This window comes from Chlorocebus sabaeus, chromosome 27 (genome assembly GCF_047675955.1).
Source record: "Chlorocebus sabaeus isolate Y175 chromosome 27, mChlSab1.0.hap1, whole genome shotgun sequence".
NCBI classification, from domain to species: domain Eukaryota; kingdom Metazoa; phylum Chordata; class Mammalia; order Primates; family Cercopithecidae; genus Chlorocebus; species Chlorocebus sabaeus.
The window spans coordinates 45,111,719-45,176,675 of NC_132930.1; the positions used below are offsets into that span (position 1 = coordinate 45,111,719).

The window sequence follows — 64,957 nt, forward strand, 5'->3', positions numbered from 1 at the left end:
AGCACCAACCTACCACAGCACAGGATGGAGGGATCCCTCCCATTCCCATTTCCTAGAGCTGGGCCGGAGCCAGCAGCCCACATCCACCACGTGGGTGCTCATACTCCTGCGTTGGCAAGGGCATCAGAGTAGGCAGACAGGCGGGGCCAACAGAATTCAGTTCTGCCTCTTGTCTGAGCTGACGTGAGCCCAGGCCAGGCTTCCTCAGCGGGCAGGGGTGAGATTCCGTGCTTTGGCCTTGGGTCTGCCTGGCCAGGGAGGTTTCTGCTCTCAAACCTGGGTCAGGCCTGGAGCCAGTGGGGGGAGGTAAAGAGGTAGGCCCGTTGGGACAGGCCAGGTTTACAAGGAGAGCTGGCGGTGAGGTGGAGGGGGGCCCATCTCTTCCCCTAAGTGTTCCCATTGATGGAGCCAGTGGCCCGGGCAGCACCCGGGCGGAGACGGAAGGAACTGCATGTGAGCGTGTGTGTGCATACGTGTGCCTGTCTGTGTGCACACACTTGTGCTTGTGAGTCTGTGTGCCCATACACGTGTGTGTGTCTGCATGCACATGCGTGTGTGTGTGTGCATGCATGTATGTGTGCAGGCATGCGTGTGTGTGTGTGTGCAGTAAGTGGAAGAGGAACAGAGAGCAGAGCTGAGGCTGGCAGGGCTGGAGGGCCAGAGGCTGGTGGACTTCCCCAATCCCAGCCTAGGCGGGGAACTGGGTGCCCCAGCCTCTACTACAGAACCTGGGGGCTGGGCAGCAGGCAGGCAGGACAGGGCCTGGAGCCGGTCCAGGAAAGAGCTAATGATCAACCGACTGCGGTGTCTGTGCAGCCGCGCTGGGCCTGCCTCTCCGTCACTGGCCCTCAGGCGCAGGGAGGAAGTAGGGCAGGAAGCAGGGGGCGGAGGCCGCTGTGCAGTCAGCCCGGCTGTGGGCGGCTCCTGCCTGCTCCGTCCAGCTGGAGACAGCCCTGTGGGGCCAACCAGCGCTGGGCCAGGAGCGGCCACCTGGTGCCTGTGTGCTACGGTCCTGTGGGCCTGGGAGCTGCCCCCGAGGAGCACGCCTCAGGTACGGGGGACTCCGGGGCAGGTGGGGTGCGGACTGGCCGAGCAGGCTGCTGTCTGTGGGTCTTGCCGCGGTTGGATCTTTACACTTTCTTGAGGACTTTTCCGAGCTGTTTCGGATGGGGGTGGAGCGAAACTGCGAGCTGGGGGCCTCGGGGAGGTCGGCGGCACCCTCAGCAGACCCCACTCAGAGCTCACAGGTGCTGGCAGTGCCAATCCGCAGTGATTACGGGCAATGATTTCAGCTTTGACAAAGCACCCTTGCTTCTGGGACCTGGCCTGACCCCATGCTGACCCTCGGCGTGAGCAGCCCTGGGGGTCTGGGAGCAGAGCCAGCCTTTCGCTGGATTCCAAATCCAGCGGGTCTTAGGTGTGACCCCAGCCCCCAGTTAGCTCAGGCCACACTTCCAGACCCACCAGGGCGAGCCCAGCGCCTCTAAGCCTCACCCGGCACCACGGTGGCTGTAACCAGCCACTCTGACACTGCCACCTTGGTCTCTTTTCCAACAACCAAATGGACCAGCCACTGGACCAGGGGCTCCAGCCTGAAAATTCCAGGGAGGGCCTGGGCTCAGCCTTCAATCGCAGGTGTGCCGGGGCGTGTGGTCCCGTGTGTGTACACCACTGAGACCCCCTGTGGGCCCGTGCGTGATTCCCCAGGAGCCCCGGGAGCCCTGCCCTGTCTGCGAAGCGGGAGTTTCCGACCTTTTGCCGTTGACGAGGCTCAAATGAGATGAATAGCAAAGTGACACAGCCGGGAGTTAGCGGCGTCAGCCAGTGCCAGGGCCAGGGGCAGCCTACATGTGGGCCGGCCACTCAGGGTGTGGCCTCCCAGTGCCAGGCGGCGGGGCTGCAGCTGAGCTTGTGGCTGGAGGCAAGGCTGGGCCCAAGTCAGGGTTAGGTTTAGGATAGGTATGCGGGGGCTGGGCTCAGACTGCCTGGGTTCAACCCCACCTGTGCTGCTTGGCTGTGTGACGTTGGGCAGGCAGAGTCACCGCAGCTGATGGCTCATTTGTGAAAGGGGCACGGTGGTGCCTCCCTCCTCCAGGTGAGCCAAGGATGCTGTGAGCACCCCGGACGGCCATAATTATGTGACCGTCAACACCGTTGTGACAGCGATGACAACTGTGTCCCGTGTCGGGCGCTGGGCCAGTGTTTTATGCGTGGAGACATCACTCACTCTTCCAGCAACACGAGTGAGGATGACTGCACAACACAGAAGAGGAAGGCAGGGCCCAGGAGTGCACGGGTGCGCTGGTTTCCCGTGCTGCCAGAGTGCATGACAGAGCCCTCTTGGTCATGTTCTCTCGCGGCTCTGGAGGTCGGAATTCCGAACTCAAGGTGTCCCTCAAAGGCTCCTGGGGCAGCTCCTCCCTGCCTCTTCCCACTCCTTGTGGCTCCAGGCGCTCCTTGGCTGTGATTGCATCAGTCCACTCTCCACCCTGGTGGTCACGTGGCCTCCTCTCCGGTTCCTCTGTGTGCCTCCGTGTCTTCTCTTTTACTCACAAGGACACCAGGCACTGGATTTAGGGCCATCCTCATCTGGAACACCTTCATTTTAAATGAAGGCCACTTCATCTGCACAGACCATTTCCAAATTAGGCCCCATTATGAGGTTCCTGTGGGCATGAATTTTGAAAGGACGGTGTCACCCCAGGATGCGAGGTGACAAGTCAACACTCCAGAGGTGCTTGGTGGCATAGGTGAGGTCTCGATGGCCCTAGAAGTATTTGTTCAGTAACAGCCTGGCGAAAGCTTGGCCAAAGCTTCCCAAACCCGTTCAGGGCCGGCCCGGGCCCTCTCCCTCCTTCTTCCAACCCACACTCACCAAACTCTGACTGTGGACCAGGAGCACTGTCCCTTTAACCCACTCGACCCACTTGTGCGGTGTGCGTGCTCATTCTCATTTTCTGGCTCAGTAAATTGAGGCATGGAGAGGTCTCCCAGAAACCAGGGTTTGGCCCCACGTCTCCATATTCTGGAGCCAAACTCCACCCCTTCTCCTGGGGCTGGAGGCTGTCCTGGGGCTGGGGCCTGTTCTGACCCATCCAGGGCCCTCCAAGGGTTTGTCCTGATGATAAACTGAACAAACAGGATAAAGGCAGGAAGGAGAGAGTCCTGCAGGCTGCTTGGTGGTCCCCCAGCTCGGTGAGCTGGCCCCTGATAGCATCAACACCTACCCATGGTTGGGGCCTCTGCTTGTGCAGTGGTGGCTGGGCCTGCAAGGCTGAGGGAGGGGACGCTGCGGAGACGGAACTCACTTCCTCATCGCCAGGCTCTGCACAGGAACCCCACGCTTAGGGTTGTAACAGCAGGTGGGAAATTCCCTGAGCCCGGGGAGCCCTCCTTTTCTCAGGAGACCGTCTCTGAGCACCGGCTGTGTGCCAGGCCCATAGAAGCCCTGGATGACATTTCGAACAGGCCCGTTCCTAACCCAGGGGGAGGTGGGCTGGGAGGCAGGCCGGTGTCCCAGGCATCAGCCAGCGGATGCAGAAAGGCTGCTGGGACTCCTGCTCTGCTTACAGGGACATGAGACCTGGCTCCTGAGGGACAAAGAGGCAGAGATGGGAGGACGAGGACCCTGAGGTCAGGCGTTGGGAGCAAAAGACCCCCTAAACCAGGAAGCTCGCATGCCAGCGAGTGGACCCCAGCGCTTTGTTGAGACCCCTCCATGTGCTTCCGGAGATGAGATGGGAAGACAGCCTGGCCTCGCAGGCAGCGGCTTCCTGGTGCTGCCACAGACCCCGGGCCAGGTGGTGGGCACAGGCAGCCACAGGTGCCAGGACCGCAGTCCTGCAAAGCAAGGAGGAGAAAGCAAAGTCTGAGGCTGGGCGAGGGCAGCCGGAGCGTCCTGCGCTGTCCCTGAAGGTGCCCAGAGCTCTCCAGGCGTGACCAGGGCCCCAGGACATGGGAACAGGGAGGGCGAAGGCCCCAGGCTGCACAAGGCATTTGATCAGTGAGGCCATGTTCCGTGTCCGCAGTTCCACGCACACTTCCTCCTTTGGAAGGCGTCTTACGGGCTGCACCCTGCTCCCACTCCTGGGCGAGCAGTTTCCCTGAAGGGTCTCTTGGGCGCCTCTTGGCATCAGATGTCTCCTGATTCACCATTCCTGGCCCCCAGAGGTCCCGGTCTGTGCCCCTCAGAGGTGGTTGAGGGGTGGGAAGGATTTGGCCACAAACTGACCAATCAGGTTACAGTTGGAGCAGGTGTGCTGGGGGAGGGGATGTGCTGGGGCCACTTCACAGCCAGGAGCTATCGCCTCTGCAAGCCTTGCTGGCCTAGGGCTGGTCTGGCTGAGGCCCTGAGGTCTGAGGTCCCCAGGGAGCCTTCCCTGACTGTGAGATTCCCTCCCTGGCCAGGGCTAGGGGACCCTCTCTATGCCTCATAGAACCTGCCTCATGGAACCATCGCTATTCTGTCTAAATTCTCAACTTAGCAGGTCTGGGTCTTCCTCCCTCTGTGTTCCCACTGGCCAGCTCAGAGCTGGCACAGCACAGGGGTACGTGGTGGTTGTTGAAACCAAATACTTTAGACAGTGGGCTCCTCCTGCCCCTGCTCTGCTGATGGAGCCCAAAGTGTGCGGTGAGCTGGGGCCTGGGAGGCCGGTTCTCAGGGTGACAACCACAGCCATGGGGGCAGGGGTGATGACTGGGCTTACATGACACCCACTTGTCCCTGCCTGCAGCCGACTCGCCCCCTATGAGGGTTTCCTCGTTCTGTACTAAATGTTACAGGGGAGCTGCCTCTTGGGGAGCCTCTGTGAAGGGAGCTGTCGCCGCAGTGGTGGCCCGAGCCGAGAGCAGTGTGGGGATGGAGGAGGTGCTCACGGTGGGGGGAAAAGGCAGCAGGGATGGCAGCTGCAGCGTGCGCTTCTGCTTTGGTCTGCCGGGTGTGCCGGTGCACGTGTGTGTGTGCGCGCGCGCGCGCGCACAGGCAAGAGAATTGCCTGACCCCTCAGAGCCTCGGTTTCCCCATCTGTGTACTGGGGAGGTAGGCCTTCCTTGGGGTTGCTGGGCCAAGGCATCTGGCAATGGGAGGTGTGCCAGTTGACACCCACTGTCCTGGGAGTCCTGAGGTCAGTCTTGACAGCCTCTGGGTTTTCAGGCTCAGAGCCTTGGGGGAGAGCTGGGGGTGCTGGGGAAGGAAGCCGGGCTCTGTCTGTGCTTGATGTATGGTGAGATTTTCCGTGCTGCTGTCTGATGCAGGCTCAGCTGCCCCTGTTTGGTGAAAAATTGAGGTGGGGAAGAAATAAGCCCAGCACTCCCGCGGCTCCTGCTTCTGATTTCCCCACCCCTGCAAGACATTCTGAGCGGCCGCTGGGACAGACTCTCCTACGTGCGGACTCGACCCCCTGCTCCTGGCTTGAAGCCCCCAGGGGTGCCTCTCTGCCTTTCCTGGGTGCTGGATGTCCAGGGCCTCCTGCCTCCCCTTCACAGCCGCGTCCTGTGTCCCTGACTGCAGACCCCACGTACCCCCAACAGCTTCCCGGTTTGCCTCCCAGTCCCCTGCCACATTCCCTGCCCAGAGACCAGGGTGGAAGTGGGAGATGGGGCAAGGACAGGAGGCTCTGGGGGTTGTCCTGGCCGCTGGCAGGCCCCAGCCTGGTGGGCCCATCAGGGCTCTGAGGCCCGGACAGAGGCCCTGGCAAGCCCTGGGTGCCTGGTCCCCCAGCGTCCACCACAAAAGGGGTGACGGCACAGCAGGAGGCCAGACTTGCACTTTTGCCCCCAGACAGAGGTCAGAGGCATCGCTGCCCCGGTTCTCCATGCCCTGCCTGCAGAGGGGATGTTTGCTGGCCACTGGGGGGGCTTCAAGCCAAGAGCAAGGGGACGAGTCCACACGTAGGAAACTCTGACCCAGTGTTTGCTCAGAATGTCTTGTGGGGCAGGGAGATGGGAGGCAGGAGCTGCAGGGGATGCTGGCTTATTTCTTTCCCACCTCACATTTCACCAAGGAGGGGCAGCGGAGCCTGCGATAGATAGCAGCAGGGAAAACCTTCTCACCACACATCAGGCACAGACGGAACCCCTTTTCCTTCCTCTGCATCCCCATCGCTCCCCGAGGCTCTGGACTTGAAAACCGCCCTGGCCATGGCGTTCTAGTGGGGCAGGGTGGACCTTCCTCCACTCACAATCGGGGAACAGTGAGGCCCCCCATGACCAAGCCCTCCCTGCAGGGACAGCAGGGTCCTGACTCTGCGCTTGCCGTCCTCCCCGCTGGTCAGCCTCTCTGCCTGAGGCCGGAGCTGAGGAGGACACGGCTGACCCCATCCCCGCGGCCACAGCTGGGATTTGTCCCCTGTGTGCCTCAGCCCTGGCCCTGGCCACCATCCCCACGGGCCCTGCGCCTGCATGTGATGCCGGAAGGGGGACTCTGTGTCCTTCTGTGTCTTCTGGCGGGCGACGGAGCACTGTCCCGGGAGCACAGTCTGCCAGGCATGACGGCCTAGCAAAGAGGCAGTGACCGGCCCCTGAGGAGGGGCCCAAGGCACCCAGGAGCTCTGACTCAACGGGGAAGGGGCCTCCAGGCAGAAAACCAGTGAGAGGAGGCCCTGCGGAGGAAGGGAGCACAGCACACCCGAGATGGGGAGGGGAGGCACAGCAGTGGTGCGGGATCACATCCACCACAACACCACACACGGTCACCTGCTGCGGTGAGGGGCCCGCTGGGTCTGAAAGGTGCAGGCGCTCAGCAACGCTGGTGTTCTCTCCGCTGAACCCCAGCCTTGGACACAGCCTCTGTGCTGGTTCTGGGGGGGCCGCCTCTTCTGACCACACCCACTCTGTCCACAGGGCCAGGCATGTGAGGCCGCCGCGGGTCATGGAGAAACTCCCTGCTGTGATCACTGAGGAGCCGACCCCCATGGGGAGGGGTCCCGTGGGACCCTCAGGAGGGGGCAGCAGCCGGGACCACGTCTGGACGGTGGCCACGAGGCCCTCTGTGAGCTGGGAGAAAGCGGGGCCTGAGGAGGCCAAGGCGCCGGGGAGGGGCGGTGAGTCCATCCCACCCACTTGTCCACCCCACCTGCCCTGTCCATCTGTCCTTCACCGCGCTGTCTGCCTCCAGGCCTCCTGGGGTAAGGGCTGGGGCTGGGGCTGGGGCTGGGGCTGGGGTCTGCTCTCCATCACTTCTCGTTTCCTTCCCCCGCGTGTGTTTACTGGAGCCACTATGCCCGCTGAGTCACTTGAGAGGCCAGAGCCCAGCTCGTGTTTTTCCAGGGACAGGTCAGTGATAACAAAGCTGGCAAAGAACGAGACAGGGGCATTTGAACCCACATGTTCAGAGACCGTTCCAGAAACAGGCCGATGGGTTTGGCCTTGGAACCCCTGAGAGTCCTCAGGATGAGGCATCCTCATTCCCCAGGAGGCACCCAAGGTGCAGAGAGGGAAGGGCCAGGCCAGGACGCGTGCCCAGTCTCCTGAATCCCTGGGAAACCTGAAGGGTGGCCTAGGTGATCTCTAGGATCCCATCTTACCCTCATCCTGAGACCCTGAAGGGGAGGAGGGGAGAGGCAGGGGACACCAAGGCCTGCAAGCCTCTCCCTGGCTGGAGACAGCTGTGGCTGTGACCCCGCCCTGGGCCGCCTCCTCCCAGTGTCCAGCCTCAGCCTGGTCTCCTCTTAGCTGCCCACGTCCCTGTCTCGGGACTCCAGGGCTTAGCACATGGTAGGTGCTCCGTCACTGTTCAAGGGATTGATGAACAAAGGATGTGTTTGGACAGTGGCGTGAAAACCTCAGATGCCGTCGTGGCTCACAGCCAGGTATGGGAGTGTTTTATACCTGCGATCCTGCCCTTCCGCATGAGGGCGGAGATGGGAAGGGGTCGATGGCCTCCTGCCCTGAATCACAAAGGGGAAGTGGTCTGCAGGCACTGGCCTGCCCGGCCAGGAAGGGCGGCTCAGAGGTTTGGGGCGGGGCCTGGGCCTGGGGAGCCCACCAGGCCACGGAATCACGTTCCCTCCAGGGCAGGCCTCACGGAAAGGAAGGGGCTGGGCCGTGCCCCGGGCCATGAGTGCACAGAGCAGGAGGGCCCTGGCCAGCCTCCCACAGAGCCGCGGGGCCCAGGGAGGAGCTGGGAGCCTCTGGGAACGGGAGTGGCGGGAGTTGGAAGCCTTTGCCCTGAGTGACTGGGTGTTTCTTCCTCCAGAGGCTCAGCAAAGCACTGTGGCATCGCCTCTGCCTGGAGCGAATCTCTGTGGGCCCAGCGCAGGGGAGCTGAGGAAACTCTCCCTGCTTACGAGGCTGGGTGGGTCGAGGGAAAGCTGGCTTGGGGTGGGGCTCCTCAGCTCCTTCACCTCCTTGTCTTCTCTGGGCAATTTCAGATAGACATCAAAGGTGGCAAGAAATAGTGCAGATGATTCCATTTGCCCACACCCAGATTCCTTGAATGTTCACATTTTATGACTTTTACTTTGTGTGTGTACTCGTGTGTGTGTGTACTCGTGTGTGTGTGTACTCGTGTGTGTGTGTACTCGTGTGTGTGTGTCTGTGTGTGTGTGATTTTTTTCTGATCCTTTTGGGAGTAAATGGCAGACATGATGCACCTTCATCCTAAAAGGTGTCCCTATTTCCTAAAACCAGGACGTTCTCTTACATAACCGCATTGTAATTATTTCAATGTTAACTTCCTGGTTTTAATAACACCATCACCTCATCTACAGGCCTCATTCAGATCTTGCCATTTATCCCAATAATATCCTTTATAGCAAAAAAAATATGTATATATATTCCTGGGTCACACCTTGTATTCTGACGCGACCTCTCTGAGGTACCTTTTAATCTGGAGGCTGCTGTTTTGAAGATACAGTTTGGATCTTTGTAGAATGCCCCTCGATTCAAGTGCAGCTAATATTTCTTCACGATCACATTAGGGATTCGGGCAGGAATCCCGCAGAAGCAATGTTTCTTCAGTGCAGACGATGTCCATTAGTCTCTGGCTGGTGATGCTAATTTTGCTCCCTTGGGGAAGGGGCGGCTGCCAGTTCTCCCCACTGCACAGTTATTTTTCTCCCCTCCGCAGTTAGTAAGTAACTGGGTGGACGACACCCTGAAACTGCGTGAATATCCTGTTCCCTGTCAAACTCCTGAAGCTCTACTGTCTCATCATGGGCTGGCCTGGCTGAAATAGTCCTTGCGACAGAGGCTGCCAGGCGGTACCTGTCTAATGAGGCAAGCCTTCTCCATTCAGCAATCAGTTTTCAACTGTGAGGAAGAGCTGTCCCGCTCCCCAGGTATCCACTGATTTAATTCAGTGTAGGCTCACACATCTTTAATTGAGTCTTCGGACTGTATACATCATTACCTCTTTTGTCATTCAGATCACCCTAGATTTGGGTTTTCCATGTGTCTATATCACTCAGTGGGTGCGTCCTCACTTTCTGGGACATGAGATGTTCTGGGCTCATTCTGCACTTTCGCTGCCACAGCCCTGGGATTGGCTGGGTCTCCAGGGAGCCCTGGCTTCTGAACTGGAGGATGATGTTTAGAAGCTGTTGGGCCGGACACCTATCAACTTCAATAGGGACGGCACCTTGTCCGAGAGGTGGAAGAGGAGACCCAGAGCCAGCGGCCATGACATAGGGTTGATTGAGAGGACTTCCATACAGGTTGGTTCAGCAGTGGTGGGCTGGACAGGTCCCCTGTAAAAACGCATGCAGTTGATACAGCATTTTGCCTTAGCACCCTCCCTCTACCATCCTCCACCTGGCAAGCCTCATCCAACCCTTCCAAACAAAGGGGCAGGATCTGCGTGGCCTGCATTCCGTGTGATGAGCCAGGGGCTCAGATCTTCTTCACACAGGAAGTGAATCTCCAGGCTGGCTGCTGCTGGATTCTTTAGCACGAAAGTCTGAGCACACGTTCTTTTTAGCAAACGGGGGCATCCATGGGGTGTGTTTCGGTTACAGCTGTCAGGTGCATCAACCAACGGAGCCAAGATCTGAGCAACACACGTTTCTTTCCATTTGACACATTTCTTTTTTGTTTTTGAGACGGCGTCTTGCTCTGTCGCCCAGGCTGGAGTGCAATGTTGCGATCTCGACTCACTACAACCTCCGCCTCCCGGGTTTAAGCAATTCTCCTGCCTCAGCCTCCCGCGTAACTGGGACTACAGGCATGCGCCACCCTACCTGGCTAATTTTTCTATTTTTAGTAGAGACGGGGTTTACCATGTTGGCCAGGCTGGTCTCGAACTCCTGACCTTGTGATCCACCTGCCTCAGCCTCCCAAAGTGCTGGATTACAGGCGTGAGCCACTGCGCCCGGCCTGTTTGAGACATTTCTGAGTCTTCACTGCATGCCTAGCTCTGGGCTTGGGCTGGGGCTGCAGAGTAAGTGAGGCCTATGAATGGGCTCTGGCCACACAGGGCAAGCGCACACCACTGCAGGCGGTCAGCAAATGCTGGTGTGAAGTGAACACTATCACTTGGGCGATGCAACGCCCAAGGCCACTGTGGCTGAGCTGCGCCCAGGGCTCGGAGCGAGACATCCAGGAGGCTGTGAAGACTGGCCACACAGAAGTTCACGACGCTCTGCTGCAGTTGCAGGTTTTCCTAATCAGATCCCCCTGGATCCTGAGGCCTGGATAGAGAAACTGCGCAGGACAAAGACGAAGTGCCCAGGCCAAGATGCAAACTCTGCAGGACCAATGGCCAGAGGGGTGACCCCCAGCAGGGAACCGAGCAGCCAGTAGGGGTCCATGTCCCGGCTCCCACCTGCACAAGCTGTGAGGCTGAGCCTATCTGTGGGCGGCAAGATAAAGTCCCCCAAAAATGCCCACGTCCTTATGCTCAGGACCTATGCCTGCATTACCTCATCCAGCGAAAAGGACTTTGCAGATGTCATCAAAGGCAAGGATCTCGAGATGGAGAGAGGATCCCGGATGCTCCGATGGGCCCTCCATGGAATCACAGGGCCTTTGTAGGAGGAAAGCAGGAGGGAGAGGCAGAAAAGGAGATGCAGTGACAAAGCGGAAGTAGAAGTGGTGGCCACATGCCCAGGGACATGTGCAGCCTCTTGAGGGCGAGGAGTGGATTCTCCCCAGAGCCCCTGGGAGGAACAGGGCCCTGTCCACACCCTCACTTTAGCTCTGTGAGGCCCATTGGAACTTCAGAGCAGTGGGGTCCTACCAGTCGTGTGGTCTTAATCTTCTGAGTGTGGGGCAGCTTGTCACAGCACACTGGGAAATGCAGGCAGCTTCTCTCCTTGCTGGGCTCTGGGGAGACTGGAGGAAGGCAGCTGTGGGAAAGGCGGCTTGTGCGGGACAGAACTCACCTCTTTTCTTGCAGAAAGACCTGGAGCGTTTGGCGCCTTCAGGGGAGCCAGGCATTTGCTTGATCTCCCCTAATCCTGGGAACCTGCTGTGTTGCAGATGAGGCTTCTTCCGCCCGTGTGGCTGGGCCTGCCGCTGGGACCCCTCCCTGGCAGATGGGGGCTTATCCCACAGGTAAACATCCTGCGCCCCACGCAGGGCTTCAGGTTCAAATCTGGGCTGTGGCGCTCCCTGGGCATCCAAGAGTCTAACCCAGGGCTTCTCAACGTGTGGCCTCAGACTTCCCGCCTTAAAATCACGGTAGGAGTAGAAAGAGGGGCTCGTTAAATGCGGATGCCCAGGTCCTGCACCCAGAGGGGGACATAGCCCCTGGGGGCTCCCTTAGGCTTCCCTGTATGCGTCTGAACAAACAGGGGACACAGGTCCTGGGGGCTCCGTGGGTGACACCGTGGGGAGGGGCTTCGCAGGTGCCATGTGGTAAGAAGTAGGTGAAAGTGCCCTCTGCGTGGTGGTGCGAGGCATCCAGGCACAGGCTTCCCAGGGATGGGATCTCCGCAGGGCACAGGTGGAGGGAGGCAGCCCCGGGCTGGGGAGCAGAGCCCACAGAGGGGGCCCAGGAAGTTGTGGGCTGTGGAGGTGTTAAAAAGCCCCTTGCCCTGGAGACCCCCCGACCCCCAGCTGGGGAAGAATGGAGACCCCAGCATCCATGTTGGCTTTTCACCTTTGCTGTGATGCCCGACTGTCCTCTGACTTTCCTATTGTGTGGTCAGCACTGCTGGTGGCCACTTGGGATGACCAGGATGCGTTAGGCAATACGACAGGTTATTTAGAATTTGAAAATGTAGGCTGGGTGCGGTGGCTCATGCCTGTAATCCCAGCACTTCGGGAGGCTGAGGCAGGTGGATCACTTGAGGTCAGGAGTTCAAGATCAGCCTGGCCCATATGGAGAAACCCCATCTCTACTAAAAATACAAAAATTAGCTGGCACACGCCTGTAATCCCAGCTACTTGGAGGCTGAGGCAGAAGAATCACTTGACCCCAGGAGGCAGAGGTTGCAGTGAGCCGAGATGGCGCCATTGCACTCCAGCCTGGGCGACAGAGCGAGACTCTGTTCTAAAAAAAAAAACAACAAAAAAGGGACAATGCAATGCCCACCCTCTTATGGGAGCAGGAACTTCAGGCCATCACAGCGCAGGAACTGTTGTGGAATGATGGGCTGGTGTCTCCTGTTGGAGGAGCGGATTCCGGATTCCAGAGGTATCCAGACTGGCCCTTCCGCCATAGCGGGTGAGGGTGTTTGCTCAAGGGTCCCCTAGCAGAAAACTCTCAGGCAGGTGCTTCAAGGTTATTCAAAGGTGTGAGAATCCGTCTCTGCCTCTGTCTCATTTCCGTCTGTCTCTCCAGTTTTCCCTCCCTCTCTCCCATTTTCTCCCCTCTCCTTTCCTCTCTTCCTCCTGGTTTCTCTCCCCTCCCTCCCTCTCTCCCTCCTGGTTTCTCCCCTCTCCCTCCCTCTCCCCCTCCCATTTTCTTCCCCCTCCTGGTTTCTCCCCTCTCCCTCCCTCTCCCCCCACCCGTTTCCTCCCTTCTCCCTCTTTCCCCCACTTTTCTCCCTTCTCCCTCTTTCCCCTACTTTTCTCCCTTCTCTCTCCCTCTCCCCCTCTGGTTTCTCCTCAATCCCTTCTTCTCCCCGTCCGTTTTCTTCCCTCTCCCTCCCTCTCCCCACCCTCCCATTTTCTCCCTTCTCCCTCCTTCTCCCCCTCCCATTTTCTCCCCCTCCCTCCTTCTCCCCTTCCCATTTTCTCCCCCTCCCTCCCTTTCCCCCTCCTGGCTTCTCTCCTCTCCCTCTCCCCCTCCCAGTTTCTCCCCTCTCTGTCCCTCTCCACCCCCGCCCCCGTTTTCTCCCTTCTCCTTCCGTCTCCCCCTCCCAGTTTCTCCCCTCTCCCTGTTCTCCTTCTCCCTTTCTACTACTCATTCTCTTCCCCCTCTCCCCTACTTCTCCGTTTGGCTCTGTAGAGGCCAAAGCCCCTGGAATGACACTGCCTAGAGATCTGGGGCGGAGTCTTGACCTGGACGACTGGGAAGCCTTTTTTCTCTGTGTTTCCAGGCACTGGGAGGGATAGTGCACAGGGCAGACGGGGTCACAGCCCCGGGAGCCTGGATTCTAGTGGGAAATTGCCAACCTCAGACATTGAGGAGGGGGGTGGATGTCAGGAGCTCCGCGGCCCCCGTGGCGGGTGGCCCCCGAATGGGACCCAGCAGACAGAGCCCACGCCCACCCCTGCGGAAGGTTCCGCTGGACGGTGCCACAGGGATGGCCCAGAGCAGGGGTGATGGGTCAGACTGTGCCGTCATGGGGTCCCAGTGGCTCTGCACAGATCAGGGGACAGACAGGAGGGAGGGCCAGGTGTGGACAGCTGCCCAGGTCAGACCTGCCGAGGCTCGGAACCAGGATGGGGGCAGGGGTGGGGTGGGGGGTGGAGCTCACGGGGTTGCTGGTGGCTGATGTGGTGTGTGAGTGGGAGGTGTCATTGATCTGAGCAGGGGTGGGGGCCCTCTGCCCTCTGAGAGACAGGGAGGAAGTGGAGAGGAGCTGGCTTAGGGAGGCGGAACTGAGGTTTCCAAGGTGCTTGTGGGGTGTTTGCTGGAGGTGGGTGCCCCTCCCCAGACTCCCCACCTTACAGTCACCAAGGGGGTGGAAGAGGGGCTTGCTAAATGCAGCTGTCCAGGTCCTGTGCCCGCAGGTTCTGATGCAGCAACCCTCTGGGGCAGGGCGCTGAGGGGGAAGGGTTGGAGGTCACGGTGACAGGGCGGAGAGACCACCTGTGTGCAGTGGTTGCTGTGCCGGCCTGGCCTGCAGGGGGCATGAGTCCACTTGTCTCCACCACTCCATAGGACAGGCACTCATCCCGAAGGAAACAGGCTGGGAGCTAAGCAGCGGCCCAAGGCCTTTTTAGGGGTGGGGCAAGCTTGAGATCTAAACCCAGGGCTCGGGCTCCCCAGGAGCCCACTGCCCAGGCCTTCAGGGTCAGGTGTGTGGGTTGGAGGCTGGCAGGGGGAGTACAGTGTCCCAGAGACCTCTCAGCCCAGGCTAGACCAGCTGCCCACTCTCCATCTGCCCCTCCAGACCTGACCCTGCAGCTGCTGGCTGTGCGGAGGAAGAGTGGCCTACAGGACCCCGGCCTACAGCAGACCCTCCGGGGCCAGCTCCGCCTGCTGGAGAATGACAGTCGGGTGATGGCCCGCGTGCTCGGCGTGAGTAGCCTTCTGGGGCCTGGGCAGGGATGGGAGCTGGAGTCGGGGGCAGGGAGGGACTGAGGTGCAGTGTCTGAGACCGGGGACAGAGGACACAGGCCTCAGAGAGCAAGAGCCACTCGGGAGAGTGGTGGCCTCGGAGGGAGGGGAGGCTGTGATACCCAGGGGTTGGCGAAGGGTTGTTTCTCCCACTTGCTTCGTGGGGGACACTGTGATCATCCCCTCTGCTCTCCCACAGCCTCAGCACAGGGGACCTTGAGCTGTCGCTTTCTCCACCTGTCCTCCACTCACAAGGACTGTCAAAGTCTCTTTGATGGGGAGTTAAGGACAAGTGTGAAGTTAGTCTTATTATTTTTTTCCTGGCGACAAAGCCAGCATCTTGCGGGCCTCTGCACACACCAGCGTTCTGGGGAGGCTGGCACAGGGTGTGTCTGGACCTGGCAGACCTCCCCATGGCTGAGGGCCAGGGGTTTGGGAGCTGGGCTGGACATTACCACCACTGACTGGGGTTGCACCAGCCTGGCCTTGGCCGGTGCCTGTTAGCCTCTATGAACCCTGCTTCCTCAGCCACATACTGGGGATGCTTAGAATTACATCCCTAGGAGCTGACTTGAGGGTTATGTGATTAACTCACACCAAGCACCTGCAGGGTGCTGGACACATAGTACCTGCTCGACACGTGGGGCTGTGGTGCATGATGTCGGGCACAGGTGCACTGAGTCAGTGTGCTGGCTCTGGGTTTGAATCTCAGCTGAGCCACTTACAGAGGTCAGACCTTGGATGAGAAATGGGGCCTTCAGCGGGACATGGTGGCTCACACCTATAATCCTAGCACTTTGGGTGAACGAGGAAGGAGGATCACTTGAGCCCAGGAGTTCAAGACCAGCTTCAGCAACATAGGGAGGCCTCGTCTCTACAAAACATAAAAAAGTTAGCCAGGTGTGATGGTGCACACCTGTGGGAGGGTAAAATGGGTGGATTACCTGAGCCCAGGAGGCTGAGGCTGCAATGAACTGTGATTGTGCCACTGCACTCCAGCCTGGGCAGCAGAGTGGGACCTCATCTCTAAAAAAGAAAAGAAAAGAAAGAAACAGGGCCTTATTTTTTGTCTCTCAAATGGAGACTCTAATAGTGCCCCGCGACACATACTTCCCGAGAAGAGCTGTGTTAGCTGCTGTTATTTTTCATGTGCCTATCAACACTGATGAATAGAAATCAGAGGAGAGGGGATGCTGGCTGGGGAGATGGAAATCGGAGTTGATGCTGCAGGTGGGGCTGGGGCCACTCAGGGCTGGGAGCACAGCCGAACAGGAACCAGCTTAGGTGGGGAGAACAGGCGGTCACTGGTGTGTGGGGGATAAGGCAGGTGGAGTGCTGAGGGGGAGGCGTAAAGGGTGAGGGGCCAGGGCATGGGGGCCACATGAGCTCTGGAAACGGCAGGAGCTTCTCCCCACAGGCTCTGGGGAGCCATGACTGGCTTGAGAGCAGGGGAGGAGCTGACTTGGAATGTGAAGGAATCTGCCCTGGGTGTGTCGTGCCCCGCTGGGGCCACGTCTGCGAGATGTCTCTCTCATGTGGACCGTGTCCTCCTGACAGATGCCCCAGAGCTCCTGGGGCCCTCTCGAATTCCTATTTCTTTCTCTTAAGGAATTATCAGCCAGGCTGCTGTCGATCCACAGTGACCAGGACCGGATCGTGGTGACGTTTAAGACTTTTGAAGAAATCTGGAAGTTTTCCACCTACCACGCTCTTGGTAAAGAGGTGACCCTCCCAGAATTGGTCATAGGGACACCTGTTGGAAGGTGCTGGTTACCTACCATGCACTTAGATTACAAATTCGTGCTTTATTTATTTATCTATTGTTTTAAGACGGAGTCTCACTCTGTCACCCAGGCTGGAGTGCAATGGTGCAATCTTAGCTCACTGCAACCCCTGCCCCCTGGGTTCAAGCGATTCTCCTGCCTCAGCTTCCTGAGTAGCTGGGATTATAGGCACAAGCCACCATGCCCAGCTAAATTTCTGTATTTTTAGTAGAGATGGGGTTTCACCATGTTAACCAAGTTGATCTCAAACTCCTGGCTTCAGGTGATCTGCCTGCCTCGGCCTCCCAAAGTGCTGGCATTACAGGCGTGAGCCACAAATCCGTGCTTTAGAACAGGCAGGTTCACAAAGGCCTCACCAGCGAGATAGCAACACTGGTGTGCGCACCTGGTGCTCAGGGAGCAATGCCGGGTAGGCGGAGTCGTGGACGGATGTGGGTCTTTGTTGAAGGAATGATTTAGGCTGTGCTTCTAGTTGCCTTCACATGCTGCCTTCTATAATTTCACTCAACCACAACTTGAGGGAAGCTGCCATCCGGTGGCCTCAGTGCTGACCAGGAAAGCTGTTATTTGAAAGCTGACCCACGTGAGCTCTTCCTGAAACGTTCCCTGTTCCATTTGGAGGAATTCCAGGCTCTAATGGAGCCTCCCTGGGGATCTTGCTGTCCCACCCTTGATTTCAGGGCCGAGTAAGTTAGGGAATAGAAATTGTAGCCACAATTCCCTGAGCACCAGTGAGCAGGGCTGATGCTCATCCCCCTTGGCCGGTTCTTGGAGGAAGTGGCTCATCCTTGGCTGCCCATCCACAGTGATGGCCATTGCGGGTGGGGCAGGGGGGCGTCCATCCAGAGGGCAGCAGGCTTCCCGTCCCCCTCTTTCAAAGTCCACTCTACACTGAGGATGGAGGAAGGATTCTCACGTCACTTGCCTGTGCCTTAAGCGTGCACCAAGCCTCCTAGTTCAGCTGCGGTGAACGAAGCCTCACTGTCCCAGACGGGAGTGGGGAGCTCGCAGCATCCCAAAGACAAGGCTTCACCTGATAGAAATGGAAACAGATATCAGCTCATAACGCGGGGTGGGGCTCGCGCATGTGCGTTTCAGACTCACCTTGCTGCTAACCCGCACCCCCCACGGCCTGCACGGCCCCGACCACATGGTCTGTCTCACAGAGGGGGATACGGAGGCATGGGGAGGTCAGATAACTTGACCATGGTTGCTGTTCGTGGGTGGTGGAGCTGGGCTTGACCTCTCGCAGCCTGGACGGTCAGGCTGTGTAGCCAGCACTGTGTGCACCTCAGGGCAAGTCTCCCTGGACCTGGTCAGTGCAGGGCTCAGCTAACCCAGGGCCACGCAGGCTTCCCTGTCTCCCTGCCCCTCTTCCGGAGCCCTCAGGTGACCGGGCCTTGCCTCCACAGGCTTCACTCATCACTGCCTGGCAAACCTGCTTATGGACCAGGCCTTCTGGCTGCTCTCGCCCAGTGAGGAGGAGGAGACGGCCATCCAAGTGCATGTGGATGAGAACGCCTTGAGGCTGACCCACGAGAGCCTCCTCGTCCAAGAAGGTGAGTGTTGCATGGGGTGATGGCCGAGGTCTAGCTGTGCGGGGCACGCCCGGGCCGTGGGGTGACAGCCTGGATCCCGCTGTGCTGAGCATGCCTGGGGCTGTGGGCTGCGGAGCCTCTGGAGGCTGAGGGGTGTTCCAGGCAGGGAGGTGTGCTTGGTGTGGCACTGTCACTTAGTGGTAGAGACCCTGGTTAGCCCCCAGGGACACAGAGGTGGCTGGGAAACAGCGGAAGAGAGGTTCTGTCTGGTGCCAGCCCCAGCTCGTGTCCCTGGCGTGGCTGCTGCACTAGCCTCGTGGTCTAGCCCCGAGTCTGAGGCGGGGACATGAGGCCGTCTTTCCTACCCAACCACAGCCGGAGAGGGCTGCCAGCGGTGGCTGGGCTCACTGGGGCAGTCCACACTCAGCAGAAGGGCCCTGGGGGTCCCACGTTTGGCTCCGCATCACACAGTCAGGGAAACTGAGGCCCGGGGCGAGGGTCTGAGGCTGAGCCAGCCTCACACAGCACATGGAGGCTGAGCTGGGACCTTGCCCCGGGCCCACCTCCCCGTCTGGTCCCCTTTGGGTTTCTGTGCCTGCAGATACTGGGGGAGCCACTCCTGCGGGTGCTGCCTTCGTTGTCTGTCCGGCAGGGGTGTGGGGGGCAGGGCCACAGCTGCGCCCAGTCCAGCCACCCTCAGTGACCGCCTCCATCCTTTTGAAGGGCCCTTCTTTGTCCTGTGTCCTGACCACCATGTGAGAGTGATGACGGGTCCCCAGGATGCAGGAAATGGCCCCCAGGCCCTCAGGCAGGCTTTGGGGGCTCCCCAGGGAGAGGCGGCCCCGGAAGCAGACTCTTCACCACCGAACCCCAGCGTGTCCTCCGAGGAGGTGGCAGTGGCAGCCGCCCCGGAGCCTTTGATTCCATTTCATCAGTAGGTACCAGCCTTTGCTGCTCTGAGAGCTGTTGGCCTCACCGAGACTCCCAGGCCCGGGTCATCTGGAGGTCAAGGGGATGGACAGGGAATGGTGGGAGCCCCGGACAGACCTGGCCATGGACTTGTTCTGCTGCTTCCCAGCTGTGTGGCCTTGGCAAGTTGGCCACCTGTCTGAGCCTCTGGCCTGCCAGCTGCATGATAGGCCAATGACATCCACCTGGCAGGGCTATCCTGGGGTTTGATGGCACAGGAGGTGTGGCATGAGCTCTCACCAGGCTCATCCAAAAAGCTTTTGAGGAAGTTACATAAAACATGTGTACCCAGAGTGAGAAGGCACAGGGGACCCAGAGGTAGAGCCAGGGGATGTGAGGACAGGTGACATGCAGACTCCTGTTCACTTGCTGAAGCAGGGGCATTAACTTGGGTTGGAGCTTCCTGGTAGCCAAAGCAAAGAGAGAACCTCAGTCTCTTGATTTGCAGTATCTCAAATGACAGGCTATGGCTTGGCTTCTCTCATTACTGAGACCCAGGAGGAGCTTCTCCTAAGAATCCTCCCTATGTCCTCTGGCCAGTGGCATCCCAACAGGGGACACTGAGTGTGTTCTGCCTTCTGGGAAAGAGGGACTATCAGTCATCTAGTTCAGCTTCATTTTTTTCTGGCTGAAGGAACTGAGGCCGAGAGAGGAGTGATCTGTCCAGGTTATATGGCAAAGTCACAGTAGTGCTAGGATTTGAATCCAGGCCTCCAGAGCCCCAGGCTGGGATCTCCCTCACCCCTCTCTGTGCGGAGCTGGGGGAGGCAGGTGCTTTGGGGGTCTGCAGGGTTCCAGGTTCACAGGGGGGGTGGTGTTTCCAGGATGAGGGCCCTAGGCTGAGGGACATGGGGCTCCCTGGGAGCAGTGCCACACACACGGGGCCCGAAGGCCACACAACCGGGCAGGCGTGTGTGTGTGTGTGCACGTGTGTGTGTCCGGGGAGGCGAGGGACCTGCTCGGGTTGCTGGGGGCGGCTGACCTGTCCAGTCTCTGCACAGGATGTATCTGCCCCAAATCTGAAATCCCGCAGCAAAGACCTCCCTCTTCTGGTTCCAGGTGGGCTCTTAGGGTCCCCCAGGACCCCATCGATGACGCCATGGGTGGCCCTGTGACGCCCGACAACCCGCTGATGGGTAAGTGTTTCCATGGGCCTCACACACCCGGGGAAAGGTGTGTGCCACGGAGCAGCACCAACATTTTGGAAGTTGTCCTGAACCCTCCCTGAGCCAGAGAGAGAGAGAGAGAGAGAGAGAGAGAGCGAGAGAGCGCTATTAGGTAGTGCAAAAGTAATTGTGATTTTTGTTATTACTTTCAATGGCAAAAACCACAATTACTTTTGTACCAATCGAGTCTTCTCCAGCTCGTGAGGTTATAACTGATACTCAGGAACTCCGGGGGCTGATGCAGCCTCACAGGATGCTCAGTGAAGCTGCACCAAGGCCCCTGGCCACTGTCTCCGAAGAGCTCCCAAATGTCACTTCTCAGGCAGTGCAACACAACAGTCTCAGACTCTATCCTTCCGTCACTGTGTGAAACGCCTGGAAGGCCCTGCGTCGAGGTGGGCTGGCACTGGCAGAATTTGCCCCATGCACTAACAGAGGACTGTGACTGTGTCCTCTTTGTGAAAAGCTGGCACTGCCAGCAGCCCTTCTGCCTGGATGCCAGATCCAGCGCTTTTTGCTCTGTGCCAAGCTGCCGGTGTCTGGATGGCCTGTGCACCTGTCAGGGGGACTAACGCCCCTTGCAGGAGTGGGGTGGGGAGTGGGCAGGGCTGGGGGTTGTGGCTGCAGAAGGAAAGGAGGAAAGAGCCTTGGTTTTGGAGGCTGATGGCCGAGGCTCATTTATCAACATCTCTGAGCCTCCATTTTCCTCGTCTTCAATAGAGGGTCTAAATAAAAGCATCCCGTCTGAGGACCACGCAGACGTTCCCTGCCTCATTGCGGAGGCCAAGCTTTACTATGAACCTCCTAGCAGCCAAAAGATGAATTCCCCATGGTCCAGGGTGGCTGGCATCGGCCCTGTCTGCCCGCTCTGGCCCCTATTTGGTCTCCCTGGCACTCACCGTGTGGCTTTCTTCTGTAGCTGTGGGCCTGGCCTTGGCATTGGCAGACTTCCAGGGCTCAGGGCCCGAAGAGATGACCTTCCAAGGTGGCGACCTCATCGAGATCCTTGGGGCGCAGGTGCCCGGCCTGCCCTGGTGCGTGGGCCGACACGCAGCCTCGGGCCAGGTGGGGTTTGTGCGGAGCGGCCTCATCAGCATGCAGGGCCCCGTGTCCGAGTGAGTGGCTGGAGCCCCGCCCCTTTCCTGAACCCACCCCCATCTCACCGAAGGGGACATTGTTGCGTCCACCTGGCTTCCCAGGTGACAAGCCTGGAAGTCACTGTGGACGATGCCTAGTCTCTTCCCTTGTCCTCAGGCTGCTGCCCCTCGACCCCAGTGCCTGACCCCAGGGTTCCCCGGTGTCCTTCCTCCAGGCTGCTGCAGGGAGAGCGTTCCCTCGAATGCCCACCTGCCCATGTTCATTATCTTCCCATGGCTGCCGTGATAAGGCACTGCACACCAGGCGCTTAAAGCAGCAGAAATGTGCTCGTTCAGAGTTGTGGAGGCTGAAAGTCTAAAACCAAGGCCAGAAGGGCCACATTTTCTCTGGAGTCTCTAGGGGAGGGTCCTTCTTGCCTCTTCCAGCTCCTGGTGGCCGTGGGCGTTCCTTGGCTTGTGGCCACATCACTGCACTCTGCCACCATCTCCATGTGGCTGTCTTCCTTTGTGTGTCTACTGTATTCTTATGAGGGTGCCCATCTCCTAGCGCCCATCCAACTCCAGTCTGACTTCATCTTAGCTGAACTAATTACAACGCAAAGATCCTTTCTCCAGAAAAGCTTACCTTCTGGGGTTCCGAGAGACATGAATTGAGGGACACAATGTAATCCAGTACATACGTCGCCCTTCTCCGTAAAGCCCCAGGAAGCTTCTGGGCCCGGCCTTGCGGGCCCCCATGGCCAGGCTGGCCCTCGCCATCAGTTCACCGGAGTGCAGCTGCGCAGAGTAACTCGTGCCTTCTAAAACGGCTCTGGGTAACACATGTGCCCTTCTGCCTGGGATGCCCCCTCTCCCCGACCCCCCTGTTCTCCTGGGGCCTCCCATCAGCCCCCGTGGGGGCACTCTTCTGGCCATACGCCTCTTCCTATGTGATTCCCACGCTACCCATGACCTGCCTGCCCCCAGCCAGGGAACTCCAAGAGAAGAATTCCCTGGTCACTTCTGTGTCCTCACTGCCCAGTGCGAGCAACAGCAGGGGGTCTTTGGAGAGGAGTCAGCTGTGCCCATCCTTTGATGGAATTCTGTTTCCCTGGACTCGAGCTTCTTCAGACCTTGGTCAATGAGCACAGAGAACGTGGGTGTGTGGAGAGTCCACTTTCTGGGTCATATGACCCTGGTCCTGGCCCCACCAATGAGATGCTTGTCTTCAGTGGTCCTGTTCCATGTTTGGGGCTGCGACAGACCAACACCTCTCAGACTGGGTCTCAGAGGCCATTTGTTATCATGCCTCATCAAGTCATGCACTTGTTCCCCTCATGGAAAGGGTCCGTCTGCTCTGGTACCTCTGGCACCTGTGCATCAGAAGCAGTTGGAAGCTGGCTAGGCCACGCTCTGACGGCAGGAGCTACACCAGCAGTTCCCAAAGCATGTTCTCACCCACTACTCCATCACAGACTTCCTCATGCCCTAAGCAGTGGGAAAAAGCTTTGTTCACATCCCTTGTGGGTGATCCCAGGGATTCCCAGCACAAACAAGGCGTCTTTGTCCTGTTGAAATGCCTTTCCCACACTTATGTAACCTCCAGAATCCTCTTCTCACACAACCCTGTTTGCTTTTGGCTGAGCTGGTGTTCCACAGGACTCTGGGCATCCTTGGTCTAGCTGATCCCTACCATTTCCAAGGGAGACCACAGCTTCTCAACAGGTCACTGGGGGCCGTGTGAAGTCAGCATGTACTGAACTTAAAAAGGGTCAGAGAAGAGCCGGGGAATGAGCTAGTTTGTACCCTTCCTTTAACCCAGAAGGATGACAGGGCCAGGTGCCATTGGTCCTGTTCCCGGATGGAGAAATTCTGACTTCTCTCATCCACTCAACAAACGTTTGCTGAGTATCTTTCCTAATCCAGACCCTGGATTTTCATCTTTTATTTAATGAACAACCTGGTGGCTCTTCTTTTTTTTCTTTAACTTTATTTTTGACACAATTTCAGACTTAGAAGAAAATTGCAAAAAGAGTACAACATTCCCATATTCCCTCACCCAGATTGCACAAATGTTAACATGTTATGATATTTGCTTTATTACTTTCTCTCTTTCACTTCTATTTTTTTCTAAACCCTTTGAGAGTCAGTTGTAAACATGATGTTCCTTTACCCCTAAATAATGCAGTATGTGGTTCCTAAAACCAGGACATCTGCTTATGTAACCACAGTACAACTGTCGAAATCAGGAAATTAACACTGATACAATGCCATTACCTACAGATCTGATTCAGATTTTGCCAGTAGTCACAATGATGCCCTTTATAGACAATGAAAATTTTAGACCTCGGCCGGGCGCGGTGGCTCAAGCCTCTAATCCCAGCACTTTGGGAGGCCGAGATGGGCGGATCACGAGGTCAGGAGATCGAGACCATCCTGGCTAACACAGTGAAACCCCATCTCTACTAAAAATACAAAAAAATAAGCCGGGCAAGGTGAAGGGCACCTGTAGTCCCAGCTGCTCGGGAGGCTGAGGCAGGAGAATTGCACGAACCCGGGAGGCAGAGCTTGCAGTGAACGGAGATCTGGCCACTGCACTCCAGCCTGGGTGACAGAGCGAGACTCCGTCTCAAAAAAAAAAAAAAAAATTTCAGACCTCATGTTCTATTCAGATGTCCTGTCTTGCCTTCGTAATATGAAACAGCTTTTCAGTCTTTCTTTGATGTTTTTAGAGAATATAGGCCCGTTATTTTGTAGAATGTGCTGTAAGCTGCTCTAAGTTTTTAAAAAATCTCAGTAAGATGCTTTTCAAAGTTTCATATTATACTGGTAATTTAATCCTATAAGCAAAAATTACCTCCTTTCTCTTTCCCTGTCTCCCTCTCTCTCTGTTTCTTCCTGTAGTTCTTCTCCCTGACTTTATGAGAGTGCCCTGAGTTTATGTTGGGGAGCACTGAGGTTGTACAGAATCAGCGGGAGTTTACAATGTGGAGAGATTGGATTGGTTCTGCCTGCAGCTGTCACAGGGGACTTCATAAGGGAGGGGACATTTGGGGTGGGGCTTTGAAGGCTGTCTAGGAGCTCACTGTCCTAGGACACCATTACCTGTTTGCATCTGTTGCAGCCTTTCCTGCTTTTGGGTATCTGCCCCTGGCCAGACAAGGCACCCCTTGAGGGCAGGATCTGTTTTTTTTTGTTTTTTGTTTTTTTCCAGACGGTGTCTTGCTCTGTTGCCCAGTCTAGAGTGCAGTGGTGTGATCTCCGCTCACTGCAACCTCTTCCTCCCGTGTTCAAGTGATTCTCCTGCCACAACCTCCCGAACAGCTGAGGTTACAGGCTCATGCCACCATGCCTGACTAATTTTTGTATTTTTGTAGAGACGGGGTTTCACCATGTTGGCTAGGCTGGTCTTGAACCCCTGACCTCAAGTGATCTGCCCGCCTCAGCCTCCCAAAGTGCTGGGATTACAGGCATGAGCCACCGCGTCCGGACTTTTTGTTGTTGTTTTTAAATCTCTGTCTCCACCCCTGGGCAGAGAGTAGTGCTCCGAGACTGTCAAATCAAGGAATGGAAATGTATCTTAGTGTGAAATGCCAACTTCGCAAATATATTATTTTAAATAAAGCACTTCATTTTTTCCAGGTTGGAAAGTGCGATTTTTCTCAATGAGGAAGAAAAGTCATTCTTCAGCGAGGGCCGCTTTTCTGAGGAGGATGCCAGGCAGCTGCTGAGGCGGATGTCGGGCACTGATGTCTGCAGCGTGTACAGCCTGGGTGCGTGTGGGCGATGCCTGTGGCAGGGCTGCTGCCCTCCCCTTTCCCTTCCGCAGCCCCTGCTGCCTTGTCCATCCACAGATAGTGAGTGCCAGCCCCTGGGCGCTGAAAGGTGAACAGACAGAGGCTGCTGCCGCCTCCAGGACACACAGGGGCTGCAGAGAAGCCAGACAGGAGAGAGGATGGGTGAGGGGCTGGGGGCGTGGGAACGCGGCCCTGAGTCTCCCGTGGGCACCAGGGAAACCCTTCCTACCCTGACCCCAGGCACCTGAGACGCTGGGCGAGGGAGAGGGTGTGGACCTGGTTCTAATTTGCCAGCCCTGAAGGCTCCTGTTCGGGGCCCAGCCCTTTGCCCACTGCGCTTTGCCCAGGTGAGGGCGACTTTTCTCCTCGTCACAAGACAAAGAACCCAGGCTGTGGTGTGGCCTGGTCACCTGGCTGCCAGGGAATGTCATGGTGGGATCCCAGGGCTGCCACCTTCTAAGGACAGAGATAGTCTCTCTGACCTCAGTGCCCCTCTGTGTGTGAAAGGTTTCTCTGGGGGCTGCAGAGCAATGCATAGATGAAGGTGGTATGTCATCCACAACATAAAGAAACATGGCAGAGGTCGTGCTGTTTGCTGGGTGTAGATAAACACAGATGTACCTACACACCCACTTTTTTTTTTTTGAGACAGAGTCCTGCTCTGTTGCCCAGGCCGGAGTGCAGTGGCATGATCTTGGCTCACTGCAACCTCCGCCTTCTGGGTTAAGCGATTCTCATGTCTCAGCCTCCCAAGTAGCTGGAACTACAGGCACGCGCCACCACACCCTGGATTAGTTTTGTATTTTTTTGTAGGGATGGGGTTTGGCCATGTTGGCCAGGCTGGCATTACAGGGTGTAGGTGGTGTGGGTGGGGACGTTACAGGGTGTAGGTGTTCTGGGGTGGGGGCATTGGAGGGTGCTCCCCAGAACTGCACACCTGTTATCCCAGTTCACAGCACTTGACACAGTCCACACCTTTTACAGCTATTTCTCATTTGACTTCCATGGAAACCCAGTAAGCAGTTAGTGTCAGCCACTTTGCTGGGGTGGAAACTGAGACCCAGGAGCTGCCTGCCCTGGGATGAAGGGGTTGGGGGTGCACGGTGGATCGGCATTCATCCCTGGACTGTTGGACTCAGAGTTGCTGACTGTTCCATGCGCCCTGCTCCCTGATGGAGCTGATGGAAGCTGAGAGCGTGCTCCCACTGATGATGGGAGGATGTCCCCAGAAGATGGGAGAGTGGAGTCCCCACAGGGGTTGGGTGGGGTGGAGGCCTAGAGATGCTGGAACACGGGAATTCTCTGGCCCGTTGGCTGTGCCTCTCCCTCAGGTGTCAGGAGTACTCCTATGCTGGTGTGCACCTGTACCCCTGCAACACCCCAGCCAGCAACCCCTGCACCCTGCAATGCTCTCACCCTGCAACACCGACAGCAGCTCAACCTGACATGGGACCAGAGGTGCTGGCTGGAGTGTTCATTGCTTCTCTTTTTTCCCTTGCCAGACTCAGTAGAGGAAGCTGAGACTGAGCAGCCACAGGAACAAGGTGGGTTTTGTCCATGGCTCAGGCTTCCTCTGGTTATGAGCTGGGCCTTGGGGTAACGCCGGGGGAGGTGACAGAGCTGAGTACGGTGGGCATTGGATGGGGCTGTCACCCCTCTGTGGTGCGGGCTGGGGGCTTGGGGGACGTCGCCTGAGGTGGGCCTGAACCTCCCGTCTACTCTGGCACTGGAGGCCGTGGGGTCCCACACTTCTTCCAATGAACATGCTGGCCCCCGCCTGGTCCCCGACTGAGGTGGGACATCCTTTCCACTGCTGGGGCCCACATGTAGCTGTGGGTTCCTTTCTCATGACCTGGAGAAGCTACAGCTCGCCCTGTGCTCTGCCTCAGAGATGGGAGGCCACACAGCCCTCAGCGGGTGGCAGAATTCAGAGTCTTAGGTTGCAGGGGCCTCAACTGAGGTCCCTGAAGGGTCTGCTCCTTCCTGAGGGGCTGATTCAGGGAGGCCTTCGCATCTCCCCTCTATGGCTCTGTCTCTTCCCCTCACACAGGGTCTGCATGTGGACAGCCTGGTGATGTGGACGCCCCAAGGGCCCTTGGAAGTTCCCTGGGAATGGGATCCATCCCAGTACATTTGGGATGCAGGCACAAGGTCCCAGAGGAGGCCCGGGAAGCCAGTGGGGAAGGGAAGGCTGTTGTAGGTTTGCCTCGGGGAGGGGGTGGTTCTACCCTCTGCCAAAGTCCCTGGAGCAAAGGCACGTGGCTCTCCAGCTGCCCCGGAGGCCAGGGTAGTGGCTGGGAGGTGCTGTGTGCCTCTGCTGGGTGGGGGAGATTTCTGAGCTAATCTAGTGTAGTCAAGTCAGACATTTGCCTCTAAATCATATTTATTTATTTTTTTAATTCCAAGGCTTTACAGACGAATAAGGAGACAGTTTGTATTGAAAATATTTTTTGCATGTGAGCTTGAAACAGAGAGTCTGTTTAAATCTAGGTTTTTTCCTTCCCAGTAAAGCCTCCTTTCATCCCAGGTTTTCCAACAGGAAATGCGCTTGTTTGCTCACCTCTGGGAGGGGGCTTTGGCTAGGAATCCACCAAAGCCAGCAGGCACCAGTGGGCTGCTGGAGCAGTCTGGCCTTTGTTAACCCATTAGGAACTGTGGGCTTCAGGTTTTCAGACCATCCAAGGTGAAGGTGGCCACAGGGGCCTGGAAGCTTTCCCATCGTTCCTGCAGGGATGGTCCGTTTCCCTGCACGGAGCTGGGTACATGGGTACAACACCCCTGTCCTGTGCCGTCGGTGCCTTTACCAATTTTGCATGGCAGCTTTTGAGCTGATCAATAGCTCTGATTGGCTGTTGAGGATTTCATGGATTCCTGTACCCCACCGGGGGGCCCAATATGCTGACAGAAGTTACATTTGTAGTTGTAGTGCTGCATTTACATGGGTCCAGTTAGAAGGCTTTGATTCTTTCTAAAGGGAAAGGCATCTCTGAGGGATCACTGAGCTGACATAGTCTCCTAAAACCACGCTGTCAGTGGGCGACAAAGCAGGACAGGAGGGTGATTTCATAGGAGAGTCGAGCCACGGGCCTGCGTGTTCTCTCTGTCCCCATAGTGCCGGAGTTCCTCCGTGCTCCAGGCCCCGGGTTTGCATTGCATATAATTCTCAAGGGCTCATGGCAAGCTGCGCCAGGGACACAGAGGGCCGGGATGCGGGGACCCTGCCCCCAGTGGACCAAGGACTCACTGCTGGACTCTAATCTGTCTAGGTGTTTTTGTGACTTGCAGAAATACCTCCACCTTGCCTGGGCCTGGAGCCACAGGAGACTCTGCAGAAGGTGAAGAATGTTCTGGAACAATGCAAGACCTGCCCAGGCTGCCCCCAGGAGCCAGCGTCCTGGGGTCTCTGTGCGGCATCCAGCAACGTGAGCTTGCAGGACCCCGAGGAGCCCTCCTTCTGCTTGGAAGCTGAGGATGACTGGGAGGACCCAGAGGCCCTGAGCTCACTGCTGCTGTTCCTGAACGCCCCCGGGTACAAGGCCAGCTTCCGTGGCCTGTACGACGTGGCGCTGCCATGGCTGAGCAGCGTGTTCTGCAGCTTTAGTGACGAGGAGGAGCTGACTGGGCGCCTGGCACAGGCCCGAGGGGCGGCCAAGAAAGCTGGCCTCCTCATGGCCCTGGCCAGGCTCTGCTTCCTCCTGGGGCGGCTGTGCAGCAGGAGGCTCAAGCTGTCCCAGGCCCGGGTATACTTTGAGGAAGCACTGGGGGCCCTGGAGGGCAGCTTCGGGGACCTGTTCCTGGTGGTGGCTGTGTACGCCAACCTGGCCAGCATTTACCGGAAGCAGAAGAACAGGGAGAAGTGTACACAGGTGGTTCCCAAAGCCATGGCCCTGCTCCTGGGGACGCCCAGCCACATCTGCAGCACTGAGGCAGAGGGGGAGCTACTGCAGCTGGCGCTGCGGCGGGCGGTGGGTGGCCAGAGCCTGCAGGCCGAGGCCCGGGCCTGCTTCCTGCTGGCCAGGCACCACGTGCACCTCAAGCAGCCCGAGGAGGCCCTGCCCTTCCTAGAGCGGCTACTGCTTTTGCACAGGGACTCGGGAGCCCCAGAGGCTTCGTGGCTCTCAGACTGCTACCTACTCCTGGCTGACATCTATAGCCGCAAGTGCCTGCCCCACCTGGTGCTGAGCTGTGTCAAGGTGGCCTCATTGAGGACACAGGACTCGCTGGCCAGCTCGCTGGGAAGCGTAAACCTGGTGCTCCAGAACGCCCTCCAGCCCCATGGCCTCCCCACCCAGACTTCCCACTACCTCAGGCGAGCGCTGGCCTCCCTAACCCCGGGCACAGGCCAGGCGCTGCGCGGCCTTCTCCACGCCAGCCTGGCCCAGCTGTACAGCCACCATGGCTACCACGGCCCGGCCATCACCTTCATGACGCAGGCGGTGGAAGCCAGTGCTGTTGCCGGAGTCCGTGCCATCGTGGACCGCCTGGTGGCCCTGGCCTGGCTGCACGTGCTTCACGGGCAGAGCCCGGTGGCCCTGGACATCCTGCAGTCTGTCCAGGATGCAGTGGTGGCCAGCGAGGACCAGGAGGGTGTGATTGCCAACATGGTGGCCGTGGCTCTGAAGAGGACGGGCCGGACGAGGCAGGCAGCCGAGGGCTACTACCACGCCCTACGGGTGGCTCGGGACCTGGGCCAGCGGAGGAACCAGGCAGTGGTGCTGGCCAACTTCGGGGCCCTGTGCCTGCACGCGGGTGCCAGCAGGCTGGCCCAGCACTACCTCCTGGAGGCCGTGCGGCTGTTCTCGAGGCTGCCCTGTCGGGAGTGTGGCCGGGACTTCACCCACGTGCTCCTGCAGCTGGGCCACCTCTGCACCCGCCAGGGCCCGGCCCAGCAGGGCAAGGGCTACTATGAGTGGGCCCTTCTGGTCGCCGTGGAGATGGGCCACGTGGAGAGTGAGTGCCCTGGTTCCTCCTGTGCGCCTTCTGGGGCCACTCGGGTCAGGGCACACCTGGGGTTTGTGATTCAGAAACAAGTGGTGGTTTTTCCACCATCGAAAATGCTGAGTCGTGGCCAACAGCAGATGTTGGCAAGCGCCCTGGAGACAGGTGGTTCCCACACAGGGCCAGGTCCTCTGTGCCCTACTGGGGCAGCCAGCTCTTCCCGGTTTGCCCAGGGACCATCCTGCCTTGAGCACTGAAAGTCCTGCAAGCTGGGAATCCCTAGACATAACCCTGGGATCAAGGCAGGCTCTGCTGAGCTGGGACTTGGGGCCCCTGCACGAGCCAGGCCCTGAACGCCGGTTCTTGTGCCCGTGTTATCTGCTTGGTATCTCGGCAGCCTGCGCACCTGTCATCCCACTTCACAGAGGACACAGGGGCGGGCGATGGCCCAAAGCCGCAGAGCAGTTCATGCAAAAGCAGCTCGTTGGGCAGAGTGTGCCAGGCCCCACCCACAAATGGGGCTTGTGGGGTCCTCGGGTGGCAGGGGCTGAGCGTGGGAATGTGAGCTTCAGGCCAGAGAAGCCACAAAAGGGTGAGTGGTGTGATGGCGGGGCAGCACTTGGCCCCGGGTTAGGGAAGCCTCTTTAGTCTGGGACCAGAGGGTTGAGAGAATTTAGTCAAGTAATAGGTGGTGGGAGAGGGGCTGGTGGTGGGGGAGGGGCTGGTGGTGTAGCCTGTGTGAAGGCCCAGGGGTGAGCGAGTGGGGGTGAGTGAGCGGGGAGGAGTGGGGTGTGAGTGGTGGTGAGTGGTAGTGAGTGAGTGGGGGTGTGATGGGGGTGAGTGAGCGGGAGTGTGAGCAGGGATGAGTGGGGTGTGAGTGGTGGTGAGTGGGGGTGAGTGAGTGGAGGTGTGATGGGGGTGAGTGAGTGGGAGTGTGAGCAGGGATGAGTGGGGTGTGAGTGGTGGTGAGTGAGTGGGGGTGTGATGGGGGTGAGTGAGCAGGAGTGTGAGCGGGGATGAGTGGGGTGAGTGGTGGTGAGTGAGTGGGGGTGAGTGGGGTGTGAGTTGGGGTGAGTGAGCAGGGCTTATGCAGGGAGGTGCAGAGTTGGGAGTGGGTGGGTTGGGTGCTGGATGGTGAGAAGCTCTTCTGGAGAGCTACGCAGGGCCTGGGGCCTCAGGCTCTGGCTTGGCCTTTTCCCCAAGAGCACTGGGGAGCCATGGAGTGCTATAGAACAGTCACTGCAGACTGAGCAGTGAACGGACAGTAGGTGGGCAGGGCTGTCCGAAATCTAGGCCACAGAGGATAGATGAGGAAGTTGAGTCCAGGGAAATGGCCGAGACAAGGGATACTGTTGTGGGTCCCCTCTGCCTTGCAGCGCTTTGTCCATCCTCCCAGGATGGACGTCATGGCATAGTGAGACCACTCAGAGGTGCCTCCTGTGGCCTGGACCAGAGCCCCAGGGGCTGTGGCCAAATCTGCCCATTTCCCAGCACAGGCCTGGCACCACTTCTGGCCCTAGGAGGGATGAGATTTTGGAAAGGACCGTGTGAAGGGGCCCCAGTCCTACACATCTGCCCAAGGAGGGTTGGGGGGGTTCAGACCCAGGATTCTTCCCCAGGGGCATTCTGACTGGAAGGAGACCCTCCAGGAACCCAGCGCCCCAGCCCCCACTGCAACCTCCGGTGGCTCCTGGCACAATAGCTTGTGGCACCTCCTCCTACGAGGCCCTCCCCGGGGTGCTGGGGGATTCAGACTTGGAAATGCAGGCCAGGGAACGGGGATCATGCTTCCCTGTCTCCCCACCCTGCGCTGAACGGTCGAGGAGACCGAGGGCGGGGCTGTTACCCCACATGCTTTCTTGGGGTCATTTCTGAGTCACTTTCGGTAATTTGTGTCTTTCTAGGAGTTTGGCTGTTGTGTCTAGATGGTCTGATTTGTTGGTGTACAATTGTTTGTAGTGTTTTCATGGAATCCTTTTATTTCTGTCAGGTGGGCAATAATGTTTCCTCTTTCATTTCCGATTTTAGAAACTTGAGTTTTTAATTTTTTATTTATTTATTTTTATTAGAGATGGGGTCTTATCATATTCCCCCAGGCTGGTCTTGAATGCTGGCCTCAGCGATCCTTCCACCTCAGCCTCACAAAGCGCTGGGATGACAGGCGTGAGCCATGGTGCTGTCTCTGATTTTAGTCATTTGTGTCCCGTCTTTCTTTTCTTGGTCAGTCTGGTGAAAGATTTGTCAATTTTGTTATTATTTTCAAAAACCCCACTTTTGGTTCTGCTGATTATCTCTTTTGTTTTTCCATTCTCTGTATTTTTACTTCCCATTTCCACTCTCATGTTTATTATTTTCTTCCTTTTGTTCGCTTTGGGTTTCGTTCGTTCTTTTTCTAGTTTCTCAAGGTGGAAGGTTAGGTTTTTGATTTGAGATTTTTCTTCTTTCTTTGAATGTAGACATTTACAGTTACAAATTTCCCTTTCAGCACTGCCTTAGCTGCATCTTGGAATTTTTGATACGCTGTGCTTTTTTTTTTTTTTTTTTAAGACAAAGTTTTGCTCTATTGCCCAATCTGGGGTGCAGTGGTGCAATCTTGGCTCACTGCAACTTCTACCCAGGTTCAAGCCATTCTCATGCCTCAGCCTCCTGAGTAGCTGGGATTACAGACGTGCATCACCACGCCCAGCTAATTTTTGTATTTTTTATAGAGACGGGGTTTCACCATGTTTCCCAGGCTGGTCTCAAACTCCTGGACTCAAGCGATCCTCCCTCCTCGGCCTCCCACAGTGCTGGGATGACAGGCGTGAGCCACCACGCTGGCCCGGGCTGTGCATTTGTTTGCATTCTTCTCAAATTAGTTTTCAGTTTCCCTGATGGTCTCTTCTTTGACCCACTGGTTGTTTAGGAGTGTGTAGTTTTCACATATTTTTGAATTTCCCACATTTGCTTCACTGTTGATTTCTAGTTTCGTGCCAGTACAGCTGAAGAACACCTCTGCTTTGGTCTCAGTCCTTCTCCATTCACTGAGGCTCATTTTGTGGCCTGGCACGTGGTCTGTCGTGGGGAATGTCCCATCGGCGCTCGAGAGGACTGTGTATTCAGCTGTTGTTGGGTGACGTGTGTGACAGATGTCCATTTGGCGTACCTGGTTTCCGGTGTTAATCTCCAGAATGTTTCTGACACTACAAAATCAGAAGCTTTCCACCGTTCCCAGCCCCTGGCTTGGGGAGAGGCCAGTGAGCCTGTGGGTTTGGAGCCTGGTTGCGTGAGAGAAGCATGTGTGGGAACGCCAGGGGCCGGCTTTGAACCCCATTCCCCCAACATGATGCCGTGTGTGGCAGACATGACGCTTGGCTTTGCTCTCTCAGGGTTCCATCTGCGACAGGGGCTACTTGTGCCCCTGGCCTCATCAGCTCGGGCTGAAGGCGGCCCTGGTCCTGGCCAGAGGGGCTTTGTGGAACAGAAATAGATGGCCTGGTACAGGGGCCGAGCCTGGCCAGGACCTCGGCCCTGGGGGTTGTAAAGAAGGCCGGCCTCTACCATGAGCATCTGCACCAAGCTGTACCCATGTCACGGTGTGCTCGGCAGCTGCCCTTGCATGGACGCATGGCCTATCTGTGCTCAGGCTCCCCGCCTATGGGGCCCAGGCTCACAGAGGTGTGAAAGAGGCAAGCATGGCGCAGGGGCCTCCGAGCCCAGCCAGCCTCGCTTCAATGCTGGGAGGCTGACGTCTTCCTTCTTGTCTTCTGCCCAGGCCAGCTGCGGGCTGTGCAGCGGCTGTGCTACTTCTACAGCGCCGTCATGCCCAGCGAGGCCCAGTGTGTCATCTACCACGAGCTCCAGCTCTCCCTGGCCCGCAAGGTGGCCGACAAGGTGCTGGAGGGGCAGCTCCTGGAGACCATCAGTCAGCTCTACCTGTCCCTGGGCACCGAGCGGTGAGGGCTGGCTTTGCAGTGGTGGGGGCGGGGAGGGGGGCAGAGGGGGTGGGGGGGCAGGGCAGGGAGGGGGGCACAGGGAAGCTGGCCCAGGGCCTCAGCAGCCCCTCTCCTTGGGATCATTTGGTTCCTTGGCATCAAATGCTTTGAGCTGGTGGGCCTGGGGTCGTCCCAGGGCTGCTGATGGCCCGTGAGTCCCAGCCTGAGCCTCCCTTGTTGGGTGACACGTCTTCCCATCCCTGCCTGCATACCTCCCCAAAGGTCATCTCAACCCCAGCAGAGGCAGTACGTGCATTCTGGGCTGTTCTTCCTACTATGGTGGCTTTTGTCATCTGACCTCTGCCTGCCCCGAGTCTTCACTCCTGGCCTTCATCTGTCCCCTTAAATGTGACCACAGCAGCCACCTGTGGCTTCTCTCCCACAGAAGACAGAGCCAGTTGTGTCACCTGCTTCCCTGGGGCAGGGTTTCAAGGTCTCACATCCCATATGTGGCCCACTCGGCTTCCCTAGAGCATCCTGACCTGGTGGGGTAACCATGGCCCTGGCCACCCCACCCACAGGGCCCAGTGACATTGCTGCAGTCACACCCCCTCGAGTGTCGGACTTACTGAGAGAGCAGGGAAGGAGCCAGATTCCATGGGGACCCGGGAGACTGGCTCCAGTCTTGGCCTCAGGTTCACAGAAGGAAAATGGGCCAGTGTGCTAGAGCCATGCTTCTCAAAGTGTAGTCCCTGGACCAGCAGAGCAGCATCCATGTCACCTAGGAGCCTGTGGCAAGTGGGAGTTCTAGGGCCTGCCCCAGGCCTGTGGAGCCGGAAGCTCTGGGGGCAGGGCCAGCAAGCTATACGGACAGGCCTCCGGGTGACTGTGATGCCTGCACACCTGGAGAACCATCGGCCTAGATAGCCTCTGAACACTAACGGCTCCTGGTGCGTCTGGAGAAGACACAGGCCATGTCTGGGAGGCAGGGGAGATGGACGAGCACACTCCTCCTGCCACAGGGCAGCATGACACTCAATTCCCTCAGAAGGATGTCCTTCATCTTTTCCATGCCGTGTGTGTTCACCCTGGCCCTCCCAGCAGCCTGGGAAGAGCAGAACACTGCACACACAAGAGGGCCGTTCCCAGTCCCCACATTCCAGATTCGTCTGTCACCAGACCCTCGGGAGGAGGCAGACTGGTTCCAGGAGGATGAGAGCCCTTGTTCTGACACCTCTGTCTGATTCCAGGGCCTACAAATCCGCTCTGGACTACACCAAACGAAGTCTGGGGATTTTCATTGACCTCCAGAAGAAAGAGAAGGAGGCTCATGCCTGGCTGCAAGCAGGGAAGATCTATTACATCCTGCGGCAGAGCGAGCTGGTGGACCTGTACATCCAGGTGAGTGGCAAGGGATGCAGGAGGGCCCTGTGCTGTTCACTCTCTGTCCATCCATCCATCCATCATCCATCCATCTGTCCATGCATCCATCTGCCCATTCATCCATCTATTCACTCGTCTATCCATCCATTCAACTGTCCATCCACCCATCCATTCATCCTTCCATCATCTATCTGTTTACCTGTTCATCCTTCCATCCATCCATCCATCATCCATCCATCCATCCATCATCCATCCATTCATCCATCCATCCATTCATCCATTCATTCTTCCATCATCTGCCCATTCACCTGTGGGTCCTTTCATCCATCTCTCCATCACCCATCCGTCCATCCATCCATCCTTCCATCGTCCATCCACTCACCTGTTCGTCTTTCCATCCATCCATCCATCATCCTTCCATACATCATCCATCCCTCCATCCATCCATCCATCTATCATCCATCCATCCTTTTATCATCCATCCATTCGCCTGTCCATCCATCCGTTCACCTGTTCATCCATCCATTCACCTGTTCGTCCGTCCATCCATCCTTCCATCTATCTTTCCATCACTCATCCAACTGTTCATCCTTCTATCCATCCATCCATCATCCATCCATCCATCCATCCGTCCGTCCATCCATCATTCGTCTATTCATCTGTTCGTCCATCCATTCATCTGTTCGTCCATCCATCCACCTGTTCGTCCATCCATCAATCCATCCTTCCATTCATCTTTCCATTATCCATCCATTCAACTGTTCATCCTTTATCCATCCAGCCATCTTCCATCAATCCATCATCCATCTATTCACCTGTCCATTCATCCATCCATTCGTCCATCATCCATCCTTTTATCATCCATCCATTCACCCGTCCATCCATCCATTCACCTGTTCATCCCTCCATCCATTCTTCCATCCATCCTTCCATCATCCATCCATTCACCTGTTCATTCTTCCATCCTTCCATCATCCATCCATCATCCATCCATCCTTCCATCATCCATCCACTCGCTTGCTCATCCTTCCATCCATCCATCCATCATCCATCCATCCTTCTATCATCCATCCATTCACCTGTTCCTCCTTCCATTCATCCATCCATCCATCCATCCATTCATCCATCCATCATTCATCCATTCTTATTCATCCATTCACCCACCATCCATCCACCTGTTCGTCTGTCCATCCATCCATCCATCCTTCCATCATCCATCCATTCACCTCCTGTTCATCCTTCCATCCATCCATCCTTCATCCATCTATCCACTCATTCTTCCATCCATCCATCCTTCCATCATCCATCCATTCACCTGTTCATCCTTCCATCCATCCATCATTCATCCATCCATGCATTTATCCATTCATCCATATATCCATCCATCCATCATCCATCCATCCTTCCATCATCCATCCACTCACCTTCCATCCTTCCATCTTTCCATCATTCATCCATCCATCCATTTATCCATCCATCCATCCTTCCATCATCCATCCATCCATCCATCATCCATCCATTCATCTGTTTATCCTTCCATCCATCCATCATTCATCCATTCATCCATTTATCCATCCATCCATCCATTCATCCATCCATCTGTCCATTCATCCATCCATCATTCATCCATCCTTTTATCCATCCATTCACCTGTCTATCCATCCATTCACCTGTTCGTCCATCCATCCGTCCATTCATCCTTCCATCTTCCATCCATTCACCTGTTCATCCTTCCATCCATCCATCATCCATCCATCAATTTACCATTCATCCATCCATCCATCATCCGTCCATCCTTCCATCTTCCATCCATTCACCTGTTCATCCTTCCATCCATCCATCATCCATCCATCAATTTACCATTCATCCATCCATCCATCATCCGTCCATCCTTCCATCTTCCATCCATTCACCTGTTCATCCTTCCATCCATCCATCATTCATCCATCCATCCATTTATCCATTCATCCATATATCCATCCATCCATCATCCATCCATCCTTCCGTCATCCATTCACTCACCTCCTGTTCATCCTTCCATCCACCCATCATTCATCCATCTATTAATTTATCCATTCATCCATCCATCCATCCTTCCATCATCCATCCATCCTTCCATCATCCATCCATTCATCTGTTCATCCTTCCATCCATCCGTTCATCCTTCCATCCATCCATCATCCATCCATCTGTCCATTCATCCTTCCATCACTCATCCATCCTTTTATCATCCATCCATTCACCCGTCTATCAATCCATTCACCTGTTTGTCCATCTATCCGTCCATTCATCCTTCCATGATCCATCCATTCACCTGTTCATCCTTCCATCCATCCATCCATTTATCCATTCATCCATCCATCCTTCCATCATCCATCCATTCACCTGGTCATCCTTCCATCCATCCATCATCCATTCATCCATCCATCCATCATCCATCCATCCTTCCATCCATCCTTCCATCCTCCATCCTTCCGTCATCCATCCTTTCACCCATCCATCCATTCACCTGTTCGTCCATCCATCCTTCATCCATCCACCCACCAATCTACCTATTAATCCATCCCTCCATTCATCTATCTGTCCGTTTGTTTATCCATACATTTGTCTATCCACCCATCTATCCATCCATACGTACATACATCATCTACCCTCCACCCATCCATACATTATCTACCCACCCATACATACATACATACACACATCATTCCATCCACCCATCTATCCATCCATCCATCCATCCATCCATCCATCCATCCATCCATTCATCTGTCCAACCATCTATCTGTCCGTCTGTCCATCCATTCATCCATCCATTCATCTATCTATCCATCCATCCATCCATCCATCCATCCATCCATCCATCCAAGCATCCATCTATCCACACACCCATCCATCCATCCATGTGTCTATACTTCTGCTCATCCATTCATCCATCCATCCACTCATTCCTAAGCCACTGCCGAGCACCTGTTGTATGCCTTTTCCCTCCCTCCAACTGGTTCCCTCATATCCTCCCCCATTGGCCAGCATCTTCTCCCTGAGGGCAGAGGCGTGGCCCCTCACAGTGCCCAGCACCTGCTGGTATACAGCACATGCTCAAATAATGTGGCCACTCAGTTAACACACAGAAGAACTTGCTCCAAGTGACACATGACACATCTCCTTACAAAATGAATCTATCATAGCAGCTGTTTTCAGAGGCTTTCCCAAACACAGTGTGATCTGGAACAAATTGTGAAGCCCACGAGCCTGGAGAAGCTTTCATTATTGAGCACCTGCTGTATACCTCCTTGAGCTGAGGAGAGGGATCAAGAGCTCATGGCCAAGAGGGGACCAGGCCCACCCACAAACACTGTTGATGTGCGGCCCTGAGCTGTGGCAGGGATGTGACAACTCAGATGGGAGCCAGGGGATGGGCTCCCAGCAATCTGGGGGCCACGGAGACTGGTTTGAGTGCAGGGGGAGTGGGCTAGGGCTAGCCCTGGTGGTAGGATTCACAGGTGTCGGGCTTCTGGGCTGCAGCTGCTCAGTCATCTCCTAGCACTCAGGAGCATCAGTTCATTGTCCTCATGCCAGTGATGGGGGCAGCCCTAATGCACAGGGTCTGAAAAATGCTCAGGTGTACCTGCAGTGTGTGAGAGGAAGGAGGCTGGCGAAGGTGGGCGTGGCCACCTCACCAGGTGTGGGTCTTGGGGGAACTTCTGCCTCCTTTCAGGTGGCACAGAATGTGGCCCTGTACACAGGCGACCCCAACCTGGGGCTGGAGTTGTTTGAGGCAGCTGGAGACATCTTCTTCAATGGGGCCTGGGAGCGGGAGAAAGCCGTGTCCTTCTACCGGGTGAGCTGGCCTGTGGGCTGATGTGGGTGGGCCTCGGGGGGGGGCCACCTGGAGGGCTGAGGCACAGGTGTGGCAGGGCAGAGGCCTCCCACCTGGAGGCAGGGCCACCCATGCCCATGCTTAGTTTCCCAGTGGTCTCACTGGGAATGATATTGACTGTGCCCCCTGCCCGGGACAAACGCTCGGGGCCTGGACATGGCAATGGCTCTACCCTTGTACCTGATGACCTCAAGCAACCATGAGTGGGAAGTCCTGTCCTCATCTTCCAGATGAGGAAACTGATGCTCAGAGAGGCACAGGGACATGTCAAAGGACACACAGCATGTCAGTGTGAGGCCCAGGGCCAGGGCCCAGGTCTGACTACACCCCAAAGCGGGGACGGCTTCTCCCTTTGAGCTCATGGTGTGGCTCAGCCCTGGGCACGGCTAAATGTGTTTTTAGAGCAGAGAGGAGTGCTGGCTCCCCGCAGTCAGACCCCCGGTGCCCAGGTGGGAGAGGCTGTTCTGAGGCTGCCAGGTGTAGCTGGATGGGCCTCAGGTGACTCTTCGGCCCCCAACTTGGGTGTCTGAACCGTGCGTTATCCCAGAGCACAGAGCTGTGCCGAGGTCCAGGGGTAGCTGGGGCGTGGGAAGCTCCAAGCACATGTTCGAGCTCTGAGGAGGGTACTGGGCAAGGTGGGTGCTGCGGGAAGCCTGACCCCACCTGCCTGTGTGGTAGGACCGGGCCCTGCCCCTGGCAGTGACTACGGGCAACCGCAAGGCGGAGCTGCGGCTGTGCAACAAGCTGGTGGCACTGCTGGCCACGCTGGAGGAGCCCCAGGAGGGCTTGGAGTTTGCCCACATGGCCCTAGCACTCAGCATCACTCTGGGTAAGTCCCCGGAGCTCCTGCCCTGCCAGGACCCACACTTTGCCAGAGCCCAGCCTCCAGGTCTGCAGGGCAGGAGCTGAAACAGCTGCGGGATTTTCCTGGTCTCCTGTCCAGGCAGGCAGATCTGCCCAGCTGGCTTCCCCGTCAGGCCATGGGGCACAGCCCGAGGTCTCTCACACAGTGCAGAGCTCCCTGCCTGGCTGAGCTCTGCTTCCTCTGCCTCTTCCCGCTGCTGACCACAAGGGCCGCCCAGTGTGCCCTCTGCCTTCCAGACATGCCAGGCATCTCGTTGGTCCCTGTATGTGCCAGGTTGAGTGGCACACTCCCTTTCTCTTGTGCTCTTCCCACCCTCATCAACCACATGGCTCTCTGGCTGATGAAATCCCAGTTCCCCTTCCAGCAGCCTGCCCCTTAAGGCCGGGCATCCCCTGGTGCTGTGCCAGGGTCGTCTGTCCTCCTCCAGAGACAGGGAGCCCTGGGCAGACCGCATGCCCCAGCGCCTTGTGTCCCGGGGCCCAGAACGCAGTAGGTGTGCAGCTGTGTGGGAATGCATCCAATGCAGGCTCCACGGCACTCGCCCTGGAAAGGGGAGGACATCGGAGACAGCCTGGGTGGGTTTGCGCATCTGTGGGGGGACCTGGAGCTCAGGCACGCAGTGACTCCCCAGTAGGGGGCTCTGATCATGACACACCCAGGAGGAGTCGGATGTCATGTCTGTGGGTTGCCTGGAGCCGGGGCGCCCGGGAGCACCTGGACTGCATGGCTTTTGGGCTCCCCTGGTTAAAATCAGTGAGCAAAGGCAGGTGTCTATGTGCAGGCACAAAGCTGGGCCGTCCAAGTCCGACTTTGCCAAAGCCTCACAGTAGACGGGGGCAGGTCTTATTAGTTCTGCTTTGCAGATGGGAAAGTGAGTCTGGGAACCCGGAAGGGACTGGTCAGAGCTTCCCAGGTGACCACAGGTGCCTGGAGGCAAGCCAGGTGCTGCCCGGGGTCTGCATACCTCCTCCTGAGGGGACTGTGCCCTGCCTGCCCCAGAGAGCCACGTCTTCACACCTGCCCTTTTGGCCTGCACCCCAGGGGACCGGCTGAACGAGCGCGTGGCCTACCACCGGCTGGCCGCCCTGCACCACCGGCTGGGCCACAGCGAGCTGGCGGAGCACTTCTACCTCAAGGCCCTGTCGCTCTGCAACTCGCCGCTGGAGTTCGACGAGGAGACCCTCTACTACGTGAAGGTGTACCTGGTGCTCGGTGACATCATCTTCTACGACCTGAAGGTGGGTGGGGAGGGGCAGGGCTCGGGGTGTTCCCGGCCCCCTTGGAGTGGGATCTCCACCCAGACCCCAGAGGCCTGGGTTCCAGCCTTCCTTAGGAATGGCCCAGTGGCCTCCCTGGAGCTCTGCACCCGGCTGGAGGAGCCGGCAAGGTTAGCAGATACAACCCAGCTCCCAAGCTAGCCAGGCCCCACCCTCAAGAACTCAGTCTCAGCCAGGGAGGCTGACACATGAGCGGGCAATGGTGGCCTCTGGGTAAAGAAGGGGGATTGTAGTCAGGGGGGCCCTCCTGGAGGAGGTGACACCAAAGCTGAGTCTTGACAGTCAAGTGTCAAGTTGCATTTAACAAAGAAAACAGGGTGGGGAGAAGGACATTTCTGAGAACGCCATCATCCTCACATTGAATCCACGTTGCAAGATCCAACCCAAATCCCGGCGCCTCCTCTAGGAAGCCTGCCCAGGGTGCCAGCCCGCACTGAGCAACTCCTTCCTGGAGTCCCGAGACACCTTGAATCTTCACATCACCCAGGAAGGGTGGGGTGGGGCCGGTGTCTTACCATCTGCTTCACAGACGGAAACCCCAGCTCAGGGCAGGTGCAGCGGGGCCGGGCCCCAGCCAGTCAGGCTGAGGCCTTGCTGGGTCGGGTCTGTCTCGAGGGAAGGTGCTGGGACCTGTGCTCCCTCTGCCCCCAGCCCTGCAGGGGTGGAGAGCTGGGACTGGCAGACTCGGACCTGGGGTGTCTCCACCCCTCTGCCCAGCAGGCACCGCCCCTCCTAGCATCGCACCGGCACCGCGTCAGGGCTCCTTATGGGCTGAGGGGCCAGGGCGCTCCAGTCCAGGGACCGAGATCTTGGGGGCCTTAGAACAACATGAGGAGCTGGGGCTGCCCTAAGACCCTGCCCCGTATCCCCCACCGCAGGCCTGGGGCTGCCCGGGAGGCCCCCACCCAGTGCTGGCGACACCTGGTGGTCAGAAGCGGTCCCTGTGGCCACCCAAGTCCCAGCCAGACAGGGAGGTGCCAGGTGTCAGGCCCAGAGGGACGCTGCTCACCGCTCAGGGGCTCGCCTGGGACCCAGGGGACGGGCCTCCCAGAAGAGGCCTTTATCTCTCTTGGTCAAGCCTGCCGCCCACTCCGCCTGTCCAGGAGGAAGGAAAGGGCCAAGTAGTACCTGAGAGGCCAAAGTCCACGGTTGGGGTCGAGGGGCAGAGGCCTCCTTCACCGGCTTCCCATGCACAGCCCTCTGGGCCTCATCGTGACTATGCTGTCAGCACAGGCCAGCTTCCCACAGGGAGGCCCCCTCGGAATTCCCCAAGGGCCGCTGTCTTTCCAAGGCCACGCCCTCCTCCTTGTATAGGAGGCTCTGGACCCAGGGCCCAGAGGAGTGGGAGAGAAAGCCGGGCTGCATGGGGCCTGGAAGGCTGGCAGAGAGGCAGGGGTAAATGGGCATCTTTGCCAATTGTCTCTAAAATGGGGTCCCCTTTAGTCTACATGTGAGAGTGAGCCCTGGAATAGGGTGGATTAGGTGTGTCCTGGCTCAGCCTGCCACTCACTAGCTGCTGCACACACTACAGGCACATGGAAATGCACACACAAATGCGCACACAGGCACAGGCACATGCACACTCAGGCACACACACACAGGTGTGCACACACAGGCACAGGCACACGCACACTCAGTCACACAAACACAGAGGCACAGGCATACCCACACAGGCACAGTCACACGCACACACAGCCACACACACAGGCACAGGCACACAAACACCCAGAGGCACACACACAGGCGCGCACACAGACTCACACGCACACAGGCGCACACACACAGGCACACACACACAGGCACAGGCACACAAACACACAGGCACACACACACAGGGACATGCACACACAGGCACGCACACACAGGCACAGGCAGAGGCACACACACAGGCATACATACAGACCCACGTGCACACAGGCACACACACACAGGCACACACACACGGGCATACACACAGACACACACACAGGCACACACACAGGCGCACACACAGACCCACGCGCACACGGGCACACACACAGGGACACGCACACACAGGGACACGCACACACAGGCACACATGCACAGGCACACACACACACGCACACGTGGAGACATATGCTTTGGCTGGCTCCTTCCTGTTGGGATGCCCCCACCCCTTCAGGAAGCCCTTGCCTCCCACCCCCGGCTGAGTCTGGGGCCTCCTGGGCCCTCCATAGGCTCCTGGGCTTCCCTCTGCCACAGCCCGGGCCACCCTGTGTGGTCAGTGTTCGCTCCCAGGTCCCTCAGACTGGGAGCCAGGACGTTAGGCTCAGCCATGCACCCGGCACAGAGTCCAGTGTTCGGCTGGGCTGGGGGGCATTGGATGAGCAGTGGCGGTGACTCGGGGCCTTCTCACATCCCTGCTCCGTGTGTGGGATGGGGCAGTGAGGGAATGGACTGCTGCATCTTGGCCTTTGTCCTTGGCCCTGGGAGCCATCTTGAGATGGTAAAGGGGGACAGGCCAGGCATAGGTCTTAGAGAGGTCCCTTGGGTGACCCCCATGTGGAGGAGGCGCCTGGGGAGAAGCTGGGTGGGGGATGGGAGGGTCAAGGAGGAGGTCTGGGAGGCGGCATCCCAACCCAGGGATGGTGAGTTTGAGCCAAAGATGCATTGAAAATGGGAGTGGATGTCTGGGGAGTCACACTCCGTCAATATTTCAGGGAACATTGCCAGAGAGGACACTCGTGAGATGGTTTTGTACCTGGCCTGGCCCGTGGAGGGCCTGGAAGTGGTCAGCATGGACAGGGGCCAGAGGAGAGCTTGGGTCACTCAACGCTGTGCCCCTGCTGTGGCTTGGAGCCACGGGCCCTGCATGGAACTCTCAGAGCAGGCAGGATCTGCCCTGACCTCAGCCCATGGGGAAAGCAGCCACTGCCTGCAGAGAGGGTGGGACTGGGGCAGGAGGCTTGGGGTGAGTGGGGCGTAGGGACAGCCAGGAAGGCTTCCAGGGGTGTCAGGGTCATCCCCACCTCCTGCAGCTGAGACCACAGTAGTGTCACAGGCTTCGGGGCTCATGGGGTGAGCCAGCATTGGCTGGACATGTGGAATGACCTGGAGACAGGAACGGCCTCTGGGAAGATGGGCTCCGAGTCCCCCTTTTGCTGAGCATGGCCTGTCCCCTTCAGGACCCATTCGATGCAGCTGGGTACTACCAGCTGGCACTGGCAGCCGCCGTGGACCTGGGCAACAAGAAGGCACAGCTGAAGATCTACACGCGGCTGGCCACCATCTACCACAACTTCCTCCTGGACCGCGAGAAGTCGCTCTTCTTCTACCAGAAGGCCAGGACCTTCGCCACAGAGCTCAACGTCCGCAGGGTCAACCTGCCTCCTCTGCCACTCTGCGGGTGGGCCCCCTGGTTGGCCCCCAGCCACCCTCGCTGAGGACATCATCTGAGGGAGTGGGTTTTGTGCAAGGAGGATGGTCTCTTGCCTCTCCTGGTGTCTCCTGTGGCTCATTTTCTGGGAAATGGAGGCATGAAAGCAGGGTTCAAATAGCAATAAATGTGTTTTTTTTTTTTTTCAATAACATACCGAAGTCCCCAGGGCATCCTTCCCTGTGTGCTTCCGGGGTGTGTCTAGGGGCCAGCTGCTTCCCTGGTGGCAGCCCTCTGATATTGGGGATGAGAAGGACCCTGAGTCCAACAGACCTGGGCCAGGTCACCATGAGCCTCGGTTTCCTTGGCGGCCAGAGGGGAGATGGTGGTGGAACTCCCTGGACCGCTCCCTGCTCAGAGCTTTTGCTGTAGGTCTCGTGCCGCTCTTGCCTTTAATCTTCAGGCCACTGTGCCCGGATATGGGGGCTGCTAGTGCCCCGGTTCGCCATTGAAGAAATAGAGGCACAGAGAGGTTAGGTGTCTGGCCCACCATCACACAGCAGGTAGGGGCGGAGACACAGAGCCCAGTACACTGACCACCACACCACCCTGCCAGCCTGCTGCCAGGAAGGTGTCCCCATTAGGACCCAAGGTCAGCTCCTGGACCTCTCTTGTGGTGTGAGGAGAGCCACAGGCCAGTGAGGATGGCCCCGGGGATCCCTCACTCAGTGTCCTCTGCTCCCAGACTTGGCTGGGCCGAGCCTGGCCAGTCCCACCTCTGGCCACTGGTCAGCCCTGCGGGAGTGAGATGCAGGGATCTACACAGACCACCTGTGTCGACGCTGCTGCCCAGTGTTGAAAGTCTTATCGGGGCTGCCCCCCAGCCGTCCCCACATACCCCTCCCCTTCCGGCCCCGGCCCTCTTCCCAGTCCCAGGAATCCCAGGTTTTCCTTCTTGGAATCTCTGGGCCCCAGGGAACACGGCTCACACGGTCTCTTTCCCAGTTTACGGCAAGGAAACCGAGGTTCAGAGACTGTGGGTGTCCCACGTGATTCTCACATACACTGCACTCTCCCAGGCCCCTCTTTTAAACACTTTAAGTGAGGTGACATTCACATCGCATGCAATTACCTATTTCAACGCGAATCGTGTGGTGGCATTTGTGCATTCACAGTCCTGTGCAACCACTCATGCCATCTAGTTTCAAAATGTATTCATCTCCCCAGAAGAAACCTCCCATCCTCACTAAGCAGTTACCCCTCCTTGGTATCCCCCCAGCCCCTCGTTTGATGGAAGGGGAAACTGAGGCCCGGAGAGAGACTTGCCAGTAGGCGGAGCTCTGATAATAAGGAATGAGGCACCCATCTGCTGCTTCAGTCCTGGGTTGGTTTTCCACCCAGCAGAGGTGACAGAGCCGGGAGGTTCTGGGAGCGCCACAGGGGAGCCCCACGCTTGCAGCCAGAGCCCTGCCCCGAGCCTCCCCACCAGGGGGCAGCAGAGAGCTCTCCAGAACCGGCCGCGAGGCTGGCGGGAAGCAGCGGGTCAGAGCTGCTGACAAACCTCAGGTGGACCCCAGATCTCTGTCTCTGTGGGTCGGGCTTGGGAATTGGAGAGGAGGCCACATGATTGGAAACACGAAGACGGCACGGCCTGGCTGGAGCAGCGGGAAGCGCCGTCGCATTTACTGAGAACACAGACCTCCTGCCCGCTGGGCCGGGCCTGCAGCCATTCTTTTCGGGGTGGGGGCCGCAGGTCCGGATTGCTCTCGGCCCCCGACCTGCCTCAGAGTCCGGGGGGCTTTGGAACTGTGCCTCCCCATCTCCACCCACCCTGGCTGGTGCCATGAGGGGCCTGGATCCTGGGATCCTGTTCCTCTTGGGCAGCAGAGACGGGAACCAGAGGAGATGATGGGTCTTCAAGCCTCACATTCAAACCCCAGCCCACCACGCACAGTCTGGGGGTTCGGGGTGAGGGAGTCGATTTCTCTGAGCCCCAGTTTGGTCACCACTAAAATGAGGCCGACATACTGGGGCAGAGTGCCAGCCCCAGGGCTAACAGAGGCCTGTTTCCTCCTGACAATACTTCTTACTCCTAGGAACAGCTCCAACAACCACACACTAGAGAACACTCAACCCACGCCAACTTGTCAGAGGCACGTGAACCAGAGCGACTCCATCTTGAATGGGGGCTGGGTAAAGGGAGGCTGAGACCTGCTGGGCCGCGTTCCCAGGGTGCTAGGCATTCTTAGTCACAGGATGAGATAGGAGGTCGGCACAAGACACGGGTCATAAAGACCTTGCCGCTAAAGCAGGTTGCAGTAAAGAAGCCGGCCAAAGCCCCAAACCCAAGATGGCCATGAGAGTGAACTCTGATTGTACCCACGGCTCATTATGTGTTAATTATAATGTATTAGCTGCTAAAAGACACTCCCACCAGCGCCATGACAGTTTACAGATGCCATGGCAACATCTGGAGGTTCCCTACATGGTCTCAGAAGGGAGGACAGAAACTCTCAGTTCTGGGAATTGCCCACCCCTTTCCTGGAACCCTCATGAATACTCCAACCCTTGTTTAGCATATGATCAAGAAATAACCATGAAAATGGGCAACCAGCAGCCTTTGGGGCCACTCTGCCTATGGAGCAGCCATTCTTTTTTTTTTTTTTGAGATGGAGGCTGACTCTGTTGGAAGAACTGGAATGCAGTGGCGTGATCTTGGCTCACTACAACCTCTGCCTCCTGGGTTCAAGCGATTGTCCTGCCTCAGCCTTCCTAGTAGCTGGGATTACTGGCACCTGCCACCACGCCCAGCTAATTTTTTGTATTTTAGTGGAGACAGGGTTTCCCATGTTGGACCAGGCTGGTCTCGAACTTCTCACCTCAGGTATTCCACCTGCCTCGGCATCCCAAAGTTATGGGATTACAGGAGTGAGCCACTGTGCCCAGCCAGAGTAGCCATTCTTATATTCCTTTTCTTTCCTAATAAACTTGCTTTCACTTTATGGACTCGCCCCGAATTCTTCCTTCTGTGAGATCCAAGAAACCTCTCTTGGGGTCTGGATCGGGACCCCTTCCCAGTAACAAACTTGCTTAACCTCTCAGACCCTTCGTCTCTTCATCTGTAACCAAAGACAAAGCCTCCCCTGAGGTTGCAACAGTGAGGAGAGAACGCATGGGAAAGGAGGGGCACGGATTTGGTGTGCAGAACCAGGCAGCCAGTCCCTTTGTTTTGTGGTGGGTGGAGGTCAGGGCTTGGCTGGCTGAGGCCTAAGCCCACTGGTCTGCAGCCCTGCTCTGCCAGTCGGAGGCTGGTTCCCAGGCAACAACCACTGCAACAACAACCCTTCAGCAGAGTGGGCATGAGATGAAGAGATGTCCAGTGGGCACATGCCCAGCCCTATGCAGCCAATGGGCTCACAGCCCAGAAGCAGCTGCCCCGATTTTAGAGGGAGGCGGCCATGACCCCTGGGTTGACTCAGTCACCTTCCCACACAGGTTGAACAAGCACCCACTGCACGGGCTCTGGAAACTGCCTCGGGCAGGCACAGGGAACTCCAGGAGTGCTCCAGGCCCTTCCAGAGGGGCTCCTGCCACTGGAGCTGAAATCACACTCCTTTTGGGGTCCCTGGAGACTCTCCCCTGAACACAGAAGGAAAGAGCCTTGCCCAGGGTCACACAGCTCCCTCTCCTGACTCAGAGGCAAGGGGGCTCTGCCCAGCACAGCCGCTTCCACTCTCCTGGAGCCCACGTCCTTCCCTGCACTTCCCTGTTCATCCAGGGGTAAATATCGGCCGAGTCCAGGTTGGACCCTCATTTGGGTGAGGGAGCTGAGGCTTAGAGAGGGGTGGTCACCATCCCAAGGGTATGGAATGATCAGCAACCCAAGGGAACTGGCTGCACCTTGCCGTTCCCTTCAATAGAGAGATCACCATCTCTACTCAAGAGAACAGCAGGCCCAGCCAGGTCTAGCAAGGATTGGGCAGCACACAGGCCACCATCCCAAGGGTGCCCAGCAAGTCCGCATCATCCTCACCTTTGCCATGGAGCCCAGGAGTTGAGAGGAGGTGGTTTATGGCCCAGTGTGAGGCCAAACTCTCTCCTGAGCAGGGTTCTCCGGAGATGGGAGAGGCCAGCTCAGGCAGAAGAGAGCTCCCCGTCTGCAGAGGGGTTCAAGCAGGCCACGAGGGTCTCCCATGTGAGTGGAGAAGTGTGTCCGGGTAACACTGTTTGGGCATAAAGGTGCCGTTGGACTCCAGTTGGCACCATCAGTGATCCAGGCTGTGTTTCCAGGGAGCTTGGCCGCAGTCAACTCACATGTCCTGTGTCCAGCGCCTGGCCTGGGGAGCAGGGTGTGGGTCCCAGGCTGGGCAGCTGGGGAGACCCGTGCACTGGCAGCAGGGTGGCATCTACGCAAGCTCAGGGACAGGGAGCAGGCTTGAGTCCAGGCTCTGCCTCTCTCTGACTCGGCCTGACCCAGAGCACCCCACAGTGGGCTCCCCTTCGTATGCCTTGCCCCACTGTGAACCTCAGTTTTCTCACCTATAAAATGGGGCAACGGGATGTACCTTGCTGAGCTATTAGGAAGATCAACAGCATGGTAAGAAACATTTAGCACATTTTCCAGGGCTTGTCAGGTCCTCCAGGGTTGATAGAAAAACACAGGGAAAAGAAAAATATGCCTTCCCCCAGACGGAAGTGTGGGCAGGTGGAATTCTAAACTGACCCTGTGTGCCTCCTTCCCCTTCAGCACAGTGAGTCTGGGCTGTGATAGGATTTCACTTCCGCAAGTAGGTTGCAGTAGGTGGGAAGGGTGACGGGGTTTGCAGATGTAATTAAGGTCTCTAATCAGTTGACGTGGAGTTATTCAAAGGAAGATTATTGCAGACAGGCTTGGCCTCATCAAGCGAGTCCTGTGTAAGAGGGTTCAGCCTTCCCCAGTTCTCCTACTGGCCTGGAGGCAAACAGCTTCCACGCTGCACAGCACGGTGAACAGTGGGTTCCCCACGGAGCGGCCAGCCCACCAGGGGCTGCAGGCTCTCTAGGAGCTCAGCGGCCCCCAGCCGGCAGCCCTCAAGCACCCGGGACTCCAGATCTACAACAGCACGGAGCTGAATTCTGCCAACAACCATGTGAATTTGGAAGGATGTTGAATCGTGGGGGAGATCACAGCCCAGTAGGCACCTTGATTACAGTTTGTGGCGACTCTGGGCAGAGAATCACGTGAGGCTTCTGACCCAAAGAAAGGGGCGTTGCTTTAGGTTGCTGAATTTGTGATTTGGCACACAGCATAAATAGCAAATACAAGGCCAAGCCTAGGAATGGGGAGGCCAAGCCCCAGGCATCCCTCCAGCCCTGAAGGACTCATGGTGGGCAGTAGCCAGGCAGCCCTTCCCTAGGCCACCTCCTCACCTACCCACCTACCTGTTCCAGCAGGTCCACTCCTCAAACTGAGGTCTTCACATTCAGCTCCCACACCAGGAATTAAGGAAGAAGGGAGAAAGAGGAGTAAGGCAGGAGAATGGGGAATTGGGGTAGCCAAAGGGTGGGGCATGAGCAAAGGAATAGCAGGTGCAGCCAGTTCGAGTAAGCCAGAGAACTGCAGGGGCAGCCGGTTCTAGGCAGGACTGGGCAGCACCCAGGCCACGTCCTCACTCCTGTGATAACAAGACGGAAATTTCCACCGTAGCTTCTGATGGACCGCGGGCCAAGTGTCAACTTCACCTTTGATGGACTATGGGCCAGTCCTTCATAGGGCGTAGCCAACTGGGGGTCTCTCGAGGGCACCCAGGGATATTGCCAAGTTCTTTAGCTTAATAAACACGCCAATTGAGCAGCCCTCAAGCCACCTGCTGGAGCTGGCTCCTGCTCTGTGAATTGCATTTTCGCTTCTTCAGGAAATCTGTGTCTTGGTTGCTCCGTTCTTCTGTTGCTTGGTCTCTCATTACTTCTCTCGTTGCTTTGTTTGTGCATTTTGTTCAACATGCCAAGACCCTGGACAACTCACAGGAATGACCTTCCATCGGGGAACAGCGGGGCAGGTGTTGGGACCCAGCTGTGTGACTCCAGGACAGCCTGGGCTTCAGGTGGCCTCCTCTGCACAGCAGAGGGTACACTTCCTGAGCCCTGGTGTGGGCACCCTGCGAACATGGCCTCCTGTCCTGGACCCTGTTCATCTGCTGCCGTACTCGCCAGGCCAGCCCTCAGTACCCAGCCAGAGCCAAACACAGGATTTCACAACCCCGGCCACGTTGGGCTGGGTCTGCACGGCATCCCAGGAAGAGAGAATTCCAGGGCCAGGAGATCTCCAGGAAGTAAGGCGTACCTCGTCCCTCTCATAGCAAACACGTCAGCTCCTCGTCTGTGAAGGCTCTGATAAGCCCGGACTGCAGGATGAGGAGACCTCTGGGGACCCATCCGCGTGGGGAGAGCTGGGTTTCCAGAGACGTCTGAGAGGGGAGGCAGTTTCACAATGCCGGCACCGCAGGCTTCAGGCCAAGCCCAGCCTCTCCGGGAAGGATAGCCCATGCCAATCCCCCTTGCCCTGTCCCCAGAGCCTCAGGGACTCCAAGAGGTCCATGGGCAAGCCTCTCCCTTCACCTCCTGACCTTTGTTGGCCCCAAAGGGGAGCCCCTGTGTGCATCCCCACCTCTTGTGCAGGAACGCACACCAGACTGGCTGTCTCCAGGCCAGCGGGGAGGACCCCACTGTGTGGCCACGGCTCACACTGTCGGGCCCTGTGAGCACACCCATTCCCGACACGGCCTGGATCCAGGGCGGAGTGCAAAGCTGGGCCGGTTCTGACCTAAGCCTTGTTTCCAGCACGAGCTTCGAGGGCCCCACCAGGGATGGGCCACAGTGATGGAGGAGGAGTAGTGTTACCTTCCCACATGGGTCCCAGATGCTTTGGGACAGCCCTCCCTGTGCCGGGGAAAGGGTCCTGGAGGGAAGGAGGCCCTGGGACCACTGTGAGCTCAGCTTTCGCCCTTATGGAAGCTTCACCCCAACCCTCTGACCCTGTAGGGACAGATCAAAGGAAACTCCAGAGCCACCTATGCTCTGGGTCCCCACTGGTGATCAATGCTCTTAGCAAAGGAGAGATGGTATTGACCTCAACCTCACCAGGGCTTTCTGCTTTACCTAACAGTGGACGTCAGAACATTCCACTCAAGTTCAAGAGCAAGGCTCATCGTGTCGTCAACATTATACTGGAAGTCCCAGACAACGCAGCAAAACAAGGAAAAAGAAATTGATTCAAAGAATTGTTGAAGAAGAAACAAACCGACATGATTCACAAATGACAGGGTTGTTTATCCAGAAAATCCAAGACGTCCCAGACAGCTCTTAGGGTCACTAAGAAGCCAAGTTTCCTGGGAAAAGAGTAAACAAAAGTCAATTCCATTCTCACGGACCTGGAACAGTGAGTTGGAAAATGCAATTATAAAAATTATGCAATGTTGAATATCAAGAAGATAGACCCTATGTGTGATGGTTAATATTGAGTGTCAACTTGATTGGATTGAAGGATGCAAAGTATTGGTCCTGGGTGTGTCTGTGAGGGTTTTGCCAAAGGAGGTTAACATTTGAGTCAGTGGACTGGGAAAGCCAGACCCACCCTCAATCTGGGTGGGAACCATCTAATCAGCTGCCAGCATGGCTAGAATAAAGCAGGCAGAAAAATGTGAAAAGACTAGACTGGCCTAGCCTCCCAGCCTACATCTTTCTCCTGTGCTGGATGCTTCCTGCCCTCGAACATCGGACTCCACGTTCTTCAGTTTTGGGACTCGGACTGGCTCTCCTTGATCCTCAAGCTTGCAGATGGCCTGTTGTGGGACCTTGTGATTACATGAATTAATACTTAATAAATTCCCACATATATAAAAAAAATTATATAAATATAAATATATTTATATATTTAAATGTGTGTGTGTGTGTGTGTGTGTGTGTATATATATGTCCTATTAGTTCTGTCCTTCTAGAGAACCCTGACTAATATACTGTGTCTAGGGAGAAATCAGCCAAATATTTACGGTGTTCATAGGTAGGAAAATGCAATAGGGGGAAGATGACCGTTTTCCTCAAATTAACATATGGCTTTATGGCAATTCCAATAAAAGCCTTAAAGGTTTATGTAAAACTTCACAAGCGGATTCCGAAATATAGACAGAAGACGAGAAGTTCAGGAAGAGCTACAACTTGTCCCGAGGAACGGAGACAGGGCAGGAGGCCTTCCACCTATGGGCCTGGATGATGTATTATAAAACAGCTTCACTAATACAGGGTGGTATCAGCATAGGGATTTTTAAAAAGCAGAAAAAAAGAAGACTAGAATTGAATTACCAAATATCCTAACACCCGACATCAGGCGTGCAGTTCCGAACACCCAACATCAGGCGTGCGGGTCCGAACACCCGACATCAGGCGTGCCGGTCCAAATGCCCGACATCAGGAGTGCAGGACTGAACACCCGACATCAGGCGTGCCGGTCCAAATGCCCGACATCAGGAGTGCAGGACTGAACACCCGACATCAGGCGTGCCGGTCCAAATACCCGACATCAGGCGTGCGGGCCCGAACACCCGACATCAGGCGTGCCGGTCCAAATACCCGACATCAGGCGTGCGGGTCCGAACACCCGACATCAGGCGTGCCTGTCTGAACACCTGACATCAAGTGTGCTGGTCTGAAGAGGGGAAGCTGGGTTCTTCAGTAACCAGTGTCAGGGCAAGTGGTGGTCCAAGCATGAAATGGGCCTCTCACATCCTCCTCAAAAAACCCATTCCTGCCACTAACCCAAAGGTGGAAAGCAAAAATGATGTCAACTTCTTTAAAAAATGAGGCTATTGGCCGGGCGTGGTGGCTCACACCTGTAATCCCAGCACTTTGGGAAGCCAAGGCGGGCAGATCACCTGAGGTCAGGAGTTTGAGACCAGCCTGGCCAACATGGTGCAACCCCATCTCTACTAAAAATACAAAAATTAGCCGGGCGTGGTGGTGCATGCCTGTAATCCCAGCTACTTGGGAGGCTGAGGCAGGACAATTGCTTGAACCCAGGAGGCAGAGCTTGCAGTGAGCCGAGATTGCGCCACTGCACTCCGTCTGGGCAACAGAGCACAACCCCGTCTCAAAAAAAAAAAAAAAAAAATGAGGATATCGTCATGAGCCAGAGTGGGAAAGAATTTCTCAAACAAGGCACCTAGAACACAAAAGGAAAAGATGACTAAATTTGGCTATATTAAAACTACAAACCACTGTGTGGAAAAGACACCATGGACACAGAAAAGACAGGCCCCGAGCTCAGACAAGACACTTGCAGCACAGGTTTTAGTCAGGGTTCTCCAGGGAAATGGAGCCAATAGGAGATACACACACACACACACACACACACAGGTAAACATGTACACATATACATCTACACATATACGTTCATACACATAGATGCACACACGCATATGGAGATTGATTACAGGAATTGGCTTACGTGACTGTGGAGGCAGAGAAGTCCTATCAGATGCTGCCTGTGAAGCTGGAGACCAGGAGAGCTGGTGGTGTGATTCCAGGTCTGACGGTCTGAGGACCAGGGGAGCTGATGCTCAAGGGTAGAGGAGGATGGATGTCCCAGCTCCATAGCAGACAGGGAGAGAGGATTTGCCCTTCCCTCACCTTTTTGGCGCATCTGGACCCTCAAGGAATGGGATGATGCTGCCTGCACTGGTGCTGATGAGGGCAGTCTTCTTTAATACTATGGATTCAAATGCTAAACTCTTCTAGAAGCGGTCTCACGCACACTCCCAGAAACACTTTATCAGCCCAGTCAAGCTGGCACAAAACTGACCCTCACCACACGTGTGCATGGTGTGCTGCGTGGAATATATAGAGTTTATCATGTGCACGTGTGTCATACAGAATCTAATAGATTTGTTATGACATTTCACGTATGCATAACATCTGCAAACATCATATATAACCAAGTACACGCACGCACACGTACAGTTGCAGATGTATTGATCAATGATGGGATACATTCTGAGAAATGTGATGTTAACGTGTGTTTGTGTGAACACCACGGAGTGTTTATACACACCCAGATGGTCTGGCCACTCCACACTGCGCAGAGGGCAAAGCCCCTTGCTCCCAGGCTGCACACCTGCACGGCTTGTGACTGTACTGAACACCGCAGGCAGCTGTCACACCACAGGAAGGATCGATCTAAACATTGAAAGGGCATAGGGAGAGTTGGGGCAGCTCCTATAGGGCTGTCCCTGCACCCTCAGTGCCCATCGTTGGCCAATCTCCCTGCACATGGGGAACGAGGGACAGGCCTACGGCCACAGAGCTGGGAGGCACCCTTGGCTCCACCGCTCAGAGCTCATGGCCGTGGGAAGTCAACCCCTTGGAGTCCTGGCTTCCTCCTCTGCAAAACGGGGACAGTGATGCCGACGTCAGAGGTTCCTGTGAGGGTCATGTGAGGCTGTGTTTGTAAAGAACAAACCCTCAATACACAGTGCTGTTACTGTTAGCTTTTTTTTTTAACTTTTTATTCTTTCTGAGACAGGGTCTCACTATGTTGTCCAGGTTTGTCTTGAACTCCTGAGCTCAAGTGATCCTCATGCCTCAGCCTCCTGAGTAGCTGGGACCATGGCTGTTTTGCAGCACACCCAGCGGTTGTTGTTATCTTTTTTACTGGAAAAAGCCTGGACAGGAGAGACCGGCGTGCGTGGGCAATAATCTATCCACCCCCGTGCATGGGCTGCACCCGACCCTTGGCCTGGTGGGCTCCTACCCACCCTTCAGGACCCCATGTGAATGACCCTTTTACAAGCCTTTTCTGCCAGCACTGCCCCCTGGCAGTTCCCCCACCTGGCTCTCTACAGTCCCCTGAATAGTGTTCATTGCACTGAATTGCCACAACCTGTTTACCCAGCTCCTCCACTCCATGAGGCCCTGGAGCCCCAAGTGAGTCTCGCTCACTATCACGTGCCCACCAGCACAGGGTGCGTGCCTAACAGGCATTTGTTGAGGGAATAAACAAACCCAGGCGGGGGTGTGAGAACTCCTGAAGGAAGGCAGCTTCCACGAGGAGTGAACTCTCCTGAGAGGGAGCTGCGAGGCAGGTAGAAAGCTTCGCCTGGGGCTGCGGTTTGGAAGGAGGCCTTGGCCTCCGAGGCCCAGCGGCAGGTGTGTTCCATGTGGTTGGGAAAGGGTTCTGAGTGTGCAGGGAGGAAGGTGTCCCATGAAGGGACGCTCTGGAGGCTTCTGCACTGAACAGAATGTTCTTTCTCAGAAGTCACTGCAGCCCCTTTCCTGACTGGACCTTTTGCAATGAGTGATTGTCACGGGCATCTTCCACCAGGGATGGACCAAGTGGCTCTGCTGGATTTCCTGCTGCAGAAAACGTGGCCGGGCTGCTTTTGTTAACTGCGTGTTTGACAAATGAATATTCTCGAACTCCTGCTCTGAACAACGGCCTGCACTTCTTGGTTGGTGGGCAGTTGGGGCCGCTGCCACTTTAGGGACAAGGTGCATTACAGAGGTCGCGTGGTCACAGCCCCTTCTCGCAGCTGAGGCCCAAAGAGGAGAAGGAAATAGGGAAGGGCAGAGCCTGGACACCCCTGCAGCCTCCAGCTTCCCCACAGCACCTGTGGTGGCGTTCCCATGGTAACCCTGGGGGGCCAGCAGGCAGGGGCATCAGCCATCGCTGGGACGCTGCGGCAGGAGCTAGGGCGGTGTCAGCCAGGCTGCTCCATGCCACCAATCTCCCCTCATCACCTGTGTCCATCTTGACACGCCGTGTCTCTCACTAACCCTTTATTTACTTCTCTGTTGCGTGAGGACCCTTGGTGCATAGCTCGGGGGAATAAAAATGGCATTGCAATTCGGGGCTGAAACGAAAGGGCAGGCGTTCTTTACCTACTGGTCCGGCTGAAAATCCAGCTCCGCACTCCAGGAGGTCTGTCTCGGTTTCCGGTGGCTGCCATAACAAGTTACCCTGGTCTAGTGACTTGAAGCAGCAGACGAGCCTCCTCTCACGGTTCTGGAGGCCAGGTGTCCAAATCAAGGCATCATCAGTAGGGCCACGCCCTAGGAAGATGGGGAGAGGACCCTTCCTGCCCCTCCCAGGCTGCTGGCAACCCATTGCGCTCCCCTCTCTGCGGTATCTTTACAAGACCTTCTGCTCTGCGTATCTGTTCCAACCTCCCTCTCCCTCCATCTCCTAAGGACACTTGTGGTGGCGTTTAGGGCCTACTCAGATAGTCTGGGATCATCCCTCCATGCTAAGCTCCTGGGCTGAATCCCTGTTTCCCTATGAGATCACAGGTGCTGTTCCAGGTTCCCAGCACGAGGCCCTAGGGGGCCATTTTCCGGCTGGCCACCAGGGATGCACTCCAGATGAGCTGAGAGAAGGGCCTGAAGCCCTGGTGGATTCGGGAAGCAGGAGGCGGCAGGATGCAGAGCAGTGGGAGGCAGAACAGGGGAGGGTTGGCCTGGGGGAGCAGGTCTCCGGGAAGGGGGTGACGCCACTCCTGAGGCCAGGGAGGGCTGTGCGTGGCCAGGGTGGCCAGGTCCGAATTTCAAGGGGTGCCTGCCTCTTGATGGGGCAATGAGGTCACGGAGGTCATCAGCCCCAGGCAGTGGCCGGGAATGGAGACATGGACCCGGATGAACTGGGAGCACGTTTACCCCATTTCCGAGGGAAAGATGATTCAGGGGCACCTCCAGCCTCCCCACAGCCACCCCAGCACCCCCAGCTGCCGTGTTTCGCCATGGCCAGAATCAGAGTGGATTTTCAGTGCATTTCCCAAGCCACTGCTTGCGTCTGCTGCAATGACCCTACGTCTCTGAGGTTTTCTTATCTAGCATTTTGATGGGGAGTGGGGGAAGGGTGGCGGGTGTCGCTTTGTGAAAGGATATGCATTTCTGTGGCAGGCAGCTCTGCGCTCCACGGCTGGCTCTCATATGCTCTTAGCCCTGGGAGACTGTCTGCCCTCAGTTTCCCCACCTGTAATGTGGGATTGCAAGCATCACAGAGGGGTTCCTTTCTCTCCCTCCCTGCCTTCCTCTCTCCTTCCTTCCTTCTTTCTGCCTCTCCTTCCCTCCTTCTTTCCCCCTTCCCTGCCTCTCTTCTCTCCTTCTATCCTTCCCTTTTCCCTGCCTCCCTTCCCGCTTTGACCATCTCCACGTGGAGGTGCACGTGAATAAGAGGAGCTGTCTCGTCTCTGTTGGGGTCATGGTGACAGCACTGGGCATGGGGTGCTACTGGAGGTTTGAGGGGTTCACTTCTAACCACCTGCAGAGCAGGCTTCCTTGTTCAGAGCAAGGGGCCAGAATGACCCCCGGAGGGTCCCTGTCCACCTGTCACCATGCAAAGGTCCCAAGCCCTCAGGGAGAAAGGAGGTCAGACACTGACTCCTCTCCGGAGTCCAGACAGACAGGGCCCTGGTGCCTGGGTGTCTGGGCTGAGGTTGCAGGCTGGGGCTTGGGAAGATCAAGACCCTCTGAGTTTGCACATTAGTTGAGGTTCAGAAGAAGCTTCAGCTACTGAAAGTAAAAATCGCTGGTCAAACTCTGTGACTGAGATGCTGATGAATAAGTGATACAGGGCTGAACAGATGGGCCTCGTCAGCGAGGGAGAGGATCTTCTTTTTTTGTGGGAAATAGTTCCGTTTCTGGAAAAGTTATTTTCAAATAGGTGATTCTCTTGTCATCAACAGTAACTTGGAATTGAGAAAGTATGGTTGTGTGTGTGTATTTTGTGTGTGTGATGTGTGTGTTTTGTGATCATGTGTGTGTGCCTGTGTTTTGTGTGTGAGAGAGAGAGAGGGAGAGAGACTCCGGCTGCGTGGAGAACCTCCGTTTTCCTCTTATCAGTATGTGGGCATCTTGGCAGGTCTGCGTGTCCAGGACTGTGCCTCTTCTTTCCGTTTCTAATAAAACCCCACAGCATTCCACTGTGCCAATGCCACTGGCTCAATCCATTCCTGCTGCTATCACAGAATACTGCAGCCTGGGTGGCTTACGAACAGCAGACATTGCTTTCTCCCGGTTCTGGAGGCTGGAAAGTGCAAGTTCAAGCTGGAGTGGGTTTAGTGTCTGATGAGGGCCACATCCTGATTGGTGGATGGGCTGGTGAGGGCTGCATCCTGATTGGTGGATGGGCTGGTGAGGGCCGAGTCCTGATTTATGGATGGGCTGGTGAGGGCTGCATCCTGATTGGTGGATGGGCTGGTGAGGGCCCCGTCCTGATTTATGGATGGGCTGGTGAGGGCTACATCCTGATTGGTGGATGGGCTGGTGAGGGCTGCGTCCTGATTGGTGGATGGGCTGGTGAGGGCCGAGTCCTGATTAATGGATGGGCTGGTGAGGGCTGCATCCTGATTCGTGGATGGGCTGGTGACAGCTGCGTCCTGATTCATGGATGGGCACCTTCTGGCTGTGTCCTCACCTGGGGGACAGACTGGCCAGGGCTCTGGGGTGCTGTATCTGCCAGGAGGGATCCACCCTCATGGCCTCACTACCTCCTTACACCAACACCTTGGGGGCTGGGATCTCAACCTATGAGAGTGAGGTGGGGAAGAGCAAACGTTCAGTCCATTGCAGCCACTGTGGACTTCCATTAATCCATTTTTGGTGAACATCCACTCTCTCTGTTCACTGTTATAAACAACACTGCAATGAACATCTTTTTTTTTTTTTTTTTTTTTTTTTTTTTTGAGACAGAGTCTTGCTCTGTCACTCAGGCTGGAATGCAGTGGCGTGATCACCGTTCACGGAAGCCTCAAACTCCCAGGCTCAGGCAATCCTCCCACCTCAGCCTCCTAAGTAGCTGGGACTATAGATGCATGTCACCATGTTTGCTAATTTTGTTTATTTTTTGTAGAGACAGGGTCTCACTATGTTGCCCAGGTTGGTCTTGAACTCTTGGACTCAAGTACTCCTCCTATCTCAGCTTCACAAAATGCTAGCATTGTACATGTGAGCCACAGCACCCACCTGCAATGAAGATCTTGGTGCATGAATTCTGTCTTTCCATAATTATACGCCCAAAGTCAGATCTTCTGAAGTCATAAATTGTGAGGAGAAATCCAGTCCGGGACCTTCCTGCATAGCCCCCTATAGCTGGTGGGACCAGGGAAGATGCTTTCTGAACTCTGGGTTCAGAGAGCCATGTGCTGGCTGTGTGACCAGAGGCAAGTAACTTCCCTCTCTGACCCTCTCATTTCTTATTTCTTTTCTGAGACAGAGTCTTGCTCTATCGCCCAGGCTGAAGTACAATGGTGCAATCTTGGCTCATTGCAACCTCCACCTCTCATGTTTAAGTGGTTCTTCAGCCTCAGCCTCCTGAGTAGCTGGGACTACAGGTGCGAGCCACCACACTGGCTAATTTTTGTATTTTTAGTAGAGACAGGGTTTTACCATGTTGGCCAGGCTGGTATCAAACTCCTGACCTCAGGCAATCCACCCACCTCAGTCTCCCAAAGTGCTGGGATTACCGGCGTGAGCCACCGCGCCCTGCCTGGTTTCTCTTCTGTACAATGCAATACACAAAGAGGGGTGGGCACGTTTCTGAGTGCACCGGAAACAGGTGGGCTCTAAACAGGGCATCCCAGCATTTGCCACGCCACTAAGAGATCACAGCACCATTCATTGGTCTGTTTATAAAGCTCCCCCCCAACTTTTTTTTTTTTTTGAGACGGAGTCTCGCTCTGTCACCCAGGTTGGAGTGCAGTGGCGCAATCTCGGCTCACTGCAAGCTCCACCTCCCGGATTCACGCCATTCTCCTGCCTCAGCCTCCCGAGTAGCTGGGACTACAGGCGCCCGCCACCCTACCTGGCTAATTTTTTTATTTTTAATAGAGATGGGGTTTCACCGTGTTAGCCAGGATGGTCTCGATCTCCTGACCTGGTGATCCACCCACCTCAGCCTCCCAAAGTGTTGGGATTACAGGCGTGAGCCACTGTGCTGAGCCAGAGCCCCTGTTTTTGAAGCCCCTGCTGGTGCTGGGTCTGAGGTAGGCTGAGAGGAGCAGAGACATAGGATGCGTCCCATATTGTGAGCAGAGGTGGATGCTGCTGCTTCTCTAGGCATGAGGCAGACTGGCACAGGGCATGGGGCCACAGAGAAGGGAGGCGGGAAATCCTGCATGGGCGCAAGCAAGGCTTCACAGAGGGGGTGCAGCGCAGGGGTCCACCTGGGGAGCGACACCTTGGCATGTCCTGCCTTCCTGTCCTCCCCCTGCTCCCTGTGTGCTGCTCATGCATCCCCAGGACTCAGGGTGCTGGGGGAATACGTGTTAAATCACGGAGCCAGTGAGGAAAGAGCAAACGGGTGACGATGCAGGGTGGGGGGGAGTTCCAGGCAAAGCCAGCTAGAGGGTGAGGCCTTCTGGGACAATGACTTGTAGGGTATGACAGCAGTGTGGGCTGCAGGGAGGGTTTGATCAAGCAGGCTGCCAAATGGGAGGGTTTCAGTATGAGCAGCTGCTGGCCAGACCCCAGGCATCATCCAAGGGTGGGCAGGAGTCATGCTGACACAAGCGTCTCTGGCATTCTTTGGCTGTCTGTCCCCAACCCCTCCCCACAGCTTCTGTCTGTGTCACTCACAGGAGACTCATCCGGCACCATGAACCAGTTACAGAGAGGTGACTTTCTAAACCTTTTAAAACATCTAATGGTTTTAAATATAGCGTCCAATGACATCAAAGGTACATTAAGAGAGGCCCTCCTCCTGGAGGAAGAAGAAACCTGGTAAAAACCTTCCCAGAAAGCAAGCTGGCCCAAGAGTCTTTTTTTTTTTTTTTTTTTTTTGAGACAAAGTCACGCTCTGTCGCCCAGGCTGGAGTGCAGTGGTGTGATCTCAGCTCACTTCAAGCTCCACCTCCTGGGTTCATACCATTCTCCTGCCTCCAACTCCTGAGTAGCTGGGACTACAGGCGCCTGCCACCACGCCCAGCTAGTTTTTTGTATTTTTTTAGTAGAGATGGGGTTTCACCGTGTTAGCCAGGATGGTCTCGATCTCTTGACCTCACGATCCGCCCACCTTGGCCTCCCAAAGTGCTGGGATTATAGGCGTGAGCCACCGCGCCCGGCCCCCAAGAGTCTTAAAAGAATTGATATTCATGGGCCTGCGAAGACTCTTATCCTCATCGTATTCTTATCTAAGTCCTAACGAAGTCCCTGCAGAGACCCTCAACTGTTTATGCCCAAGACATTTAATCACAGGGTTAGTAATCCCAGCACACAATGATGGGGCTGACTGAGCAGAGCAGAAGCCCACACCCATTGGCTGGTGTGGACCTGTTCAAAGCATGTGTTCCAAAGAAGTTTTTTTTTTTTTTTTTTTTTTTGAGACAGATTTCTACTCTGTCGTGCAGCCTGGAGTACAGTGATGCAATCTCAGCTCACTGCAACCTCCGACTCTCAGATTCAAGCGATTCTCCTGCCTCAGCCTTCCAAGTAACTGGGATTACAGGCACGTGCCACCACGCTTGGCAAATTTTTGTATGTTTAGTAGACATGGGGTTTCACTATGTTGGTCAGGCTGGTCTTGAACTCCTGACCTCAAGTGATCCACCCACCTCAGTCTCCCAAAGTGCTGGGGTTACAGGTGTGAGTCACCACACCCGGCCAAAAGAAGTTTAATAAAAGGAGAATTCACCTTTTATTTATAAGTCAGTGACTGGGTGCAGTGGCTTATGCCTGTAATCCCAGCACTTTGGAAGGCCAAGGAGGGCGGATCATTTGAGGTCAGGGGTACGGGACCAGCCTGACCAACATAGTGAAACCCTGTGTCTACTAAACATACAAAAATTAGCAGGGCATGGTGGTGCATGCCTGTCATCCTGGCAACTCAGGAGGCTGAGGCCAGAGAATTGCTTGAACCCGGGAGGCAGAGGTTGCAGTGAGCCAAGATTGCGCCACTGCACTCCAGCGTGGACAACAAAAACGAAACTCCATCTCCAAACAAATAATAAGTCAAATAAGTAGAACATTCCACTATAGCGTGAGCACGGTGACAAAAATAAGTGTGCCTGATGCACATACCCTGCTGTTCATTTGCCTTCGGGTTCTCTACCCCTTTCTCTACCCTTCCCCAGTCTGTTCTGTGTCTTGGGAAGAAAATATTTCCCAGGCTCCCTTTCCAACCCGCTTCATGCTGGGCTCAGCTGACAGGAGAGCCCCAGGTGAGAGGAGGGGAGACGCCCGGATGTTTCTCTCGTTGTGTATGTGCACACACATGCACTCCTACATACACTCTGATATAGGTTGGCTGTGTCCTCACCCAAGTCTCATCTTGAATTCCCACATGTTGTGGGAGGGACCCGGTGGGAGGTAATTGAATCATGGGAGCGGGTCTTTCCCGTGCTGTTCTCATGATAGTGAGTAAGTCTCGTGAGATCTGATGGTCATTATAAGCGGCGGGGGCCAGGGCAGGGGTGGTCCTGCACTAGCTCTTTTTGCTTGCTGGCATCCATGTAAGATGTGACTTGCTTTTCCTTGCCTTCCACCATGATTGTGAGGGTTCCCCAGCCACATGGAACTGTAAGTCCGATTAAACCTCTTTCTTTGTAAATTGTCCAGCCTCGGGTGTGTCTTTATCAACAGTGTGAAAACAGACTAATACACACTCCCTTTGTGACCTGAGCTCCAGCCAAACGACTCCACCCCAGGGCTCCAGCAATGCCACCTCCTGCCTCTGCTGCTCCAGTCCTGGTGGGGTGACAGCCCCCTGCTCTGTGCCTCAGTGTCCTCTGAGTGGCTTTTGTGTCCCTCCATCACCTATGTGACCAATACCCTAAATTAATCACCTGTCTCAAATACCCAGAGGGGTTTCCATCTTTCACGCAGAAGGTGTTTTTTATTTTTCTTTTGAAATAATTATAGATTTACAAGACATTGCAAAGATAGGAAGAGAGGTCCCGGGCACCCTTCCCCCAGCTTCCCCCAGTGATCTTATGTGACTATAATACAATATGGAAGCCAGGAAATTGATGTGGGTACAATGCGTGTCCCTAGTTCCGTGTCATTTTATCACATGCGTGGATTCCTGTAATCACCACCACTGTCAAGACACAGCAATGTGACCCCCACAAAGCCCTCCCTTGGCTGCCCTGTGGTGGCCAGACCCACACCCCCACCCACCCCAGCAACTGTAAGTCTGAGCATCATCCTTATGGGTTTGTCAATTCAAGGTCATATACATGGAGTCACACAGTAGGTGACGTTCTGAGATTGGTTTTTCCCCTCAGTGTGATGTGTTTGCAGTGCAACCCCCTTGCTGGGCCGTCAGCCGTTGGCTCCTTTTTATAGCCGAGCTGTGGCCACGGTGGACAGTGCGGTCTGTGACTGTGTAATAACCCATCTAGTATGTCTGGTTGTTGGCAGTTTCTGGCTGTTACAAATAAAGCTGCAGTGAACACTCTGTACAGGTGTTTGTGTACCTGCGTCTTCATTTCCCTGGAACAATCGCCCAGGAGCCAAGAGCTGGGTGGCGTGTGTATCTTTTGGATTGTTAAGAAACTGCCAAAGCATTTTCCACAGTGGATGTACCATTTTACATTTCCCAAGACGGTTTTGATCTGTGTGCAAATCTAGATGAAAAACACAAAAACGATGATAATTTTTTTACTGTCATAATTAAATATAATGTTTTTTTTTGAGATGGGGTCTCGCTCTGTCACCCAGGCTAGAGAGCAGTGGCTCGATCTCGGCTCTCTGCAAACTCCGCCTCCCAGATTCAAGCAATTCTCTGCCTCAGCCTGTCGAGTAGCAGGGATTAGAGGTGCCCACCACCATGCCCAGCTAATTTTTGTATTTTTGGTAGAGATGGGGTTTCACCATCTTGGCCAGGCTGGTCTTGAACTCCTGAACTCATGATCCACCCACCTCGGCTTCCCAAAGTGCTGGGATTATAGGCGTGAGGCACTGTTCCTGGCCAAATATAATTTTTATTCCTTGCTTGTGTATGCCTGTATCTTCCACATTTTATAAAATAAATCAACAAAAAGAACATTCTCATGAAATTATGATTTTTAAAAGGAAGATACTGCAAGGTCTGTTAGTGTGATCTTAACTATGCAACACACACTCACAAACACACTTGCGTGTACACACACACAAACACAGCCCAAGACTCAAGTCCAGAGGAGAGCAACCTGGATGTCACAAGGCCCCATGCTGACTGGAGATTCAGGTGCAGTTTCCTGGGGCGGTTCTTGGTGGCTGCCATGACAAATGACCACATGCGGTGGTTAAAGCAACAGAAATGTGCCCCCTCACAGTTCTCTGGAGGCCAGAAATCCTAAATCAAGGTGTGGGCAGGGCTGTGCGCCCTCCAAAGCCTCCGGGGGAGGCTCCTCCTGCCTCTGCCAGCTCCTGGTGGCTTCAGGTGTTCCTTGGCTTGTGGCCATGTCACCCCAGTCCCTACCTC

General features: G+C 56.2%; 1 protein-coding gene across 2 annotated transcripts; it reads left to right on the forward strand.

Annotated features, from left to right (window-relative positions):
* The first annotated feature begins 251 nt into the window (after positions 1–251).
* On the forward strand, positions 252–44,737 carry SH3TC1 (SH3 domain and tetratricopeptide repeats 1). Of its 2 annotated transcripts, none has more exons than XM_073012546.1 (18): positions 252–1,051; positions 6,841–7,124; positions 11,416–11,490; positions 14,442–14,569; positions 16,217–16,322; positions 17,805–17,951; positions 18,654–18,864; positions 19,959–20,035; positions 20,985–21,180; positions 24,784–24,914; positions 26,441–26,482; positions 28,224–29,888; positions 33,631–33,811; positions 35,041–35,191; positions 38,892–39,014; positions 39,732–39,882; positions 40,960–41,156; positions 44,342–44,737. In XM_073012546.1, exons 2-18 carry the CDS (start codon positions 6,869–6,871, stop codon positions 44,597–44,599), a joined length of 4,095 nt encoding a protein of 1,364 aa, XP_072868647.1. In that variant the 5' UTR covers positions 252–1,051; positions 6,841–6,868; the 3' UTR covers positions 44,600–44,737. The 2 variants fall into 2 exon arrangements, with proteins under 2 accessions (XP_072868647.1, XP_072868649.1); XM_073012548.1 differs by having other exon boundaries at positions 479–1,051; positions 6,841–7,040.
* Positions 44,738–64,957: the final 20,220 nt, after the last annotated feature.

What these genes read in the sequence shown, in the direction of transcription:
- SH3TC1 (XM_073012546.1), top strand. Translation starts at nt 6,869, where the DNA reads ATGGAGAAACTCCCTGCTGTGATCACTGAGGAGCCGACCCCCATGGGG. An exon ending in TTCCACCTACCACGCTCTTG is followed by an intron (nt 16,323 to 17,804) that starts GTAAAGAGGTGA and finishes TTGCCTCCACAG; the next exon opens with GCTTCACTCATCACTGCCTG. An exon ending in AAGCCGTGTCCTTCTACCGG is followed by an intron (nt 39,015 to 39,731) that starts GTGAGCTGGCCT and finishes CCTGTGTGGTAG; the next exon opens with GACCGGGCCCTGCCCCTGGC.